General features: G+C 41.0%; 1 protein-coding gene across 1 annotated transcript; it reads left to right on the top strand.

Annotated features, from left to right (window-relative positions):
- Positions 1-1305: 1305 nt before the first annotated feature.
- On the top strand, positions 1306-39158 carry actr2a (actin related protein 2a). The gene is made up of 9 exons (XM_072265434.1): positions 1306-1445; positions 5923-6033; positions 12047-12262; positions 21717-21789; positions 23341-23477; positions 29673-29822; positions 32987-33132; positions 33364-33496; positions 37203-39158. Exons 1-9 carry the CDS (start codon positions 1398-1400, stop codon positions 37371-37373), a joined length of 1185 nt encoding a protein of 394 aa, XP_072121535.1. The 5' UTR covers positions 1306-1397; the 3' UTR covers positions 37374-39158.
- The last annotated feature ends 32931 nt before the right edge of the window (positions 39159-72089 follow it).

Consider the following 72089-nt stretch of genomic DNA (forward strand, 5'->3'; position numbering starts at 1 on the left):
TCTCTGTATCGTGGCTGAAAGAAGATCATCGTTGGGAGATTAACACCAAAGGATAGATATATTGAAAGGCAGAGAGGGTGGGGTGGCTTCATTGGTCAAAAAAAATGAAATCAAATCCTTGGAAAGAGGTGACATGGGATTGGAAGATGTAGAATCCTTGCGGGTGGAGTTAAAAAAAACTGCAAGGATAAAAGGACCCTGATGGAAATTATGTACAAGCCTCTGAACAGTAGCCAGGGTGTGGGCTACAAATTACAATAGGAGATACAGAAAGGCATGTAAAAAGGGCAATGTTGCGATAATCATAGGGGATTTCAATATGCAGTTAGATTTGGTTGGTGCTGGTTCCAACAGAGGGAATTGTAGAATGCCAACAAGATGGCTTTTTTGAGCCCAATTGGGCTATGTAATAGGTGTTATGTAATGACCCAGATTTTATTAGGAAGCTTAAGGAAAAGGAACCCTTAGGAGACAGTGATCATAATATGAAAGATTTCACCTTGCAGTTTGAGAAGAAGATAAAATCAGATATATCACGACATATGCCAGTGATTTTAAACCTGATTCTGACATACATTTGACACAATAAATAAAGTTCTGACAGGCGTGAAGTAGATGCTCAGCTTCTAATCTGCATTATGTAAGAAGACACCCATATTCCTCCATGTACCAGCATTCTGTTGATTAATATTAGATCTTAAATCAGCATTATTTTTATTCTTCCTACCACAGCGGATTGGCTCAAATTTCCCAGTATTGCACTCCATCTGTCAAAATTTCCCAAAGGGCAAACCTTTGCAGCTTTTATGTGCCTTCAGTCCTCTTTGAACTGCGTGACAGATGCCTCGACTGCAGTCCTGAAGCCCCTGGTGCGATCACCTACACGCTGCTGCCAACCATTCTCACAATGAACATTGACCCACTGCAATTAACAGGCACCGCCTTCAATGGCCATACATCCCTCTCCTGTGATTGGTCGATCTATAGGCTCCAATACACAAAATACCAGATCGAATAGACAAGTACTTGACATTTTACTTTTTAAGAACATAGTACAAGTGAAACAAATTCAATGTATAATAATTAATCTCGCACAAATAACCCATTACATTTCTCTTCAGCTCCACCCCACTGTTGCCATAACAACACTTTCCTTCATTTATCCAAAGGCCAGTCGGCAGAACGGTCGCTTCGCTTTATCAATCAAGTGACGTTTCCGGAGTAGCCTGTATCGGATTGGATGTTCGACGACAGGAAATGCAATGTCACGTGAGGGCTGGCGCCCAATGCACGGGAGCCAACGATCGGCGGCTAGTTTCCGGTGTGTGGAGGCGGGTCGACGCCCGGCGGTGAGTGGGGAAGAAGAAGCGAAGGGCGGTAACTGAAGCGATTACATTATGGACAGTCAAGGCAGGAAAGTGGTGGTCTGTGACAACGGCACTGGGGTAGGTTGTTCGACTTTTTGTTTATTCTAGAGAATAGTAAAAGCAGGAAGTAAAGAGGCGGCATCGGTGGAGCCCGGGCCTGCGGTGCTTTCCCCTCGGTGACTCCTCAGCTGCGGTGCCCGTAATGTCCGCACCGTGCTTCAAGCGTTTCTGTCTGGGAGGCTGGGCCGCTTTGGGATACTTCACTTAGCCAGTGCAGCGCCGATCGGCTCACTGCTTGCCTTCGACACGAAAATGATCTCGCCCTTCGGCCGCTCCTTCCTCTTCTCGCTTCAGCGGCTGTCTGGTTGTGAGTTCCACATTTTCTGTACCTTCTGAGTAGACAAGTTTTCAACTTCCCTTCTGATGTGTAGTTTAATATCGAATCTGCCTGTCAGGTCACTCGGGTCAGCATAAAGTCAGGTCTTTTGTTATTCTAAGGGAAAGGACTTTGTATTTCACTGTTATAGTGGTACCTCCTTGGACCTGGTACAAAGACAAGATGCCGATCTCTATAGTCAAAAGTTCGACGGCATCCATAAAGAATAGAGAAGTATTGTTGTTTGATGTAGATCTTTAATCACAATTGATAAAATGAATTTTTAATCTCTCTTGCTTTTAACACCGTCACTTAAAAGACGTTATAATACGTATGATGGTCTATTCAGTTTTGTCATTCTGTAACTAAAGAACGAAGGCTTAAACAGTCCTCTTTTGTCTTGTATCTACCTTGTAGAAAAAAAGGCTGTGGCGGGTCTCGGTGAGACAGTAAAAAGGTTGTAGATCTTTGGAGTATAAATACAATTGTTAAAAGCTGCACCACAATTTTGTTAAAATGGGTAATACAGTTTATTTCTAGTGAGGCAGAATTAAAAGTTAGCTAAACCTTTATCAAACTTTGATTAGATCATAGTTTTTACTTCACAGTTCTGGGTACTACAATAGTAAGTGCTGTAGATAGGGACACTTTTCAGAACAGATGTTAGAAAAGGCAAGTTCTTCACTTGAGAAGTTGAGGATAAACTAAGATGTTTAAAATAGAAATATTTTTGGTTCAAATTGATACAGAGATAATTCTTCCACTTGTGAAGAACATGAGAAATAATAGAAATAAGCTGCTTGGTTCCTCAAACCTCTAGCGTAACTGGGGGCCATCATAAGATAGTCTCCAATAGGAGACTGAAAAAAAACTTCAGTTGTGAGATTGTGGAACTCTCTACCACAGCAGGAAGTGGTTAAGTGCAAAGTATAAATATATTCAGATGAGGCTGAGCAAGCATATGAGGGGAAAAGGAGCAGCTCATTATTAACGCAAACAATAGGAATTCTGCAGATGCTGGAAATTCAAGCAACACACATCAAAGTTGCTGGTGAACGCAGCAGGCCAGGCAGCATCTGTAGGAAGAGGTGCAGTCGACGTTTCAGGCCGAGACCCTTCGTCAAGACTAACTGAAGGAAGAGTGAGTAAGGGATTTGAAAGTTGGAGGGGGAGGGGGAGATCCAAAATGATAGGAGAAGACAGGAGGGAGAGGGATAGAGCCAAGAGCTGGACAGGTGATAGGCAAAAGGGGATACGAGAGGATCATGGGACAGGAGGTCCGGGAAGAAAGACAAGGGGGGGGGACCTAGAGGATGGGCAAGAGGTATATTCAGAGGGACAGAGGGAGAAAAAGGAGAGTGAGAGAAAGAATGTGTGCATAAAAATAAGTAACATATGGGGTACAAGGGGGAGGTGGGGCCCAGGCGGAAGTTAGAGAAGTCAATGTCTCTAACTTCCGCTAAGGCCCCACCTCCCCCTCGTACCCCATCTGTTACTTATTTTTTATGCACACATTCTTTCTCTCACTCTCCTTTTTCTCCCTCTGTCCCTCTGAATATACCTCTTGCCCATCCTCTAGGTCCCCCCCCCCTTGTCTTTCTTCCCGGACCTCCTGTCCCATGATCCTCTCGTATCCCCTTTTGCCTATCACCTGTCCAGCTCTTGGCTCTATCCCTCCCCCTCCTGTCTTCTCCTATCATTTTGGATCTCCCCCTCCCCCTCCAACTTTCAAATCCCTTACTCACTCTTCCTTCAGTTAGTCTTGACGAAGGGTCTCGGCCTGAAACGTCGACTGCACCTCTTCCTACAGATGCTGCCTGGCCTGCTGCGTTCACCAGCAACTTTGATGTGTGTAGCTCATTATTAACTCTGGAATGGAAAAATCTGGAAGAGGGTCAAATAGAGCATGTGAAACTGCAGCATGTATGCATGTTGTACATCCAAAGTAATTTGACCTGTTTTATTTTGAGGGTTCTGTTTGAAGAAAAATGGTATGATATTTGGCAGGAAACATTATTGGTCGATGTACTCGTCCGTAACAAATTAATTGTGCAATCTACATTTGATTAATACAATAGACAGGTAGGTTTGTACAGCTGCTTATGTGTTTTTTAAAAAAAACCTCTCTGCTGCGTTAACGTACACCATTGAGGAAAATGCTCTGCAAACACCGATTAACAGGAAAAGAGTGCACTGGCCCCAAACCACATTCTTGTCAGTGGTTTGTGAACTGAAACTGCAAACTACGTGATCTAAGGTATGTGCATATAAGGGCGGAGGTGTTGTCTAAAGCTGTTATTTATCTCCTGACTACTGCTTTTGGTGAAAGGGCAAAAGCTCCACACGTGGATAAACACATCATGAAACTGTATAGATCAGGATGTCACCAGTCTGATCCACATGGCCTGGCTTGTAGGCATTCCACAGTGAACACTCACTGAACTTGTTAACATGAAAACATTGTAAGGTAGTTTACTTTGACTTGCTGTGTTCAAGTCATGCTTGAGGGAATTCCACATTTGCCGTATTTCCCTGCAAAATTGTTCCTATTATGACACGAAAAAATTTGTTGGTGCATGCCAGAACACGCAAATATTTCACTGTGTACAAAGATCCTGCTGAATTGCAATGGTATTTGCCCTGCCTTTCAAATCTTGTCCAAGATAGAAAGAATCTGGAAGTTTTAACTGCTAATGTCTGGAGTATTCATATTTCAATGTGCATACATGTTGACATCGAACACAAAATACTCTGCAGATGCTGGGTCAAAGCAACACTCACAACACGCTGGAGGAATTCAGGTCAGGCAGCATCTGTGGAAACGATCAGTCAATGTTTCAAACCAGAACCCTTCGTCCTGTTGACTGATCGTTTCCATGGATGCTGCCCGACCTGCTGAGTTCCTGCAGTGTGTTGTGATGTTGACATAAAGGTGTGAACTTAAACTTTGTGCTCATTTTGCAAATTAAATTTCTATTCTTTCTTGGTCATGTAATCAACAACAGCAGTTTTTCTGTCTTAAGCTGATTTACAGTTCAATGAGAAGAAACTATGTTCATCTTCTGCAAGGTTTATTTGAATTTCATTGGATATCAAAGTTGTGTACACTTATTTGTTTGGAAATTAACCATTACACTGTCGGGGTATTTTCCTATGATTGTTACTTGCATCCATGGTGTACAGTATGCATCTGCTGTTGTTTTTAGGAGTAATAAAGTCCTGGTGGTGAGATTCAGCCCACAGTGCCAATTTGTTTATTCCCCTCCATAGATGCTGCCTGACCTGTCAAGTTCCTACAGCTTTGTGTGTTGTGTGTTGGTCTGGAGTTCCAGCATCTGTACAATCTCTTGTATTTATCACTGGAAATCTGGATTTTCATCTGATTTCCAAAGGAATAATTCAAATTGCTGAAATTTTAATAGCTTGACCACTGAATAATGCAAGAGAGCATAAAGGGCTCTGTTGCAAGTGTAGCTAAGAGGAATGGATTTAAAATGAAGTGTATTTACTTGCTGAAATTCTCATGGAAGTGATGGACCAAGATTTCAGATGTTTTAGTCATCAAGACAGTACACAGGTTGTCATAATCACTTTACTGCATCACTACCTTTTTATTATAAAAAGAAATCATAGCATTCTCTTGAACTTAGACACATGGGTGGTTTTAAGGCGAATGACCTTAATGTTTGACCAAACTTCAGGTTATAATTTTGGCCATGACACAGGTTTAAAGGAGAAAACATAACGCTTAAGAAGAGAATGCCAGACTTTGAGTCCGGGCGTGCAGGATATAAGAATTAGCTGATAACGTATTTCAAAGACTTGGAGAGCTGGATGAAGTTTGAGGTATCAATGATTGTGGTCATTAATACCTCAATTTATTTCAGACCGCTCAATATAAGAAGTGAATTTACTCCTGTCAGATGCATGCTGCACATGCCTATGGTGTTTGAGGATTGTTTTCTTGATCTGTGCATTACATTGATAAAAAAGCTTCGCTGCCAATCTTCAAATCAATCTCTTTAATAGATTGGTTGAAGTGTGAATATTTTCAAATCTAGCTAGATGCACAATTTGTGAGACTGCTCAAATAAAGAATTATTTATATGGTTACTTAACTGCAAACTAAATAAGCTAGGTGGTACTTAGTATATTCGTTTTTCTTTCCACTTTGTGTAGTTTGTGAAGTGCGGCTATGCTGGCTCCAACTTTCCAGAGCACATCTTTCCAGCACTGGTGGGACGTCCCATCATCCGTTCCACTGCCAAAGTTGGGAATATCGAGATCAAGGTACTGCTATGAAAAGTTTTTTTGATTAGCTAATTTGATGTGAATGCATTTTTCTTAACTATTAATCTCATGATGGTAAATACACTTTTTGGTTTCTGACATGTATTTAGATTTCTTATATAGCAGATTTAATGGAAATCTTGTCATTTAATGGTAACAAGTAGTTTATGAAAGCAACTCCTTACTCAATGTTTAGTAATTATACATTTGAAATCTGTACAATTTTCATATAAAAATCATTTCTTTTTATTAAGTGCCTTAGTTCAAGTCCAACACTCACAGGTTTAAAACAGGTATTCATGTAACTGAAAAAGATTAGTAACCTAAAGCACAATGTAGTCTTAGTTGTTTGGGAAGGGATTCGGTTTTCTTGTCGATCAACTCCCTTCAGTCTTCTCTCTATGCTCCTATTATTATTTTTTGTCTGTGGTCATACATTCATATTATCTGGGGTGTCTGCAGCCAGTTTTCTCTTTCCATCATTGTCAGCAAAGTCAGTTGTTAAGGTACTTGATTTAATTATCATTCTATAGTTTATACTACAATTAAATATATAATTTATATTCTATTAATAGTTTTTCTAATAGGTAAAATGGAGGACGATGTTGAGTAATACTGTGGATTAAATCAGATGTAACTTTATAACTTTTATCACAGGTATTTATATAGAAGACATTTTGGAATCATTGTTTTTTGGGAAAGGAGCTGATTTCTGATTAGCTCAATGGGAAAGAGGCAGTTGTTTTATCAAGTACTTGAACTGATGCCACTGTTAATCATTCAACTCGCGAATGCCAGATTATGATTTGTTTTTGTAAGTGTAATTTGAGAATGCAAAATCACAGCAGCTAATACACGATAGGATTGGTATTAATTTATTAGGAATCAGAAGTTGACTTTTACTGTTATGGCTGTGGTAACTTACAGTGTTTTGCATGGCAATAGCTAATGATATTGTTGCCTATCCAAGCCTGTGGAGACGTTCATAAAGGAAAAAGATGGGCAGATTTTGAGGGAGAAATCAAAATTTGTGTAGTCTACTCTTGAATGAATAGCAAAATATAGTGGAAAGATTAAATGAACAGTAGGTGAGTATTTGTATTTATATTTAATGTAATAATGGTATGATTGGCTTTAAAATGACAGTAGAAAGCAAGCTACAGATGTAAAAACTGAGGTAGATTAAAACACCTTTCAATCACCAATTGTCCAAGGATTAAACAATTAATATTTTTAATATTGGCATGGGATTCAACCATTTGTCTTGCCTGTAAATTTTAGGGAAATGTGTGTTATTCTATTTGAAGGTTTTTAATAGTTATGCAAATTAAAAGTCAGTGAGGTGTGATGTTTTGGCCAGGTAGAACATGTTCTTAATGGGATTGAGAGAAAGAGAAACTCATCAATTTACATTACTCAGTGTAGATTCTATACCACTGAGATTTGCTAACTTAATTTGTTATTGCATTACCAACTCGTCTTTAAGGTCCATTTTGTAAACATTTGCTGAATAAATTGTTTAATTGCAAGCTTTATAAACCAGAACTGCTGCTTTAGCTGTACATTAAACTATCTTACACAATTCATGGGAAGGATTCTCAACGTTCTGTCATTTTTTTTTAATTTTGGAAGTCACTTTGAATCTTTTAGAATTCCGGGAGTGAAGTTTTCACTCGGATCTTTTCTGACCTTTCTGTTTTACCTTCTCTCTCTCTCTCTTCACCTGTTGAAGTAGAATAACAAAAAAATGGTAAGTAAGTTGAAGTGTGGTGTGTTCATTTCATTTAATTTTGGTATTGCTATCAATTTGTCCACAGTTTGCGTTGAATTTTTCTTTCATTTAACACTTTGCAATTACTTTTCTGAAGTAAACAACATTTCATTGATTTATGTTCCCTTTTGCCTGTTCTGTTCCAAGTTTAAAAGTATGGATAGGCAGACTTTCCTTGAATGTTAGTTGAGTTACACGTTGAATCTTAGTGAAAGAGGCAGTAATGTACTACTTCAGGTGCTAAGTAAAAGTGAGAAGCTGGCAAGAAAAGTAAGGGCGTGCTTTCCAATTGCTCTCACATACCCTGCTTATGCTGGTTGCTGACTTGGAATGAAGGAGTAATTAGTAATCAGTCACTCATCTATGGAATGTTGCATTGCTATTCAGCAGGGGTGGGAATTTGGGAAATTGTCATTTGAGGATCAAAAACAGTTTTATCAAGTTCAGCAGTAAAATCAAAGTTTTAGACCAAATTTAAGGATACTGACTTCTGACGGTCAGGGAATTGCAGATGAGGTGAAGTTTTGAAAAATTTAACAGTGACAATAGTTATATTTGTGATAGACATGAGGTGGTACTTGCAAAGCTATGTATAATTCTTGCCTGGCAGGTGTTGTGGAGCCAAAGATCTTGTCCAAAGGGGGAAGATTAAAATACTAGTTATATAATGGTCACGTCATGAGTAGTTATTTACAAGTTTAAAACTTGAACACATAATGATCTGAATAATTATAAGATAATGGAAGATGAGCAGATACTTGCATTATCACAAATGCCCTGATAAATGGCATTAGACTCTAGAATTAAGTTTTTGGTCAGGCTCCTGAATGGGAATGATTAAAACATTGTTGTAGTTTTTAATTCCTAATGCCCCTTTAGGTTTAGTGTTTCATGTTGCAGCATGAATTTGCCACTGTTTTGTTTTGCTTTGAAGCATGTATTTAAACTGATATTACTTATGTTTTTGGTTGGGGCTCCAGATTAACACCATTTTGTCGGATGAAACAACGTCTACTGCTCTTTCAGTGGCATTGGAATGTGGCTGCTCAAATGGGTCATTTGATGCATTCGTAGATAAATGGACATTCGCAAGAAGCCTGCGTGTGTATTCTATCTGAAACCTCTGCTGTGCTCTTGTTAACAATGTACATTGAATCTTGCATCAATATTTTAATAGTCTTGCTTGAACAGTGCTTTCAGATGCACTGCCAGAATTTAATGTATAATTTGGCCAAAACTGAATGTTTGTTCTTAATCGATCATGTAAAAATTAACTACTTTGCAGAATCACAGAAATTACCTTGTTAATTTTATAAAAATTACAGTTAAAATTGTTTTTGTCTGGTTTCATTTATGGTGCATGACATGCTTTCTAGTTCGCACTAGTCAACATTGGTATCCAGTGAACTGTCTGAGCATGACTAGTGTCAGGTATTGCGTCATTATTTTATGCTTCCTGGACTGTGCTTTGTTCTCATGCAGAGAACTTTTTGCACTGACATTCTGCAAACTGCCTTGAGTAAATGTCTATCTGTAATTTAATACTTACCCAGTTTTTGTAAGGTGGCTAAATGCACAATTTAAATTTCAATTCTTTGGTCATCAAGTTGTCAAATCATTAAGTAAATTTGTAAAATTGCAAGCTTTGAACAGAATGGTCTGTCTGATGTATTCTGTTGTGAATTGTCTTTTTGAACCATAGATCGGGGCAGGATGTAATGTATTCATTCCTGAATCTTGCCCCTCTCTACCCCCCAAACACCAGGTAGTTATACTACAAGACGAATGGGGAAATAATTTTTTTAGCAATTCACTGTGACTGAGGCCAAATAAGCTCTATGAACATACTTGTTTTAAATGTGGAATCATGGTCATTAAGCTCCATGTTTGGCAAGTCCCTAACAACACCAAGGTTTCATCAATCTACAAGAAATTGCATGCATTGCTTTCCATTGCATTAGCTGTTTGTATGTGGAATTTTGGACCACTTGCATTCTGAATGGATGTCAGAATTAAAAAAAAATAATTTGGAGCCTGTGTCAGGGAAGACAAACCATGGGCTTCAAATTTACCCATTCATTACCATCCAGCAATCTCTACTTTCGGCATGGAAGTGAAGGGAAGGTTGTATCAATAATTACATTGTCAAACTTTTTTTTGTGCTTGGGTGTCACAGTGGTTTAGTAGCTAGCACAATGCTATTATAGCTCAATGCATCAGAGTTTAATTCTGATGCCATCTGTGAGGAGTTTGTATAACCTCCCTGTGAACATGTGGAATTCCTCCAGGTGCTCTGGTTTGCTCCCACATTTCAAAGACATGCCTGTTAGTGGGTTAATTGGTCATTAAAATTGTCCTGTGGCTCGGGTTAAATAGCTGGGTGCTGCAGCTCATTGGGCCTGTTCCACGCATTATCTCTTTAAATAAATCTAAAAGTGGTATGGTCCTTGGGTGAAATACCTTTTAAAGTATAAAGTGAATCTTAGAAGTCAAAGGACCTGCTCTTGTTTTGGGTGGGTATGTAGTTTGAGCTTCTGGAATCTAGATGTCCATATGCTGGATTGTATTCTGATCAACTTCGTTGATATTGCAGGTTATTTCCTCATGATTTTTAGTACTGATATAACCCTTGTGCTCCTAAATTCGATGTCTTCCCTTAACTTCACCCTCCATATAAATATTTCAATGTGAACAACAGCCACAGGTTCTGTTTTCATTCTGTTCCACATAATGGACGAGACCACTTGCCTCCTATTGGCTATGTTGTTTGTATAGACAGTAGGTTCCAGTTAATTCGGACACATCAGGACTAGTACATTTTGGCCCAGTTCAGCAGCTGCCCCAGTATTTGCTGCTGTGTTCTTTTAGTTGACTATAAATGAACAAAATCAACGCAGATACCTAGTGCAGATAATGGACTACCTTTATATAATGCTTTTGCAGCTTCATCCTCCAAATCATCATTTTCACTGTAACATTCAAGATGATTGTGGATACCTTCGTTCTTTGTAGTTCCTAACGTGTTGAAATGGCGACATAGTGCCATTTTCACTCCCGGCCATTTTTGGCATCTGAATTGTTTCACGCCAACAATCAGTGACAAAAACCATTACTTTTTCAACACAAACACACCTGACACTATTTAAAAATTCTTTGTTCTAAGCATGGGGTAGTGTCTAATGGCCACACAAATACACGCTATTGGCCCTAGATAGAAAATTTTTGGCACCAGTCTTCTGTCCCAATTTAGTGGCATAGTGTCCGAAATAAGTGAAGGAAATCCTGGCTATTTTCTTGATTAGTTTTTGTTATTTACAAGTTGTCCCAAATAAGTGGCTACCCCAATTAACTGGAATCCACTGTATTTAAAATCCTGTGTTTCGCGCAGTATTTCTCAAGCTTCTAATATGCTCAGTTGTTTTCTAATATCCAGCTTTTGATTCATTTGGCCCCATGAGGCCTTCACATTCTCTAATCTTGGTCAGTGCCTGGAGCTACATATTTAATTTCTAAGGTTATGGCTGTGAGCATGACTGCATACATATATTTTGCAAGAATTACCTGGACCACACCAGGCACCAATTCTGGCCAGCCCATGTTCCTCTTTTTTTAAAAAAAAAAAATCTTGGTTTTTAATGCTAATGTTGGGTTACTTTTCTCCTCTGCCAAGCTCTCTCTTAAACACCATTCTTTCCCCAATTCATGTTGTCTCCCCACCAAGCATTGAGTTCATAGCTGTTGATCCTCAAAGCTGAGGTGGTCCCTTCATAGAGCTCTTTTCACAGTCCAGTTTTCCCTACTGTGCTAGTTCTTGACCTATCTGTCTTGATTTTTGTGTGTGTGTGCTTTCAATCTTGATCCGTCTGCAGTTTTGGTGCTATTATCACCAGTGTTCCTTTCAGCCTTCTATATGTGCTGTTGATGCATTTAGGTCTGTCTGAAACTCATCGCCATTGTCAAGAAATCTATTATCTAAATTAACTAAGCATAACCTACTACCTAGTTTCCAAAATTCTTGAATGTGAGATTTCTGGCCTTTAAATTGTAAAGTTATATTTTTAAGTGTGTACTAAGGTGTTGCTCACTGTAGGTATTCCCTGAATTCAACCGAGTTCCTTAATTTTTGGAATATGCTGGTAGTTTTTATGATTTGGCAGTGTTTTTAAATTGTACTAATACATTCTGTTTCTGCCCAAACAATGTGAAAGCAGTCTTATTTGTTTTTTTGGTTCCGTTTCACAGGATCTCATGGTGGGTGATGAAGCTAGTGAATTGCGTTCTATGTTAGAGGTTAATTATCCCATGGAAAATGGTATAGTACGAAACTGGGATGACATGAAGCATCTTTGGGATTATACGTTTGGCCCAGAGAAGCTAGATGTAGATTCAAGGAATTGCAAGATTCTTCTGACAGAACCACCAATGAACCCCACAAAGAACAGAGAAAAGATAATAGAGGTAAGTATGTTTATTGAGTAGACTTTTGGGATTCTTTTCTTAGAACCATATTGCCTCATAAATGTTTTAAATTAAGGAACTCCTTAATGATGATCTCACCAAAATCTGGTCCTTTTCACCAGATTTTATTAATAGTGTGTTTAATTTGTTCCTCTTGACCTGCTTGTCTTTTTATGCAATTTTTTTTTTTTTAAAGAGTTTTTTGTAAGAATGACACTTAAATGGGAAGGTGGTGGGGGGGTGGGGAGGAGAAATAGAACAGAAAATTCATGGTACAACACCTTTTATTGCATCTTTTCTATTTGGATGCTTGTATGATTTTTGGCTGCATGGGAACATGTGGTTTCTGATCAAGAGAAACTGCATGGAGAGGTAGGGACGGTGGAGGAGGAACATTGTATGGAAAAGCCATTTACAAACATCTATAGCAGGTTCATTTAATTTCTCTAGAACAGTTTTGGTATTCTAATTGTGATTTAATATATTGTATGTCGAAAACTTAATGTAAGTTTGATTAACTATATATACAGTGGCATGCAAAAGTTTGGGAACCCCGGTCAAAATTTCTGTTACTGTGAATAGCTAAGCAAGTAAAAGATGAACTGATTTTCAAAAGGCATAAAGTTAAGGATGACACATTTCTTTAATATTTTAAACAAGAAAACTTCTTTTATTTCCATCTTTTACAGTTTCAAAATAACAAAAAAGGAAAAGGGCCCAAAGCAGAAGTTTGGGCACCCTGCATGGCAGTAACACCCTCTTTGGCAAGTATCACAGCTTGTAAACACTTTTTGTAGCCAGCTAAGAGTCATTCAAATCTTGTTTGAGGGACTTTCGCCCATTCTTCCTTGCAAAAGGCTTCTAGTTCTGTGAGATTCTTGGGCTGTCTTGCATGCACTGCCCTTTTGAGGTCTATTCACAGATTCTCAATGATGTTTAGGTCAGGGGACTGTGAGGGCCACGGCAAAACCTTCAGCTTGTGCCTCTTGAGGTAGTCCATTGTGGATTTTGAGGTGTGTTTAGGATCATTATTCTGTTGTAGAAGCCATCCTGTTTTCATCTTCGGCTTTTTTACAAACAGTGTGATGTTTGCTTCCAGATTTTGCTGATATTTAATTGCATTCATTCTTCCCGCTACCAGTAAATGTTCCCCATGCCAATGGCTGCAACAGAAGCCCAAAATATGATCGATCCACCCCTGTGCTTAACAGTTGAAGAAGGCTTCTTTTCATGAAATTCTGCACCCTTTTTTCTCCAAACATACTTTTGCTCATTGCGGCCAGAAAGTTCTATTTTAACTTCATCAGTCCACAGGACTCGTTTCAAAAATGCATCAGGCTTGTTTAGATGTTCCTTTGAACCTTTTGAATAGAATTTTTTGGCTGCAATGAGCAGAAGTATGTTTGGAGGAAAAAGGGTGCAGAATTTCATGAAAAGAAGCCTTCTTCAACTGTTAAGCGCAGGGGTGGATCGATCATGCTTTGGGCTTGTGTTGCAGCCAGTGGCACGGGGAACATTTCACTAGTAGAGGGAAGAATGAATTCAATTAAGTACCAGCAAATTCTGGAAGCAAACATCGCACCGTCTGTTTTTTTTTAAAAAAAAACTGAAGATGAAAAGAGGATGGCTTCTACAACAGGATAATGAACCTAAACACATCTCAAAATCCACAATGGACTACCTCAAGAGACACAAGCTGAAGATTTTGCCGTGGCCCTCACAGTCCCCTGACCTAAACATCATCGAGAATCTGTGGATGGACCTCAAAAGAGCAGTGCATGCAAGATAGCCCAAGAATCTCACAGAACTAGAAGCCTTTTGCATCAAGAATGGGCGAAAATCCCCCAAACAAGAATTGATAGACTCTCAGCTGGCTACAAAAAATGTTTACAAGCTGTGATACTTGCCAAAGGGGGTGTTACTAAGTACTGCCATGCAGGGTGCCTAAATTTTTGTTTTGGGCCCTTTTCCTTTTTAGTTACTTTGAAACTGTAAAAGATGGAAATAAAGTTTTCTTAAAATATTAAAGAAATGTATTATCTCTAACTTTATTCCGCTTGGAAATCAGTTCATCTTTTACTCGCTTAGCTATTCATAGTAACAGAAATTTTGACCAGGGGTGCCCAAACTTTTGCTTGCCACTGTGTATATATGGAATGTAATACTGCACGCAAACAGCTAATCAGAACTGTTTGAGGAGCTAGGCTCTTGTATTGGTTTTTATTTTTTAAATGTTATTTTGTATTTAGTTTTGTGTTGTTAATCTATTTGTTGGGTCCTTTTACATGGGTCAACAATGGTAAAAGAAGTCTTCAAATTACACCGTGTTATTCAAAGCAAGGGCTTGGAGTTGTCCTGAAGCTGGATGCTTCAGCATGATTATCTGAGCTGGTCCCTGATACTCAGTTTGACTATTAGGAGTTTCCTGGAAGAAACTGATGGCAAGATTCCATTGTGTATTTTATTTTTTGAATAGTTTACAATTTTCTTTGCAAGTTGTGAAAAAGGAAACTGAGCTCTTAGTATTTTTTTAATCGAAGAGCAAAGGACAGCTTTTAGCCCTGAACTTCCTGCAGCTGTGAGATGACTAAATTTAGTGATGTTGGTGCTAGTCTCACTAGTTGATTACTCATTTCCTGGTTTTGAGGCCCATGCAATCCTGGTGGCAAATCAGTGGTGGGTATGTGTTTGTATCATCTTAATATTTAGCTTGACTAATCACAGTATTCAAGGAGCAAACAACAGGAGTTCTGCAGATGCTGGAAATTCAAGCAACACACATCAAAGTTGCTGGTGAACGCAGCAGGCCAGGCAGCATCTCTAGGAAGAGGTACAGTTGACGTTTCAGGCCGAGACCCTTCGTCAGGACTAACTGAAGGAAGAGTTAGTAAGAGATTTGAAAGTGGGAGCGGGGTGGGGGGAGATCCAAAATGATAGGAGAAGACAGGAGGGGGAGGGATGGAGCCAAGAGCTGGACAGGTGATAGACAAAAGGGGATATGGGAGGATCATGGGACAGGAGGCCAGGGGAGAAAGACAAGGGGGGGGGGACCTAGAGGATGGGCAAGAGGTATATTCAGAGGGACAGAGGGAGAAAAAGGAGAGTGAGAGAAAGAATGTGTGTATATAAATAACGGATGGGATACGAGGGGGAGGTGGGGTATTAGCGCAAGTTAGAGAAGTCAGTGTTCATGCCATCAGGTTGGAGGCTACCCAGACAGAATATAAGGTGTTGCTCCTGCAACCTGAGTGTGGCTTCATCTTGACAGTAGAGGAGGCTGTGGATAGACATGTCAGAATGGGAATGGGATGTGGAATTAAAATGTGTGGCCACTGGGAGATCCTGCTTTCTCTGGCAGACAGAGCGTAGGTGTTCAGCAAAGCGGTCTCCCAGTCTGCGTCGGGTCTCGCCAATATATAGAAGGCCACATCGGGAGCACCGGACGCAGTGTATCACCCCAGCCGACTCACAGGTGAAGTGTTGCCTCACCTGGAAGGACTGTCTGGGGCCCTGAATGGTGGTAAGGGCGGAAGTGTAAGGGCATGTGTAGCACTTGTTCTGCTTACAAGGATAAGTGCCAGGAGGGAGATCAGTGGGGAGGGATGGGGGGGACGAATGGACAAGGGAGTTGCATAGGGAGCGATCCCTGCGGAAAGCGGGGTGGGGGGGGGGGGAGATGTGCTTAGTGGTGGGATCCCATTGGAGGTGGCGGAAGTTACGGAGAATAATATGTTGGACCCGGAGGCTGGTGGGGTGGTAGGTGAGGACCAGGGGAACCCTATTCCTAGTGGGGAGGCGGGAGGGTGGAGTGAGAGCAGATGTGCATGAAATGGGGGAGATGCATTTGAGAGCAGAGTTGATGGTGGAGGAAGGGAAGCCCCTTAAAAAAGGAAGACATCTCCCTCGTCCTGGAATGAAAAGCCTCATCCTGAGAGCAGATGCGGTGGAGATGGAGGAATTGCGAGAAGGGGATGGTATTTTTGCAAGAGACAGGGTGAGAAGAGGAATAGTCCAGATAAACAACACTCACAACATGCTGGAGGAACTCAGCAAGTCGGGCAGCATCAGTGGAAAAGATCAATCGACATTTCGGACTGGAACCCTTTGTCAGGACTGTAGAGGGAAGGGGCAGAGGCCCTATAAAGAAGGTGGGGGGAGGGTGGGAAGGAGAAGGCTGGTAGGTTCCAGGAGAAAAACCAGAAAGGGGAAAGATAAAGGGGTGGGGGAAGGAAAGCAGGTAGCCATCCAGATAGCTGTGAGAATCAGTAGGCTTATAGTAGGCATCAGTGGATAAGCTGTCTCCAGAGATAGAGAGAGAAAGATCTAGAAAGGGGAGGGAGGTGTCGGAAATGGACCAGGTAAACTTGAGGGCAGGGTGAAAGTTGGAGGCAAAGTTAATAAAGTCAACGAGCTCAGCATGCGTGCAGGAAGCAGCGCCAATGCAGTTGTCGATGTAGCGAAGGAAAAGTGGGGGACAGATACCAGAATAGGCATGGAACATAGATTGTTCTACAAAGCCAACAAAAAGGCAGGCATAGCTAGAACCCATACGGGTGCCCATAGCTACACCTTTAGTTTGGAGGAAGTGGGAGGAGCCAAAGGAGAAATGATTAAGAGTAAGGACTAATTCCGCTAGATGGAGCAGAGTGGTGGTAGAGGGGAACTGATTAGGTCTGGAACCAAAAAAGAAACGGAGAGCTCTGAGACCTTCCTGATGGGGGATAGAAGTATATAGGGACTGGACATCCATGGTGAAAATAAAGCGGTGGGGGCCAGGGAACTTAAAATCATCAAAGTTTAAGAGTGTGAGAAGTGTCACGAACATAGGTAGGAAGGAATTGAACAAGGGGGGATAAAACCGTGTCGAGGTATGCAGAAACGAGTTTGGTGGGGCAGGAGCAAGCTGAGACAATAGGTCTGCCAGGACAGGCAGGTTTGTGGATCTTGGGTAGGAGGTAGAAACGGGAAGTGCGAGGTGTGGGATCTATAAGGTTGGTAGCAGTGGATGGGAGATCCCCTGAGTGGATAAAGTCGGTGATGGTGTGGGAGACAATGGCCTGGTGCTCCTTAGTGGGGTCACGATCGAGGGGTAAATAAGAGGAGGTATCCGCGAGTTGTCGCTGTGCCTCGGCAAGGTAGAGGTCAGTACGCCAGACTACAACAGCACCCCCCTTATCGGCGGGTTTAATAGGTTAAGATTAGTGCGGAGGGAGTGGAGAGCAGTGCGTTCCGAAGGAGTGAGGTTGGAATGGGGATAAGGTGCGGTGAAGTCGAGACAGTTGATGTCCCGTCGGCAGTCAGCGATAAAAAGATCCAGAGCAGGCAGAAGACCAGAGCGGGGTGTCCATGAAGAAGAGGAGGGGAATTCAAGGAATCAGAATTCATATAGATCAGTAATAACTTGGGTGCATTAAAAATGGCTTTCATGTCAAAAACATGACAGTTAAAGGAATATTATGTAAATTCAAAATATTCTGTCAGTAAATGAGGTTGAAAGCCAGTAAGTTACCTACGTAATGTACTGCTAAATTTTGTTACTTAAAATGTGTAGTTCAGTTTCATCAGAATTAGGCAGTGATGAGTATTCAGGGCTGTAATGTGTATAGAAGGAGATATGGCTCCTCAGATATGTATTTGGCTTCTTTAGAACAGTAAGGAGCTCAGCAGAGGTAGTTGGGACAGAGAATTGTTGATGGGCAACTGGAAACTTTGCCCTTGTCAGAATATAGTTGTTTTGCAATATGGTCGCCCATTCTGCATTTGGTTTCTCTCATGTCGCTAACTTCACATTGAGTGCAGAATGTTGTGCACTGGATTGAAAGTAAAAATAAATTGCTGTTTCACTTAGGATAAATTTTTGGGTCTGTGTGAAGGACGGGTGTTAGTATGATGCATCTTTTCTAAGTATATGGAAATACACTGGAGAATGGATATTTATGTTCATGGAAGAGTGAGCTGGGGGTCAGAAAGGCAATGGTGAGCAGGAGAAAATGATCCACTTCGATGCTGCTGGCTGAGTCCGGCAATTTCAAACGAGAAAATCTGCAGGTGCTGGAAATCCAAGCAACACACAATATGCTGGAGGAACTCAGCAGGCCAGGCAGCATTTATGGAAACGTTTTGGGCCGAGACCCTTCAGCAGAAGAATGAAGTTAGAATTGGAGAGAGGAGTGGTGAAGTCGAGATGGTTGATGTCAAGGAGTGAGGTTAGAATTGGAGAGAGCAACTTCTGTTTTCCCCTCCCCGCCCTCCCCACCTTTATTGCTTTTCATTTGCATGTGGACAGTTGTACCTATTCTCTCCATGATAGATCCATGTTACAAAAGTAGTGAATGTATCACTGATGGGCAGCATTTTAGTGCGAACACACTTGGTTTTGGGCAGTATTTATTAATCCAGATCATGGAACCTGTCCTTAAAATTTTTGTTATATTCAATGCAAACTTTAAAATTGCATTTAATTATCTAGCAGCTTATTTGCAGTTACTGATGGTGGAACAATTACTGTGAGAACTGGTTTGGGTGACTAATTTTGGTGCACTTACGGTGTGGGATACCTTGCAAATGTCATGAATGGCAAACATTTGGTTTATTTGAGTAGTAAGATGCGAACAGAGATCTGTGATTATAAAACAAAATTTGACATTGAGCCACAAGATGTTAGTGATTGGAGTTTAGAGAGTATCCTGAAGGAGAAACAAAGGGTACAGGTTTGGGACAATTCCAGTGTGTGGGTTTTGAACAACTGAAGCCATAGCCACCAGTAAAGGAGCAGTGAAAACCGGAGGTCCTTGGGCCTCACTGGGCTGATTGTCTGATTGTACAGAGATTTCTGAATGGGGTGTTGGTTTCCTTTTTTAAAATAAAGTAAGTGCTGGAAACACTTAGCACTGGTGCAATCTGTATTGCATTTAGATTTTCCCATTGGCGGCTTGTGCTGCAGTGTTCTATAGCTTGTACTATTTACTCTAACTGTTCTTCACACTTGAACCAACTAAGTGGATTTTTTTTTTGTTTCCTCCATCCCCCTTGGTAACTACTTTGCTGTACATTTAGATTGTGCTTGAGTAAGTTCCTCTTTGTCAAATCTATTTCCTTTTGACATAATCCAGTTAGTTGGAAAGGATACTTTAGTGGCATCAAGAATTTTTGTGCAGATGACTGGCCTTGATTCCTGCAGACGTGCTTTCTCAGCAGTATCTATGCAGTGGTTTTTGACTTGCTGGACGAGTTGATAATTTTGTCCAACCACTATGTAGATAAAGGACATTCAGTGCTAAATGAAGAACATTGTGATGTAACTGTTGTAATAAGTTACTATTAACTGGACCATTGAATGATACTATTCTGGATTTATCCCATACTGATACCAGCATTGAAAGCTTACTGTACAGAACTGCTTGATCAAGGTCATTGGCTTTTCTTTTCCTTCATGATTTCATGGCATCCTGCACAATTGTGAACCATTTAGAACTTAAGCCAGTTGCTAGTGTTGATTAATTCATCCTGGTCTATCTATGGAGCAACTCTGTATAAATTCTCAGGTCATCTTGCCTGCCATTGTGGACCTTGTTATCTCGCCAGTTCCTGTATATATAGCAGCTGCTAAGTTTGTTTCCAATGGTTATATGATCTATTCTCTAACCACATGGAACTGTTTTTAATAATTTAAAGTTGATAGAATGAAGGTTTTGGTGTGGGGGGGGGGAATATCATAAGATTTTTACTCAGTGGGTATTGAGTGGAATGTGGTACCAGAGGCAGATCCATTAGGTCAGGGATTCCCAACTTGGGGTCCACGGACCGCTTGCTTAATGGTATTGGTCCATGGTGCATAAAATGTTGGGAACTCTTGGAGACTTGGCTAGGCACATGGATGATAGAAAAACGTGGGGCTATGTGGGGGGAAAGGTTAGGTTGGTTTTGGAGTAGGTTAAGAGGTTGGCATAACATTATGAGCTGAAGGGCTTGTACTGTGCTATAATGTTCATTAGCGGATATTCCAGAATGTCTCTCCACAATCAATCAGAACATAGATAAATTCTCGCTTGACTATCAAGGAAGCTGCCTTTCTCCTCCTCCTCCACCCCCCCCCCACCCATCTTCCCCTATTTTCCTTCTTACCTGTAGCAGTGTTCTGGGAATGAAAATCATGGCGATCTAGCTGCATGTAAGAGATTTGACCCTATTCAGCTAAGGGTAGGAACTTTGCTCAGATACTTAGTTTTAAATGCTTTAATATTGGAAATTTGAGATCCTATTTTAAAATAATGTTCAGTTTCACTAAATTCCCTAAAACCATTTCCTTTTCAAAAGTGAGCATTGTACTAATTGACCAAATAGGATGTGTGTTCTTACTTGTAGATAGAACTTAGCTCTTCCATTTTACACATTCGGTTGGATGCTATTGTTGTAGTTATCAGGAGTATATTGTCTGAAACTGAAGCTCTTAGCTCTACAGCCAGATTTTTAGGTGGCCAAATGGCCTTTACTATATTCTGTACTCTCAGCTGTTTCCTGGTATTACATGAATTAGTTTCTCTGGTTTTTGACTCTAGGAGGAGACCAAGTTGATTATCCTGTTAACTCTTATTATTTAAGAAGGGTGCCCATGAATCAGATTTGTCTTTGTTATTTGCATGGGCTTTCCCATTGTTGAACTGTTGAACTTTTTACAGCTGAATATGGTAGGGCTGCACAACTGTGATCTGATCTATTAATTTATGGGAGTACTTGGCTGTTACATGTTGCATTTTGCAATTTATCATGTGCAGAACTGCTACAACATTAAAATTATTTTAATCTGTTGGTGCTGCCCCTTGCATGCCTTTTTACATTCCTTGCTGAACTGTGGGTGGTCCCAAGGTCTTGGATGTGGATTGAGTGAGAGATTTGTATGTTCATAAGGTTGTTGATGACCCATCAACCCTCACCATTGCCCTTTTCTTTTGCTGCTAGAGCTGTTCTAAAGCTGTCCTATGTAGTAGAGTGGTTAAGTCTTGTGATGCTGGAGATTGTCTTTGTAAAGACTGCTCAAGTGTGATGCAAGCTTATGATGAACTGGGTGGGACCTGTGGCCTGATTCTCCAGTGAGTGACTGTTGGAGCTCTGGCCCAAGACAGCAGAACATCTGCGATTTGGGAAAATCTACTTGAAGTTGAGGTCAATGTTTGTTAGTAAGTTGTTCAGAATTCCTTGTGCCTCAGTTTGGAGTCTACATATAGTTGACAATTTCTTGAATACAAATTTTCTTCCCCACCTCACCTCTGCAGTTCAAATGTGCTTTCAGAGCCTGTTGACTATCCAATGTGCTCCGAAAGCAGTCCTCTCCCATTGTTCAACTGATGGCTATTTGATATTAAACAACAGAATAAAAGGATCTACTTGTATGTGGGTATATTATACTGCCTTTGTTTAACATGTAAAGGTAAAAAGGCTGTTTTCTTTGTTTCAGGTCATGTTTGAGACATACCAGTTTAATGGTGTATACATTGCCATTCAGGCAGTGCTGACGTTGTATGCTCAAGGTACGTACACCTCTGATGAAATGCTAAACATTAATTAGTCAATTTAAAGCTCGTGATGAGAGGGAATTTTGTTAATATATTGTGCTCCTTTATCCTTCCAGAATTTAGTTTAAAAGCATCAAATTGCTATCTCAAAAATTGTGTGCTGTTGGTAAATGCAATGACAGACTTGGACTGCGAGGCCAAGTGATTTTACCTTTGAATTGAGTTGTATGCAAGAATGTTCATGTTGATATAAGTGTGAGGACTTTAGAAAACTCTTCCTGGGGTTGGATGGAACTTAAAAGTTTGTTCTTGGAACGGGGTTTAAACAAATTTTTGTAAGAATTTTATAGATGAGAAAAACCTTCTGGTGACTTGAATAAACAAAAGTTACAGTAACTTTTAGCTAAAAATCTCGATGCAGGAAGGGAAAGATTATTGGCCATCAGCATCCATAACACTATTTGAAATGCTGCTGGTTTCATAAATGTTTGAGTTACTTATGCAGGATTGAAAAACTTTCAGGATATTTGCAAAGGGAGTTCTGGCACTATCAATACAACCCTTTTAAGAATCCTGTATGCCTTTGTGCTGCTAGTTTTTAGTTTGCACAAAAGTGAAGTGAAATTTAATATCAATGAATAAGAGAACTCTGTGTGGTGAAGTTTCTTCTATTGGTATGAGGGAAGCAAAATGCAAATAGGTCTAAGGTTTCTGAAACAGGAGGGACACAAGACTAGTTATTTGTGGGGTTTGAGTGAGGATTGTAAATGTGCTGTATAGAGTAATGTGAAGAAAATAGATCTGCAACAGGAGATCTGTGTTTTTAAAAGGTATGAATTTATCAACTCAAATAATGAATGACAAGCTACCAAGGAAGAAATAAAGTGGTTTTTGTTGGAAATGAGAAGTTTCATCTTGTAGTCTGAGCCAGGAGGAAGTGAGCACTTTGTTTCAAATTGCCAGGTTTAGCTAAGGTTGTTTGGAGTTACGAATCATGGTTTGTGAAATTGGATAGACTCTGTGAGGGAGAAATGTTCCTCTATAGATGGATGGAGTCAAAATTTGAAGCTGAAGATGAGAGGGGTAGAAGGTGGTTTTTGAAAATCTTTGCCAATATTGTCAAGGTATTGACATCTATTAAAGGGTGAGCAATTTTGGGTTCTGGGGAAGCAGCTGTATTTGTGAGATCTTTATCTGACCATAGAAGCAATTGCATAAAGCCCCTTGGAGATGAATGGGAGTGGTTTCCAATAGCAGTCTATCTACACCCTCAGTTTACTTGCAGTATGAAGATAGCTTCAGCTTGTGCAGTATGCTGTTGACTACCCAAATGAAGGATGAAAACGAGAAAGGTAAATCGTTTAGTCCATAAGCTTATTCTTCTTAATCATATCAACACTGATTAGTGACTCTAGTTTGAATAAATCCTTCTTTGTAAATTAATCCTTAAGAGTTTAAGCCTTGTATTGCTAAGTAACCTACTGCATCTAAGTGCTTCCAAAGCATATTTGTGTAAATTCACAGATGTAATCTCTGAGTCATTCTTGGACTCTTTCTTCCCTCCAGGTTTACTAACTGGTGTGGTTGTGGACTCGGGTGATGGTGTGACACACATCTGCCCCGTTTACGAAGGATTTTCATTGCCCCATCTAACAAGGAGACTTGATATTGCAGGCAGGGACATCACCCGATACCTCATTAAGGTGACAAAAAGAGTTTGATTGCATTGTTTGCCTTGAAGTTAAAGAGCCTGTCATTTGTTTATTTTCTGACCTTGTTCTTATTGCATATGCTTGCAAACTTTCTGGCGTACTGCAGAAGCAACAGACCATCAATCAGGCATGAGTCAGTTGTGGCTAGAATAAGCACCTGTGGAACACAGTAGTTTCAAGTCCCAAGTTCAGCAATTCAGACCAATGCTTCTGGTCATTCATTGTTTTAAATAATGTAGATGTGAGGTCATTTAGTTCTTAAAGTTTGTGCTGGCTTTTGGCACAATATCATCAGTTCTCTTGCCCTTTTATTTCTCTGCAAGCTCTTTTCCATGCCCTTCAAATCCACCTTGATGCTAACACTCTAATGCAATTGGAGTGATTTAGTGGCCATTTATATTTTTGGGGCTATTTTTTGTGTGACACTTTTACTGTTATCTTGTACGTGCTTGCTGTCTTACATGTTGTATGTGCCTTGTGCTGTGTGACTCTTGGTACTATTTTGCACTGTGGCCCCGGGGTAATGTTGTTTCCCTTGGCTGTATTCATGGGTATGTATGTTTGGTTAAATGACAATTAAACTTGAACCTGAATTTAATTGCCAGCCAGCAGTATGTGGGAATGAACCAGAACACGGAGAGCAGTGGGGGTTGGAACTTGTGCAATCACAGGGACAATGTGCAAACTCCATACATGGAGTTGTACCACCAAAGGTTTGTGATATGTGTTATATCTTATGGAGAAGCACTCATTCTCTTGTTAATTAAAGAGTGTCACACCACAATCCCTGTTTTTTAAAAAAAAGATGATAAGTTATGAGATCTTTTAACTCACTTGAAACTTTGCCTGACGAAGGGTCTCGGCCTGAAACGTCAGTCCTGACGAAGGGTCTTGGCCTGAAACGTCAACTGCACCTCTTCCTAGAGATGCTGCCTGGCCTGCTGCGTTCACCAGCAACTTTTATGTGTGTTGCTGAAACTTTGCCTATCCTGTTGAAGCCCTGGAAGCATTCTTCATTTAGACTATTGTTTTGCCTGCCTTGCACCTGTAGCTTCAAATCTTAAAGGACCAGCTGGGACTTGGCCATATGACGTGGATATACAGTAAACTTTGAATTAGAAGTTGCATAAAATTGGCGACAGAGTCCATTTAGCCCAATAATGTTCATACTCTATTTAAGCCAATGTGCATTCCTCTATAACTAACACTATCTACATAAATTAGTACCCTTTCTTGTGTTTATCTAGCTTGTTCTTGATTCCTTCTATACAATTCATCTTGGTAGTTCCCTGTGGTAGCAGGTCCCATATTGTTTTTTGGTGGAAAAAGTTGCTTCTGCATTTTGTGTCTTGGTCACTCTTGAATTGATGTCATCATAATACTCTTTTATTTAGTTTTGTTTTGACAAATTTGTAAATGTCTACTCTTCATCTGCAAATTTAATAACTAAATGCTAGAATCACCACATCACTGAAAGCTGGTAATAAGGCTTTTGTTATAGTGCTTCAGGCAAGCTAACAGAACGGAATGGTCAATTCCTTATTGTTAAATTCATTTGTACATTTGTGATATTGTAGGTCTGAAATATGATGGTGTCATGGTCCTGTTGCAATACCAACCACCCTTTAACCTTTACATACAGTTTTTTCTCATTAGGAAAGCTGTGCACAGATTTTTCCCATTGGGAAAGCTATTTGCCTCATCACTTCTGTGCTAGATTGTTGCAGAGCAGGCTAGGCAGTGTTCTCTGCTTTTCCCTTAACCCTACAACTTTCCTTCAAATAGAAACATAGAAAATAGGTGCAGGAGTAGGCCATTCGGCCCTTCGAGCCTGCACCGCCATTTATTATGATCATGGCTGATCATCCAACTCAGAACCCTGCCCCAGCCTTCCCTCCATACCCCCTGACCCCCGTAGCCACAAGGGCCATATCTAACTCCCTCTTAAATATAGCCAATGAACTGGCCTCAACTGTTTCCTGTGGCAGAGAATTCCACAGATTCACCACTCTCTGTGTGAAGAGGTTTTTCCTAATCTCGGTCCTAAAAGGCTTCCCCTTTATCCTCAAACTGTGACCCCTCGTTCTGGACTTCCCCAACATTGGGAACAATCTTTCTGCATCTAGCCTGTCCAATCCCTTTAGGATTTTATACGTTTCAATCAGATCCCCCCTCAGTCTTCTAAATTCCAACGAGTACAAGCCCAGTTCATCCATTCTTTCTTCATATGAAAGCCCTGCCATCCCAGGAATCAATCTGGTGAACCTTCTTTGTACTCCCTCTATGGCAAGGATGTCTTTCCTCAGATTAGGGGACCAAAACTGCACACAATACTCCAGGTGTGGTCTCACCAAGGCCTTGTACAACTGCAGTAGTACCTCCCTGCTCCTGTACTCGAATCCTCTTGCTATAAATGCCAGCATACCATTCGCCTTTTTCACCGCCTGCTGTACCTGCATGCCCACTTTCAATGACTGGTGTATAATGACACCCAGGACTTCACTTTTCTCCTTTGAAACTCCAATTAAGCATTCAATGTACAGCACAGGAACATACCATTCGGTGCACCATGTTACCAAATTGAACTCTCCCCATCTGTCTGAAAATAGTTTGTATCCCCCTTTTCCCCGCGTCTGTCATATCTGCCTCTACCACCTCTCAGGGAAATTGCAAATATTCTTTGAACTACCCCCTCCCACCTTGAACCAATGCCTTCTAGTATACAAACATAGATAGGATAGACAGTTAATCTCTTCCCCCTAGAAAACAGGCCAACTGCCTACCTTGTGTCCCTGATAATTCTGTGTACTTCCATCATGTGGCCTCTGGTGCTCCAGAGAGAACAGTTGGAGTTTGTCTATTTTCTTGTAACTCAAAGTGCAGTTAAGGCACCATCTCACTGACTCACAAACAAGAGAAAATCTGCAGATGCTGGAAATCAAAGTAATATACACAAAATTTTGGAGGAACTCAGACCAGGCAGCACCTATTGAAAAGAGTAAACCGTCCAAGTTTTGAGCTGAGATTCTTCAACAGATCCTGAAGAAGAGTCTTGGCCGGAAACGTCAACTGAATATTCATTTCCATGGATGCTGCCTGGCCTGCTGAGTTTCTCCAGTATTTTGTGTGTTACTAACATCTTGCTGAGCCTCTTCTGCACCCACTTCAGTGTCTCCATGACCGTGTGGTGACCAGAACTGCACACAATACTCCATATGTGGCCTAAACAACATCATGTATGGCTACACTGTGACCTCCTAACTCTTGTGGCTACCAATCAAAAAATACAAGAGTTTGGAGGTCTAATTGGACAAACTATTGACCTCAATTTTGATGAGTCTTTTTGAAACGTCAGTTTTGAAAATCTATGTAGAAGAGATCTATCATATTCTCTCTATCACTGTTCTGTGACATAATTTAAAAAAAATAATTTGGATTAGTAAAACCTGATTTTTTTTTTGCCTGTAACAAATCTGTGTTGACTAAGAAATCTGATCCATTGCCAATAACCTCCCTGAGCTGTAGGCATCATTCTCAGGCTGTGAGTATACTTCAGCTCAAGTTTCCTGGCCTATCATTTATTTCCAGCTGGATGGGGGCTGAAGAAATTTTCATTTTTTGTCCTCTGTACCTGGATATTTGACAAATTTTCCATTGATTTTTCCCTGGTTGTTCCAGTGAGCATTATTCTTGTCTATGATCTTCATCTGACCCTTTCATGTTAACCTTTACTCAATATCTTCCTTCACATTGTCAAATAAGAAATTCATCAATGTGAATCGTAGCTTGCTTTCTCTTTACAATTCTCTCAAGCTTGTCCTCTCTCTCCTAAAATCATAGACAAAGATTCTACAGACTTAAAGGATATAATTGTCTGCTGAGTTCCTCCAGCATTTTGTTTCACTGAATTTTCAGCATCTGCAGAATCTCTTGTCTTTATAATTGGGTCTGTGCCTATTTCTTGTATTTTTAGGATAACCATGGACAATGTTTCCCATAGCTAGTTGTCATTTCTTCTCCTTGGAGTACAATCACAATATGTTTCCCAGGTTTTCACCCATTTGTTTCTGGGAGCTCCAGCCTCTCTTGTACTATTCAGTTCCATCACCAGGCAGGACAGCAGTGCCACCTGGTGTCACAGGGTAGAAATGCAGGAATGCTGCATTTATTTCTTGAAGGTTTAGTTTTTTGGAGACTTGTGCCTTAGTAGTTGCAATATATGGGGGAAAGAATCTTGAACAAAGTCAAAAAGGGAAAAAAATACTACTATTGAACCTGTTAATCATTTCTCCTTTTATTGCATTGTTACACTTAAAAGTAATGATGGATATTAAGTATACTGTGAATTGCAAATCTGGTGACATGATCTGTTCTTGTATTTTCTGATCATAAATTTGGACAATTTTCATTGTTATGAAAATGAATCTTTCCTTAAACCCGAACACTGCTTGCAAGATCTCCTCAGCTGAGAAGGCTTTGGTTGATTTCTAAACTAAATTGGTCCCAATTAGCCTTGTGCTACTAACTATTGCAAAGTTTCACATGAGTTCCAGTTTTCTGTGTCTTTGTCATGGGCACTTGTCTTTGTTTAGCTTTCGATGAGATGGACTCTTGGCCTTAAAATCTACCACATGTTGTAGCATGAATCTTATTGTCTGCGTGCACTGCACTTCGTAACTGTAACATTTTATTATACGTTGTGTTTTCTGTTATATTACCTTAATGCACTGGTGTAAATCAAATGGTCTGGATGAATGGTGTGCAAAACAATGACACCTCAATACATCAGATAATAAACCAATCCTATAATTAACTTCATTTTGGATATTGATTATATTTCATTGATTCTGCAAATAGTGGATTCCAGACACATCAGGTCCAGTACATTTGGCCCAATTAAATGGCTGTCCCAGTTAGCTAAAGTTTCATGGTATTAGTTAAACAGGTACATAAGAAATGATGTATTTAAATACAGAACAAATTAGAGCACTACCAATGCCATTACAGTACTATAATACTGTATATTAGTTCCTAAAAGTTAACGATGGAGGACTTTATCTAGTGTACATTGCCATTAATGGGTTGTTCAGAGATGGATAGCACCTCTGGTGATGGGGCTTGTCACGTTCGTACTGGGGGTAGCTCACTCATCTTTGGTTCCCACACACTCAGCTTTCACCTGTGGCTCCAAATAGCTATTTGTGTGTAGCAGTGGCCATATCTCGCTACACAACTTTGACAGGCCGGTGAGGGTAGCTGGTGGATCTCACCCTGGTGAAATAGGGATTTGCCTGTCCTAGCATGTAAACTCACCTTCAGCAGACTGGGTGAATGAGATCAACATTAAGGTCCAATGGCCAAAAAGGTAGTTCTGCAATATTTCATGAAGAGTGAAGGGTATAATGAGGCACAGAAGAAGTCATAGTTATCCACTGCAACTCAGGAAGTACCCAGTTTGTGACGACTGTTCATACTGCTGGACCTGGACTTCTGAGGTAAAGAGAGTGGAGCTGTCCCATGCAACGGCTTTTCCACTTTTAAAATCTCTCCCACACAGGTTTCACTGTAATCATCGGATACGGTGGACAGCCACGCTGCTGTGTTCTTCTGACTATAAATGAACAAAATTGGTGCAGGTAATGAACTGTCTTCATACAAAGTTGCTGAAGTAGTGAAATTGTTTCATTTTCACTCAGCCTTTTCTGGCATCTCCATGTCTGAATGCTTGAAACCTGTGAGCAAAACAGTTTTGAATTGTCTTACAGCTTATTTCTTGCCAGTTATTGGTGCCAAAAGTCTCTGCTTTTTGAACACAAACACACTCAACGGATGCTATTTGAAGACTTGTTTCCTGTAAGCACGGTGTGGTGTCTAACGGCCACACAAGTTCACATGACTGACTCAGGCTCGAAATTGTAAGGCAGTAGTCTCCTGTCCCAATTAAGTGGCATAGTATCCCAAATAAATGAAGGGAATCCTGGCTATTTTGCGATTAATTTTTGTCCTTTAAGAGTTATCTCAAATAAGCAGCTAGATCAATTAACCGATGGACTAATTAACCAGAATCCACTGTTTCGCATTAGGTGCCAATCCTCATGGGCCGTGAGTCTTTGACAAGTGCATTCTAATTTTGCTTTGAATGCTCTGCATTTGGCCCTTAATGTTATCTTGGCCCTTCTTTTTCAGTTACTTCTCCTGCGGGGATATGCTTTCAATCACTCGGCTGACTTTGAAACTGTCCGCATGATGAAGGAAAAGCTGTGTTATGTGGGGTACAACATCGAACAGGAACAGAAACTAGCACTGGAAACCACTGTTTTAGTGGAATCCTACACGGTGAGTCTCCCATTTGATTGGGTTATGGAGTTTGTGTAAATGTATGCATCCTGTAATCTATATTATAATTGAGTGTGTGTTTAACAACCAATAAAACCTGTAACTGGCTGAAACGTGGCCTGCCTGCCTTGGTGCATTTATACAAAAAATTCAGCTTTGTCTTTTAAGTTCTGGACTTTATATTTCTCCATGTATCCCATAAGACATGGGAGTAGATTTAGGCCACAGCCCATCGAACTTGCCCCACCATTCCATGGCTGATTTATTGTCTCTCTCAAACCCCATTCACCTGCCTTCTCCCCACAACCTTTGACACCCCATCTAATCAAGAACCTACCAACCTCTGCTTTAAGTACACTCAATGACTTGGCTTCCACAGGTGTCTGTGGCAATTAATTCAGATTTGCCATGCTGTTCTAAATGGACATCCCTCTGTTCTGAGGCTGTGCAATAGTTTGATCTAAAACCAGTGTATTTATGCCTAGGGCTACAATGGGATGAGGGAGGAGTTGGCTAGCGTAGACTGGGAACACAGGCTATAGCTGGGCAGTAAAGGAACAGTGGAAGACTTCTGGAGGTTTTTCCCGGTACTCAACCAGTGTGTTCTGGTTAAAAGCAAGGACAGTGAGGGTGAGGATAGCCAGCCTTGGATAACTAAGGGAATAAAGGAAACCTTCAAACTAAAGGCTGATGCATAGAAAGTGACCAAGAATAGTGGGAAACTGGAAGATTGGGAAAACTTAAAATAGCAAAGAGCCACTAAGCAAGCAATAAAGAAAGGGAGCATGGGTTATGAAAGTAAACTAGCACAGAATATAAAATAAAACGAACACAAGTCCCTTGGAAGAGAAAAAGGGAGGAACTTATAATGGGTAATACAGAAATGGCCGAGTCTTTGAGCAACAGTTTTGTATAGGTCTTCATGGTGGAGGCACCTGCAGCAGGCAAAAGAGAAATGTTATGGATGCGATAGGAGGTGAGGGCCTTGATGCTGTCGTTAAAGAGGCAGAGCTGATTAGTTTATGTCCCCTGGTCCTGATATGATGAGTCAGGAGTACGGAGAAATGTAAGTTGTAGTAAAGGTGCTTGTGATAATTTAGCAGAATTTTCTGGAATCTGGTCTGGTACCAGCGGGTTGGAAGACTGTGAACATCAAGTCACTTTTATATTTTTTTAAAAAAAAGGCAAAAGGTTATTGTAGTTGGAAAAATGCTTGAAGTTATCATTACGAAAGAAATGAGACATCTGGATAGAAGGCAAATGCAGCATAGATTCAGGAAGTTTAACAAACTTACTGGAGTTTTTTGTTATAAGTGCAAAAAAACTAAGGGGAGCATCGGTTAGGATTTCTGGAAGGTATTCAATAAAGGTGCCACATTAAAGAGTCATTCAAAATATAACGATGCATTGAGTTGGGGGTAGTGTATTGGCATGAATGAAGGATTAGTTAACCAACAGGAAGGCAGAGAGTCGTGATAAATGAACACTTCTCTGGTTGGCAGTCAGTAGTGAGCAGGGTACTGTAGGGGTCGATGTGGGCATGTAACTGTTGAAGATATGTACAAACCATTTGGAAGATGGGACTGAGTATAGCTTATCTATTTGCTGTTTACACTCAATTAAGTGGAAAAGCAAATTGGTCAGAGAGTGTGGAGTCTGCAGAAAGATGTAGGTTAAAGGACTGGGCAGGGGTGTGACTGCAGTACAGTGTAAGGTCATCCACTTTGGGAAGAAAAATAGAAGATTGATTATTATTTAAATGGTGAAAGATTGTAGCAGGTTCAGAGTCTTGAGTGCTTGTGCATAAATCAAGTAAGGTTGGTTGACCTTTGAGGAGAGATTGAATTCTTGCTAGAATTCACAAGAAGGAAGGGGATCTGGTAGAACAGAAAATTGTGAATGGGAGTGAGATGAAAGCAGCAGAGATGTTTCCACTGATAAGCAAGACTAGAACTAGGGGGCCTAGTTTCAAGATTTGGGAGAGTAGATTTAGGACAGAAATGAGGAAGAATTGCTTTTCACAGTAGTGAACCTGTGGGATTCTGTGCCCAAGGAAGCAGTGGAGGCTACCTCATAAAATGTATTTAAGATACAGGGAGATAATTTGCTTTGTAGGGAAATTGAGAGTTATAAGGAAAAGTTAGATTGGTGTTCAGCTATAATCTGATAGAATGGCAGAGCAATCTCAATGGGCCAGATGACCCACTCTTCTTTTATGTTCTTGTGTTTTCCCAAGTTGATTTTTTTCCCATATTTCTTGTTCATAGTTCATCCTTTATCTTAAATGTATCTCCTGGTTTCCATATCTTCTCACAATCTTACATCGGTTACAACATAAACTGGAGGCAGGAGAGAAGCTACTCACTGTTATATAGATCCTTAATTTTGTGCCCATGGTAATAAATTGCATTTCCTGCCCCTCCAGCATGGCTTTCCATTCCCCACTGTGGATTATCAAAGCAAAGGAAGGCAATGAAGTTCATCACATTGCCTTGAAGGCAGGATCGTGACTTTGTCCTATGATGTTGCTTGGTGAACAATTTGCCACAAGCTTTATCCAAGAGAGTGATTTCTTATCAAACTTTCAGTTAATTTCCTGCTGGTAGTAAATTTGTTTTACATATGCCACTGAGAGTTCCTTGGTCTAATTTGGGTAACTCCTCTATTTATGCAAGCATTAACTTGCATGTGGATATGGATCTAAGGGTGTGTCCAGTGGTTATCTATATGTGCACTGTAAAACACATAAATAGGATAGGATGGAGGGCTGTCATTGTAGCTGGATCCAATCCTACCTGTGGTCCTTCAATACCTCCACGTTTGCCTTCTATCAGCATTCATTAGCTACTGGGTTATTGTGGTTTGGTTTCTGAAGGTGTATGAAGAGAAGAATACTTTCTGTGTGAGTTGCTTTCTGTGAAATGTCTCTGTTCTATTGAACACAGTGATCTTGCATCTGGGCACATTAAACATGGAACAGTACAGCACTGGAACAGTGATGTCTGTGCTTATCTGAACAAAATCCCATCTGCCTGCATGTAACCTATATCCTCTGTTCCCTGCCTGAACCCCAATTAACCAGGCCTTTGGAGAACAGTTTCATCTTTATAGATCTGTATGTACTATATTTCTGGATTTGAATTTTTAAAGCAAAAATTCTTCAGCTTCCAGATGGTCGGGTCATAAAAGTTGGAGGAGAGCGTTTTGAAGCTGCAGAAGCCCTGTTTCAGCCTCACCTCATTAATGTTGAGGGTGTTGGAGTTGCTGAGTTGCTTTTCAATACCATTCAGGCTGCGGATATTGATACCAGGTATGTGGCAAAAGTGCTGTTGAAACTTTTGCTCTTTTTAAAAAAACAATTACTAATTTCTGAGTGAAGGCTTCAGATAGTGACTTGTTTTCCAAAGAAGATGCATTTAGGTCTGCTCTTTCCATTTTAAAATTACAGTTTTAGCTAACTTGTAAGCTATTTATCTGTTCAGCCCAAGAGAATTTTTCAGTTTGTTGTAATGATTAATTTCCTACTGTAATTCTTTCCCAGATCGGAATTCTACAAACACATTGTCCTCTCAGGTGGCTCCACCATGTATCCTGGCTTACCTTCACGCCTGGAGCGTGAACTGAAACAGCTGTACCTTGAACGTGTACTGAAAGGAGATGTTGAGAAGCTTTCTGTAAGTCTGACTGTGGTTACAAGTTTCACTATTCTGAGAACTTTATTCAGAGAAAGGAAGTACCTTAATATCTCTCAAACCTTGAATTTGAAGAATTACTCATATCCCGTTTTTTCCAGTTGTACTTCCTACTGTGAATATTTGATTGTCCAAATTCTGGTCTGCATTGAAGTTATTTTCCTTGATGGCAAATAAACCTATAATCACTTGCATAAATATTACCCAAGTCTGCAGTCCTCATTTGCCCTAGACTTTGCTCGGTCATTCCAAAATTTAATGGCGGCTTCGTTGGCAATGGTGCCTTCAGCTCTGAGCCCTATGCACCTCCCTCATTTTCAGATGTTCAATCCTTTTGAAATGATGGCCATTTAGTTTAATCTATGCATTTGGCTCAATGTTATATTTGTTTCTGTTCAGCTTTGAAGCATGAATGATGTGCTGCAATCAGTCCCTACTCTTGTTTGCCTTTTTATGGATAAGATGCTCAAGCCCCTGAATCCCTCTGGCGTTCTCTTGCAAAATCTTCATTTTGCACCTCATTGTTCGTATTCAAGTGCATTCTCAATGCATACCCTTTGGACTCTGTCTTTAGTTTCCTCTTTAAACTTCACATATGATGACTTGTACTGCAATGCCGCTCATAAGTTACTTCTGCATGTTCCGTATGCATATTGGAATGGTTCCAAAACAAAACACTTGGTACTTTTATTCTGATTGTGATTAAAAGTGCAGAGCATTGAATCCATATCTGATATTTCTGTAAACATTTTGGTTTGTGAGTCAGAGTAATGGACAGGCACACTTTACACTGGATTTCAGTCTACAGAAATTTTTTCAGCAGAGGGCGCTAAGTATTCTGCACACAGCCAGTGTTTGGTGAAAGGTGATGGGATAAAGACGTGCTGAAAGTATTGAGCTGGAAATTATTTGTGCCTTTCCTGTATTCAGATTGTTGTTAGTGCATATTTGGGGGAATTTCACAGCAGTTGCAATACTGTATTTTTTTGTAAGAACATGATGTAAGAAGTAGAAACAAACAATCGAGTCTGTTGTTATTCATAAAGATCAATGCAGATATTTTGGTGCCATTTTGCTAGATGTATTCTACTTCCCCTCAGTTCCTTAAAAGTCTATTGTCTTAATGATACTCAATGACTTAGCCTTGTTGGCCTGCTTGGGTAGAGAATTGCAAAGGCTGGTCACCCACTGCTTGGAGGAATTTCTCCTCACCCAATTATGAGTGGTTGATCCATTATTTGGAAGCTGGTCCATGGTTCTCTGACCCTGGCCAGGGGAAGGAAGCATCAGTCCTGCATCTACCTTTCAGAAGTTTCAGTGAGTTCACATCTCTACTAATCTCATCATTATGTAGTCTCTGTCTGCTGAATCTCTCGTAAAATATCCAAAAATTAGTCTGAAGAACCTTGAAAACAGTCCTGTACTATAATAGGATTGGATGAAGTCAGTGTGGATTTTTGAAAGGGAAATGGTGTCTTAAAATTGAGCTTGTAACCTGCAGATTTTGGAAGTTTGTAAATGGTGATCTTAAGTGCTATGCATGAAACACATATTTGAATGCAAATGGTTTGTCTATCAGAACTTGGAGTAGGGAGTCTAGATTCCCTATAACAAATAAGCTCTTTGTATCCTTTCTGACTCCTGTATAATTTCATTAAAGCATGTTTACTTGTGTATTCATTCTCTTGAAATAAAGATGAATACACTATTTGCCATTCCAAATGCTTGTAAAATGCTTTTTAATAGGGCCGGGCATCTCTACAACCCACACCTCCAATCTCATCTCAGTAACTGGAACAGCTGACTCCAAATAGCTTTTGTAGAAGGCATTACCCCAGAGGTTCACATACTTTTTTGAACCTAGACTGATCATTTAAATGGTGTACTTGGTATTTGATAAGTACAATTGTTTGTGTATTAGTTTAGGCAGATTGTGTTTGTCTATTTTTGTGATTTAGATGATTAAATCATATTTTGAGTAATTAATGCAGAAAAACAGGTAATTGCAAAGGGTTCACAAACTTTTTCCTGCAACTGTTGGTCCCTTTAAACAGCCACACCTTTCAATCTCTCACTATCTAAGAAATAACTGATTTTTCACCTCATGCGTTAGTCAACCAAATTAAAAACTGTTTATTCCTAATAGTTTTTGTCTGTTACCTCATCCCAATTTATTACTCTTAATTTCATACTCTGTGATGTAGTTTATAATCTTAGCAAAGGCTTTTAAAAAGTCCCAATATTTCCACTGGTTTTCTCTGGTTTAAACTACAGCTACAAACTTGGTTTTAAAGTTTGTCAAACATAAGATCAAAGTCAACAGGGACTAAAACAGAAATTTGTTTCCCAAGTGCTTGGTTGCCATCGTATATTAGTTCTTGTATTTTCTATATAGCTGAGGTCAGGCTTGAAGAAAAGTTGCCAGTTCTGAAGAAGGGCTTCGGCCTGAAATGTTGACTGTTAATCATTTCCATAGTTGCTGCCTGACCTGCTGAGTTCCTCCAGCATTTTGTGTGTCTTGCTTTGAAATCAGACTGACTGTTCTGTCATTCCTTGTTTTCCTCCGCCCCCACCCTTTTCTTGGTCCCTTGTTTTTTTTTTTGTTTTCTTTCTAACTGTCCCTCCTTTTCTGCCTTCCTCCATCTATACTCTTCGTCTCTTTTCCCAGCTCTTTTCTTGAGTGTTAGGAAGATTTATTTACTTTTTAAGTGAATTTACCCAGTTATAATTCTATTTTATTTAATCCCAACTGTTTCACTAAAGTTCCAGTAAGAATGTTAGATATTCCACCTAATCTGTTATCATGTGAGGATCACATTATGCCATCATTTTTAAATCTCTGAACCCAGCCCAACAAACCAGTCTAGTTAAGGTAATCTAACAGCCTTGTGATTTTCCACATATTGACAGTTTTAAAAATTATTGCTATATTTCTATCATTTGCTAACTAGTTGATGATGCTTTCCTCTGGATACAATTAATTCGAGGTACAGGAGTCATAGCATGAAGCAATCCAAAGAACTGTAGGTTAAGACACAAATGTTCCTCTCCCACTTCCAGAACATCTGGACAGCATTTTTTCCCATTGACCACCATTGCACATCACAGTATCAGTTATTTTGTGATTATAATTTCCCTAGATGGTGGCTGACCTTTAACAGCTTGCTGAATGAAGTAGGTGTTCATCAGCGCTTCTTGACAGTGTTTGAGCTGTCCAACTATGGCTGATCCTGACTCTGTGTTCCTACTTGATATCACAGTTCCCACCCAATGGGAAACATGAGTCAGCTATTTCAATGCCGTTGTGAATTGAAGCTGGGATACGCTTCTTCCCTGCCCTACACCAAGTTATATAGTTTGCCACTTTTGTAGTAAATTTGATAATGCATAAAAGTAATGAGCATAAGGCCGTCAGGATACCTTGGTCATGCAGACTCTAAAGCAAAATGAAGCTTGTGTTTAACTATTCTGGAAAATAAGTGACATCTATTGCTATACACACTAACTTAGGCACTGATAACATTTGCTGCTGTTGGCAAAAGTATACATTTGTCAATAGAAACAGACTTGTGTGCTGTCTGCTACAGTCTTATTTAAACAAGCTGTCAAAGTGACTGAACTGGATTGTAAAACTCAAGGAGAATGTGCATGCTTTGGTTTTTGATTTGTGCTGTTTATTTCCTTATAGAAATTCAAGATTCGTATAGAAGATCCACCACGTCGCAAACATATGGTGTTCCTGGGTGGGGCTGTGTTAGCAGACATCATGAAAGACAAGGATAACTTCTGGATGACCCGACAAGAGTACGAGGAAAAGGGTGTGCGTGTGCTAGAGAAACTCGGTGTGACTGTTCGATAAAGCAACACATTAACTCCAATGGTTCTTGCTGCTTTTTTTTCCTCCCCTTGCTCATCTTTAAATCACTTGGATCTGACGTGAATAGGCTTCTGCCCTCTGACTCCTGGGGTCAAGTTGTGTTCACTGTTTCTACTGGTTTCCTGGGAGAGCTTTGTTTAATGTTTGTCAACTTCTCTAAATTTAAAACCATTTAATTTGACCATTTCCCTGCAAATAAAAGTCAAGGCAAAAGGGGTCTGTCTGCTGCATTGTTACTGCCCTCTAGGCACTGGGATAATTCCTCTAGGCTTCTTTATTTACATCTGTAGTGTTGTACTGCTAGCTGTGGCTGGGGTATACCAGATGGTTCCTTCTGCCAAAATGGAACTACCACTTTCATTTATTTTAAAGAAACAGCTTTTATTACCACTTTATCGCAGTGGTTAGCACTATTGAAAATTGATTTTAATGTAGATGCATCGTTAGGAAAGGGGCCAGAATAAGTTGTTACCAGTGTCATTTTTTTAAAAAAAAATCTGTAGCATCTTATAATGAATTATTAATTCAACTTGGATTCTTTGTGGGGTGTTTAAATGGTAAAAGTCAGCTAAACATTGTTATGTCCAATGTTTCCTCGTGAAATAGTGGAATGCAGTGATGCACATTTGATACTGTAAAGAGAAAATGTCTATGTACAGCGAACTCTTCACATGGCACAAGGCTACAGCAGTAAAAACTAGTCAAAAGGGACTGGGTTCCCTTATGTTTATAGATTTAAAATTTGTAGCTATGTTAACTAAAATGAAACCTATATTATATAAATATATATTAAATATGAAAAGCTATAACTAGCTCATTGATACATCTGATATTTAAGCGTGTCATATGGGAACTCGCCAAACATTAAGAACAATTGCAGAAATGTGGTTACCCAGTGCCTGAAGAGTTATAACTGGATCTCATTTTCATATCATAAATTGCATAAAACAAAATAAAGCAAAACAGTTTATAGATAATTGTGCATTCATTGTTGAAATTGGTTCAGTGGTGTATTTGCTGGGGGTGGGGAAGGTCGTGTGAAGGAATTAATATTTCAGAATGTTACTGAATTAGTGTGCAACTACAGGCTACGCAGCCCATCATGCTTCTGGTGCTAACTTGCTATCCAAACTAACCATTGCACTTTACTTGCAATCGTTTAATTTGCTTTCCTTATCCAGCTATTTGAGTGCAATTGAATTGGCTTCAATAGCTACCTGTGAAATGCATTCCGTATTCTATTAACTTTGTTCTGTGGGAATGGGTTTGGGGGAGAGAAATCCTTTGAACATCTGCAATTTCCATTAGAATTACCTGAAGACTGTTGGGTTAGTGACTAAATCTGATCTGCCAAATTTAGTAAAATGATCTAGACTTGAGGTTTTATCTTTGAAAAGCATGGTACCTGTAACTAATATAATATGGATGAATGGCATTCAGACTATTTAATTTGAGATTTCAACCTTCAGTTTATTTTAGAGATGTTATCTGACCTGGCAGTACTATGTCTGAACTAACATGGTCCATATCTGCATAACATACTTCAATTACTTTCAATCTTAGAGTTTAATTATGGGTTGCCTTCATTATCCTCTTTGCTTGAAACACCGTTGTTTTTAAGAATGAGTGAAACTGGTGACAGTATTGTATGAAGTTTTTAAATGGTTGCTCTGTTTTTTTTAAAGCTGTACTCTGCAACTTTCAATGAAGTTGTGCAGACAACTTGTAGACTGTTTCTATTAAAAAGTAAAGTTGATCATAAATATGTTTTTGTGCATGAGGTTACTTAACTTTCTTGGTAATAAGATTTTGGACAAATCTAGGATGAATTGTACCCACGATCACAAGATCTACCTGGGGAAACTGCTAGACAATACTCATTTGTAGCTACATTATTACCAATCAAAGCAGATATACAGTAAATGGCAGAGCTAGTTGTGTATTCTTTATTTTTTAAATTTGAATTGATTTTTCACATGTAGGGTGAATGTAACCAAGTACATTTAACTTGCCTTGTTGGTCCTGTTAAACTTGTATCAGAGGTGGGGTTAATTGCTGGCTGACATTGATGCATTGCTTCACTTACAATATCATAAATTACCAGGTGATAATTCAGTGGAATTTTTGTTTCAAATTGTATTTACCAGTGAAATCTGCATACGTTGGCAGGCACGTGCAGGGCCAAAGTGCTTCTTGATGAGTTTAATTCTGAACCGTAATGGTTGTATAAAATTGGGGGGGGGCATAGATAAGGCAAATGATCAGTCTTGGGGGAGTCTAAAATCAGAGACCATGGAAAGATTTAAATACAACTTGAGAAGAGGCAACCTTTTCCACAGTTTTGGTGATTATGTGGAATGAGTTGCTAGAGGATGTGATAGAGACATACGTTTACAGCATTTAAAGGACATTTAAGGAGTTACGTGGATGGGAAGGGTCATTGTTGTACACCGTAGAAACATTCTTTGGCCCATAACCTTCAAACTGTCGTGCAACATTCTCCAGGCCTCTGCCCTTTACTGTGTATGTCCTGCCCAGTTTAATTTTCTAAAAAGTATGAAGTATTTCTTCTCTGAGTTAAATTCCATATGCCATTCCTTGGCTTTACCAGTTGATCTAGATGCTGTTTGAATCTTGGATAACCTCCGCTTGTCCACTTTATCACCAACTCTAGTGGCATTTTGCAGTCTTAAAATGCCACGGATCCTTAATATAGATGACAAGAAACAATGGACTCAGCAGTCATCCATGAGGAACACCACAGGTCACAGGCCTCCAATTTGGAAAAGCAGCCCTTCACAAACATCCTTTGATTCCTACCACCAGGCTGATTTTTTTTTTTTATCCAATTGGCTAACTCGCCCTAGATCCCATGTGATCTAACCTTCCAGATCAGCCTACCTTGTAGGACCTTGCTAAAGTCCATATGGATGATGACTACTTGCCCTGGCCTTGTCAATCCTCTTGGTCACCTCTTCAAAAACATATCAATCAAATTTGTGGAGCATAATTGCCAGCAGAGCTATCCCTAATCAGTCCTTGTCCTTCCAAATGCAGGTAGATTCCACCTTTCAAAATCTACTCCAGTAACTTTCCCATCACTGGACTTGCTCGCTTGTAGTTCCCTAGCTTGTTGCTGTAGCCTTTAAAGGTACATCATCAGCCACCATCCAGTTTTTCAGCACCTCACCCATGGCTAATGATTTTAAAAAAACACTATCTGTGCCTCAGCAATTTCTTCACTGGCTTCTTTCAATATCCAAGGTCAAGACCAAGGGGTTTGTCCACCTTTTGGAATGTGATGTGTTTTACTGCATCATTATTCTTTCTGGATTTCCTAGCTCCCATGATTTTTCTCCCTAGTAAATGTAGAAAAGAAATATTAATTGAAACATCGTGCCATCTCCTGTGGATCCACATGTAGATGACCATTCCTCCTCCAAGATTGAGGGGAGATTTGAGCGGTATACAAAATTGATGGGTATGGATAGAGTAAAATGTGAGCAGGCTTTTTCCATGGAGGTTGGGTAGGAGTGCAACTAGAGGTCAAGGGTGAAAGGTGAAAAGTTTAAGGGGAACCTGAGGAGAAACTCTACTCAGCGTGGAATGAGCTGCCAGTGCAAATAGTGCATGAAGAGAAGTTTGGATAGGTACATGGATGCCAGGGGTATGAAAGGCTGTGGTTCAGTTGCAGTTTGGTGGGACCAGGCGGTTTATATGGTTTGGCATGGACTAGATAAGGCCTGTTTCTGTGCTGTACTTTTCTATGACTATGTAAGGACCTATTCTGTTCCTAGTAATCCTTTGCTCTTAATGTACTTAAAATCTCTAGAGATTCTGCTTTACCTTATTGCATCTCTTTATACTAATAAAGTACTTGCCAGCTGCCTCTACCTCCGTTCCTTTCCCCAATCAGAGCCTCAACATCCCCTATAAACTAGGTTTACCTTACCCTTCACTCCAACAGGATCACAGTGACTCTGAACTTTCCATTTCACCTTTTGAAAGCTCCCATCTGACAGACTTTGTTATTCTTGCAAATAGGCTTTCCAATCAACCTTAGCAAGTTCCTGTCTGATGCCTTCAAAATTAAACTTACCTTTGTTTAGAACTTTTAATTTGTGGAGTAGTTCCATCTCTCTTCCCCATTTACCTTTTTTAAAAGCTAATCGAAGTGGGGTGACTGGTGCCAGTACTCCCCCACGATGCTTCAGTTATTTGCTCTGCCTCTTTTTCCAAAAGGAAGTTCTGTTTGGCCATCTACCTGTTGCATGAATTCCACCACATTAAAGCCCTTAAGTGCTTTGGCAATCCTAGTCAACAGTCAGAAAATTAAAACCATCTATTACTGCAACCCTATATTATTTGTGACCTCCCTGCACATTTTCTAATTCCTGCTGACAGGTGGGCCTATAGTACAATCCCATCAAAATGATCACAGCCTTCCTGATGGGTATGAATGAGTTGGGCTTGAAGGGCGGCTTTCCACGCTGTCCAGCTTCCCCACTTCATTTCTGAATGCATTAATGGGTATTGTGGCACTTAGGATGGGCAAACAATGGAGTGAATTTTCATAACACTAAAGGATATTTGCAGGATAATTTTTTGATAAATCCAAAATTTGTATTTTTAGTTGAAATAAACTGAGCCTTCTCTCTCTAGCACTGGAGAGGTAGTAACAGGACAAGGAAATGGTGGACAAACTGAATAAGTATTTTGAATCAGTCTTTATTGTGGAAGACACTAGCAATAGGTCAGAAGTTTGAAAGTGTTGGGGCAGAAGTGGATGAAATGCCATTAGTAAAGAGAAGCTGCTTGGGAAACTGAGAAGGTCCAAAGATGCCCAAACCCTAATGCATGGGTAGCTTTAGAGATTATGGAGGCATTAGTAATGATCTTTCAAGAACCACTAAATTCTGGAATGGTTCTGGAGGACTGGAAAATTGCGAATGTCACTCCACTCTTCAAGAAGGGAGAGGGGCATAAGAAAAGAAATTATAAACCACTTAGTGGTTGAGAAGATGCTGCAGTCCATTATTAAGGATGTGGTTTCAGGGTACCTGGAGGCACATGATAGGCTGAATTTTCCTTCAGGGAAAATCTTGCCTGACAAATCTGTTGGAATTCTTGAAGAAATAACAAGCAGGATAGACTACGGAGAATCAGTGGATTTTGTGTACTTGGATTTTCAGAAGGGCTTTTAAAGGGTGCTGCACACGATGCTGTTTAACAGGTTAAGAGTCTATGTTATTACAGGAATGATACTAGCACGCATAGAGAATTGGCTGATTGGCAAGATGCAAAGAATGGGAATAAAGGGAAACTTTTCTGGTTGGTTGTTGGTGATGAGTGGTTTTCCTTGGGTCTCGATGAGGACTGCTTTTTACGTTATACTGTATGTCAATGATTTGAATGAAGGACTTTGTGGCCACGTTTGTGGATGATACAAAGATAGGTGGAGGGACAGGTAGAGTCGAAGCAGGGAAGCTGTGGAAGCACTTAGACAGATGAGAATGGGCAAAGAAGTGGCAGATGGAATACAGTGTCTAAGTGTATGGCCCTGCACTTTGGTAGAAGAAATAAAAGTGTAGACTATTTTCTAAATGGAGAGAAGATCAAAATCCTGAGATGCAAAGGGACCTGGGAGTCTTTGTGCAGAATTCCCTAAAGGTTAATTTCTCAGCGGAGTCAGCAAGAAAGGCAATTGCAATGTTAGCATTAATTTCGAGAGGACGAGACTATAAAAGCAAGATGTAAGGCACTGGTAAGGCCTCACTTGGAGTATTGTGAGCAGTTTTGGGTCCCTTATTTAAGAAAGGATGTGCTAACATTAGAGAAGGTGCTGAGGAGGTTTACGAGACTGATTCCAGGAATGAAAGAATTACCATAGGAGGACTGATTAATGGCTCTCATCCTGTATTTCCTGGCATTTGAAAGAATGACTGGAAGGATCTCATTGAAACCTATTGAATTTTGAAAGGCCTTGAGAGAGAGAATGTGGAGTGAATATTTCCTATGGCGAGGGAGTCTAGGACCAGAGGGCACAGCTTCAGAATAGAAGGATGTCAATTTAGAATGGAGGAACTGCTTTAGCAGAGAGCGGTGAATCTGTGGAATTCATTGCCACAGGCAGCTGTTGAGGCCAATTCATTGGGTATATTTAAGACAGAGGTTGATAGGTTCTTGATTAGTCAGGGCATGAAGGGTTACAGGGAGACGGCAGGAGATAGCAGCTGGGAGGGAAATGGATCAGCCATGATGAAATGGCAGAGCAGACTCAATGGGCATAATTCTCCTATATTTTATGGTCCTCTGATTATTCACTCAATTGACACGTTCAGTAAAATCGTACAACATTGATATGTAAAATGTATACACTTTTTGGCTACACCTGTTCTTTAAATGTGAAATTGTATTTACATGATGTTCAGTCATAGGCTGATAAAAGGGATAAATGGTGCCAGATAATGACTGTTGCCTTTGCTATTCATTGCTAAATCCCTCTCCTCCAACATCCACAAAATCATAGGGCATAAGATCAGAATTGGGCCTTTCAGCCCATAGTCTGTTCTGCCATTCAATTATGACTGATTTATTTTTCCCTCTTAATCCCATTCTTTCTTCTGTATGTATCCTTTGATGTCCTAACTAATCAAGAACCTATCAACCTCTGCTTTAAGTGTACCCAATGACTTGGCCTCCACAGCCGTCTGTGGCAATAAATCCTCTGGCTAAAGAAATTCCTCATCTCTGTTCTAAAAGGACCTCCTATTCTGAGGCTGTGTCCTCTGGTCCTAAACACTCCCCGTTATAGGAAACGTCCTTTCCATGGCCACCCTATTTAGGCCTTCCAATATTCGGTAAATTTCAGAATTGGATTTAATATCACTGGCATACATTGTAAAATTTGCTGTTTTACGGTAGCAGTAGCATTACTGTGCTATGCATTAAAAAGCTATAAATTACAATATGATTTTATATGTAGTGCCAAAAGAGCAAAATAATATAGCTCCCCCTGCCCCCCCCAAACTCCAGCAAATACAAGCTCAACCCAGAGCCATCCATTGCTCCTTGTGTGTTAACCCTTTCGTTCCTGGAATAATTTTAATAAACCTTCTCTGGACCAGCTACATAACCCCTATACCTCCCAATGCAACTGAATCTTGGACTTCCTAATTGAAAGACCGCAATGTGTGGGGATTGGAAATAACATCCACATCCCTGACAATTAACCACAGGGATATGTGCTTAGCCCACTGCTCTGCTCTCCTCTACACCCATGACTGTATGGCTAGGCATAGCTCAAATGCCATCTATAAATTTGCTGATGATACAACCATTGGCAGAATTTCAGATGGTGACTAAAGGGTGCACAGGAGCGAGATATACCAGCTAGTTGAGTGGTATCACAGCAACAGTCTTGCACTCAACGTCAGCAAGACCAGAGAGCTGATTACGGACTTCAGAAAGGGTAAGACGAGGGAACTCAAACCAATCCTCCTAAGAGAATCAGAATCAGGTTTATCATCACCGACGTGTGACATGAAATTCGTTATTTCAGAGGAATCAGACGTGGAGAGACTGAGCAATTTCAAGTTCCCGGGTGCCAATATTTCTGAGGACCTAACCTGGACCAAACATATTGATGCAGCCATAAAGGAGGCAATTTAGCGGTTATATTTCATTGGGAATTTGAGGCGATTTGGTTTGTCAACTAAAACACTCAAAAACTTCTACAAATGTACTGTGGAGAGCATTCTGACTGGCTGCATCACTGTCTTGTGGGTGGGGTTGGAGGCTACTGCACAAGATCGAAATAAGTTGCAGAAACTTGTAAAATTGATCAGCTCTATCCTGAATACCAGCCTCTGTAGAAACCAAGAAATGTTCAAGGAATGGTGCCTTAGGAAGGCAGTGTCATTAAGGATCCCCAACTCACTGTTGCCACCAGGAAGGGGGTACTGAAGCCAGAAGGCGCACACACTCAGTGATCGAGGAATAGCTTCTTCCCCTCTGCCATCCGATTCCTAAATGGATATTGAACCCGTGAATACTACCTCACTACATTTTTATTTCCGTTGTTTTGCATTACTTATTTTAGCCTAACTATTTAATAGATATGTATACTTGAAATTTTGTCTTTTTCTTTAGATTTATTTATCATGTATTTCATGGTACTACTGCCATAAAGTTAACTAATTTCATGACGTGTGCCAGTGATATTAAATCAGAATCAGGTTTATTATCACCGGCATGTGATGTGAAATTTGTTAACTTAGCAGCGGCAATTCAATGCAATACATAATCTAGAAGAAAAAAACCAAAATATAATAATAAATAAATAAACTACAGTATACATATACTGAATTGCTTAAAAATCATGCAAAAAACAGAAATAACATATATTTTAAAAAGTGAGGTAGTGTCCAAGGGTTCAATGTCCATTTAGGAATCGAATGGCAGAGGGAAAGAAGCTGTTCCTGAGTCACTGAGTGTGTGCCTTCAGGCTTCTGTATTTCCTTCCTGATGGTAACAGTGTGAAAAGGGCATGCCTTGGGTGCTGGAGGTCCTTAATAATGGACGCTGCCTTTCTCAGACACCGCTCCCTGAAGACATCCTGGGTACTTTGTAGGCTAGTGCCCAAGATAGAGCTGACTAGATTTACAACCTTCTGCAGCTTCTTTCAGTCCTGTGCAGTAGCCCCTCTATACCAGACAGTGATGCAGCCTGTCAGAATGCTCTCCACAGTACAACTATAGAAGTTTTTGAGTGTATTTGTTGACATGCCAAATCGCTTCAGACTCCTAATAAAGTATAGCCACTGTCTTGCCTTCTCTATAACTACATTGATATGTTGGGACCAGGTTAGATCCTCAGAGATCTTGACACCCGGGAACTTGAAACTGCTCACTCTCTCCACTTCTGATCCCTCTATGCGGATTGGTATGTGTTCCTTCATCCTGAAGTCCCCAATCAGCTCTTTCGTCTTACTGATGGTGAGTGCCAGGTTGTTGCTGAAACACCACTCCACTAGTTGGCATATCTCACTCCTGTACACCCTCTCGTCACCACCTGAGATTCTACCAACAATGGTTGTATCGTTAGCAAATTTATAGATGGTATTTGAGCTATGCCTAGGCACACAGTCATGTGTATGTAGAGAGTAGAGCAGTGGGCTAAGCACACACACAGTGTTGATCGTCAGTGAGGAGGATATGTTATCACCAATCCGCACAGATTCTGGTCTTCTGGTTAGGAAGTTGAGGATCCAATTGCAGAAGGAGGTACAGAGGCCCAGGTTCTGCAACATCTCTCAATCAGGACTGTGGGAATGATGGTATTGGTTCTGGTTCTGATTCAATGCTAGTGCATCCTTTCTTTAATATAGAGTTTAAAATGCTCATAGTAGAGTTAACCAGCATCTTGAAGCTTAATTTAACTATCTGTTGGCTCAGAGACTGCATATTATGCAATACATGATTTGTCTCCTATCTTTTCTAAGTTGTTTGGTGCTTTTTTTGATCACACTATTGAGGTGCAATTTATCTCTTCAGCTGTCTGGAATAGTGTACTTGGATCATGCATTCAATAAGTTTGATGTTACCATTTTTGGCACCTTTTCCGCCATCTAATATACTGCCTACTTCACTCTGTGACTGCAGTCAGTATCTATTCCATTGCACCAGCTCTCAAACATGCAAGTCTACCCACTAGCGGGACAAGTGCAGTAAGGTGCATGAGAAAGCTACCACTTGTAAACTGCACAGTGTCCTGCCTTGAAAATATGTTGCTGCTGCTTGGCTGATGGCTCAGGATTCTGGAAATTCTCCACAGCACTGTAGATCCTCAAGGGCAACAGGAGCTATAATAACAGCTAATTGCCACACGTTGAAGGATAATTGAGGATGGCTGCTAAATGCTGGCTTTGCCTACCTCCAGGATATACTGTTTTAATAAACTGAATTAATTTATCAGTAAAAATCCAAATTTGAGTGTGTCTTCATGAACAGTGGTGGTATTCTCACTGTTGAGGAGGGGGCTCCACACATACTTGTAAATACAGGGACTGGACTACTCTTTGGGTTTGCATTCCACAGGCTACATACACGGGAGTGATCCTCACCAAGGCAATCACCTTCCCACCTCCTGTAGTGTCCTCATGCCACCTGTACTCAATTTTCCCCCATATTCTGAAACCCACAGGTTGGAAATTGGCATGCTTTGAATTATATGCTGTGGAATTTCAGGTTTTGCTTTAGGAAATGTTCCTGTTAAGAAATAATATTGAAGACAATATTGACTAATCAGAGATGGCCAGCAATGGATTTGCCATGGCCAATCCAGTTTGACCATTCTGATGGTTGAATGATTTGTAATTTTTTTAATTAACTTTATTTGTCACATGTACATCAAAACATACAGTGAAATGTGTTGTTTGTAACAAACCAAAGAAGCGAGGATTGTGCTGGGCCACACTTCCAGCATCAGCACAGCATATTCAGAACTTCTTAACCTATGCCATATGTCTTTTGAGTGTGGGAGGAAACAAGAGCAGCTGAAGAAAGCTTAGATGGTCATGGAGAAAATATACAAACTCCTAATAGTGGCGGTAATCAAACCCTCATCTTAAAGGAACTATTGTATCAGAACTTTTTCTCAAACTTCCAGGTGCAGTTCTTTTTTTAAGGTGTTCATCTGGCCCAGTGTCCTGACTGAAAGGTGCACAGTTGATTTCACTTCTCCAAGAGTGCCTCACAAACCCACAGCCTACTTCACCAGGGGCTGAAGTTTCAGCAGCATGGAAACAGTGCCACCTGCAGGTTCCCTATGAGTTGCGTACCATCCTGTGTTGAAAAAGTACTGCTGATTGTTCCTCTTTATTCAACATGTGGAGAAACTGAATTCCATCCTTGGGTAACTTTATAAAATACTAGCATTGGCATTGCTCGCATTATGATTTCAATTATTATGTCTACATTTATTTCCATGCAATTGGGTCTTATAACACTTTTTGTAAATAAAAGCTAACTAGAAATAATATAATTAAGGAGTTCAACTTATGTAGTTTTATTAAAGTTAGAAATAAAAACATATACATTGAAAATATGCAGAGTACTGTAGAAAAATCTTATGCACATATACATAGCTAAGGTGCCTAAGACTTTTGTACAGTACTGTAGTAATTCTATGTGCTGCAGCAAAAAAAAAATCATGACATATGCCAGTGGTGATAAACCTGATTCTGATATGGGTCTCTATTGTGGACTGAGAGTGGGTAGGGAGAAGGGAGAGGGGAATCATGGTTGGGTAAAGGTGAAGAGGGAGGGGAGGGTGCAGGAAGCACCAGAGAGACATTCTGTAATGATCAGATGACTTTGCCTGGTGTCTCAGGGCTGGGTGTGGCTGCACCTGTGTCTCCCCCACCCTTCCCTGGCACTCCTCTTCCACCTGTGCCACACCTCTAACAGGGCACTCCTTCTCTACCACCTGTGCCTCTCCTTCTCTAGCACCTGTGCCACACCTCTAACGGGGCACTCCTTCTCTACCACCTGTGCCACACCTCTAACGGGGCACTCCACCCTTGCTTTTCCCAACATCCTTTGCTCCCATCAGACTTAAAAACTGGCTCTCCACTCCACACTGACAAATACAGTCACTCTGCAAGTCTTAGGCACCCCAGATATATATATATATTGAAGATTTCTGCACAGTATTGTATATAAAGATTACATTAAAAGTAGTTCTAAAGTAGACATGTACCTTACTACAGTGTGTAAATATACCTGATTTCAATGTCAAAGTGCTTCAGAAGACAGTTTTGTTCATCTAGTATGAAGAACATATAGATTATTTTTATCTCTGATTCTGGAGCAATCAATATGCAGATGACCATGGGTAGACCTTTGGCTTTTGTAAACCATTGCTCCTCATTAATGCTCATAACAGAACTAAGTTGAACAAGGAACTGACATCACTTGAACTAAAAAGCTGATGGGAAAGTTGGTATCTGAGGGATGAAAACATCTTCCCCAAAGGCATTACCATTTGCTATTATAGCCTCAATTATATGTGGTAACCATTTTCAAACTGCTAATTTTGCACCATTGCACTGTACCAAATTCCTGGTTTACATGACTGAAGTTACTTTATTTGAGTTTAAGGTCATATGATGGCCTACCAGGTGAGGCATGAGTTTAAAAAGCGACAGGAAAATGATCCAGGTCTTGTCTATAACTGTCACACTGTCAGTAGATTTATATTATACAGGTTGTTTGGGAAGCTTTGAACAAGATAATTAAAGAGGTTATAAGTGATTACTCTCAACACTGGTACTCCACAATGCTGTATCTTCAGGTCTTTACTCCCTGTACGCTCATGACTGGCCAGATTCTGTTCTAATTCCATCTACAAGTTTGCAGATATTATTACCATAGTGGGCTGTCTCTCAAACAATGATGAGTTAGAGTGTAGGAAGGAGGTAGAGAACCTGGTGACATGGTGTCATAGCAACAACCTTTCCCTCAAAATCAGCAAATGAGCAAGCTAGTCGTTGACTGTGGTGGGGAAGGGGGAGCAGTGTACATGCTCCTGTGTTCATCAACGATGTTGAGGTAGAGATGGTCGAGAGTGTCAAGTTTGTAACTGTGAACATCACCGATAGACTGTCTTGGCCACACCATGGCCAAGAAAAGTCAGCAATGCTTCTGCTTACTCAGGAGACTAAAGAAATTTGGCAAGTCCCCATCAACCCTTTGCAATTTTATCTTTTGCATCATTCTTTTGTATTAAATTTTGTACTTACTTGCAAACTTAAGTCATTCATATAGAGTGGAGTCACTTTTGGGAAAACAGCAAGCATCAGATCATGAAGTGGCAATTCAACTTAAGTTTTCTTATCAAAATTATTCCTGTTGAGTCTTCAAGTTTAATTTTCTTGTTTCCTAATTAGAGTAAATTTGAAGCAAACTCACAAATTGATTACCTTTCATATGTGCTTGCATATGGTGTAATTCAAGTGTAATTGTTTAACAACAGTTTCCCAATTTCAGTTCACCTGCTTTAGTATCATGGAATTAGTGGTAGCATTTGATGGCAATATTTTGCTAACGCTAATGTCCTTTGTGTTCCTGAGGGCCCCCTTTGGAGGATTTGAGGAAACTAAGGATGTAGTACAAAACTTTATGCATTTGCACATAAAATTAAAATTTCTAGGTTGTTCCATTACTGAGCTGTTCCACAGGCCACATGGATATTCTGTTTTATTGTATGTCTTTAGATGGTATTGTTGAATTGCTTTCTGTTGTTGAACCTGGAGCTCCTGCATCAACTAGTTAACAAATCTCACGTCACATGCAAGTGATAATAAACGTGATTCTGATTCTGAACTGTGCTGCGGGGGTACTTTCAGGAAAAGGACCTCAGTAGTTCATGAAGCCAGCTTACCACCACTTTCTCAAGGTTACTTTGCAATGGATGACAAATACAGTTAATTAAATAAATACTGCCCTTGATGCCTGTCAAGAAAATTGAATAACTAATGTGATCTATTTTATCAATGTTTATCTGATTTGCACAATGTCATTGCTGAAGTTTGCTCTGTGCTAATTGCCCACCATTTCTTATGTCACAATGGTGGTTACTCTTACTGCAGCCACTTCAGTACTTCAAGATGCATTCTGACTTTCTATATGGCACCATAAGTATAAGCAGAAATAGGGACTTTCAATCTCAGATAGAGATTGAAAGTCCCTATTTTCCAATCCTTTCCTTTAACTTCAAGCTGGTGTTTTAGTCATTTAAAAAGTTCTGGCAAAAAGCCGATGTGGGTTGATTTTTGACAAGAGAATCTTTCTAGCACATTTCTTGCAGGCTCACATCAGCCTTTAAATTTGTAGTAGCTTGTCTGAGAAGACCCATGATCTACAACGTAGAGGAAGTGAATCCTATCCTTGTGTATCTCACTTGACTGAGATCTTCGCCTTGGGTGTACAGGGGAGCTAGTATTATTAATATATATTTTAAAAATAGTTTCTTTCTAATGCTTGAGGAAATAACTGCAAATAAAATACTTTTTATATAATAATTTTACAGACCAATATTGTACGTGTGCTTTTTAAGAACTTTTCTTCATCGACCTAGAGGGGGTTGAATTTTATTCTTCAACAATGAGAGCAGCAGCCATGAGTGCCCTAATTTTACTTTGACATATTTTTACGTCTCCCTGTGGATAGATCCACTTTGGTCCATAAATAGGGTAGTTTCACCAGCAGGAGACTGCAAGTGCTCACACAACTTTCCAGTGCGGCTTTGCAGTGTAAATGTGAGCACAAGAGCTTCTTTCATTCCCTCTCTGCATTGCTGGAAGAGGGCAACATAGGAATGTCTGCTGTTGGTTATTTTTCATCTGTTTCAGGCTCAGTAACAATGCCGTATTGTATTACCAAAAGATTATTTAATCCTCGAGTTAAAACCAGCACGTTATTTACTTGGTCCAATGCCTTATTTACACCATTATATCAAGGTTGGACAAGTTACAATCCTGCCTCCAACAAGGAAAGTTAATGTACTTGCAGTGAAACTAGAAATAGGAATCAGCTCCATGTCAGAATGCCGTTCAGTCTGCAATGGAACAAAGTCACACACTTTGCAAATACACCTGACAAAATGCACCTGCTCAATTTTTCAAATCTGTGCACTGCTTTCAGCCTACTGCGATCGGTATCTTACAGCTTTTGATCAATCAGCATTTCATTAGCTCTATTCTTCCAAAGTAGCACAGCCGAGTCAAGCTGCTGCCTCATGATTCCAATGATCTAAGTTCAATTTCTTTCTCCAGTGAGGTCGAATTGGGCGTATTGCGTGCAGTTCTGGTCACCTACCTGGAAGAATCAAACTTAAAAGAGTGCAGAGAAAATTAATCCTGCTGGGACCGGAGGACCTGCGTTAACGGGAAAGGTTGAATAGATGAGGACTTTATTTCCCTGAGGGGAGAGTTGATAGAGATATTCAAAGTGATGAGGGGGATAGACAGGGTGAATGCATGCAGGTTTTTCCCCTCAGGCTGGGTCAGACTAGAACTAGAGGTCATTGCCTTCATTCAGAGAGTGCTGCGACTGGAATGAGCTGTCACTGGAAGTGGTGCATGTGAGTTCAATTGTAATATGTAAGAGAAGTTTGGGCAGGTACATGGATGGGAGAGGTAGGGAGGGCTAAGGTGCAGGTAAAGTAGATGGGAGTGGGCAGGTATGGGTGAGATGGGCTGAATGGCCTGTTCCTATGCTGTAGTGCACTATGACTCTCATACTGTTTGCATGGCATTTACTCATTCTCCCTTTGGGTGTGTGGGTTTCCCCTAGGAGTTTTGCTCCACCCATGACCCACTGCTGTTCAGTTTGTGAGGTTAGTTGACCATTTTCTATTTCCCCTTGTGTATAAGTGAGTGGTAGAGTCTGAGGTAACGATGGGAGTGTGGAGTAGATGAAGTGGGACTGACGTAAGATTTATATGAGTGGTTGGTGTGGAGTCGGTGAGCTGAGGGTGGGGGGGGGCCCGTTTTCATGATGTATGTACAGTGGCATGCAAAAGTTTGGGCACTCCTGGTCAAAATTTCTGTTACTGTGGATAGTTAAGTGAGTAGAAGATGAACTGATCTCCAAAAGTCATAAAGTTAAAGATGAAACATTCTTTTCAACATTTTAAGCAAGATTAGTGTATTATCAAAGTTGCTGGTGAACGCAGCAGGCCAGGCAGCACTCTAGGAAGAGGTACAGTCGACGATTCGGGCCGAGACCCTTTGTCAGGACTAACTGAAAGAAGAGCTAGTAAGAGATTGGAAACTGGGAGCGGGAGGGGGAGATCCGAAATGATAGGAGAAGACAGGACAGTTGATTGGCAAAGGGGATATGAGAGGATCATGGGACAGGAGGCCCAGGGAGAAAGACGGGGGGGGGACCCAGAGGATGGGCAAGGGGTACAGTCAGAGGGACAGAGGGAGAAAAAGGAGAGAGAGAAAAAGAATGTGTGTATATAAATAAATAACGGATGGGGTACGAGGGGGTGTGGGGCATTATCGGAAGTTAGAGAAGTCGATGTTCATGCCATCAGGTTGGAGGCTACCCAGATGGGATATAAGGTGTTGTTCCTCCAAGCTGAGTGTGGCTTCATCTTTACAGTAGAGGAGGCCGTGGATAGACATGTCAGAATGGGAATGGGACGTGGAATTAAAACGTGTGGCCACTGGGAGATCCTGCTTTCCAGCAATTGCGGATTTCCTTGTGTATAAGTGTATTATTTTTGTTTTGTACAATTTTAGAGTGAAAAAAAGGAAAGGAGCACCATGCAAAAGTTTGGGCACCCCAAGAGATTTGAGCTCTCAGATAACTTTTACCTGCTCCCAATGTGGTCTTCTATATATTGGCGAGACCTGACGCAGACTGGGAGCTCGTTTCGCTGAACACCTACGCTCTGTCCACCAGAGAAAGCAGGATCTCCCAGTGGCCACACATTTTAATTCCACATCCCATTCCCATTCTGACATGTCTATCCACGGCCTCCTCTACTGTAAAGATGAAGCCACATTCAGGTTGGAGGAACAACACCTTATATTCCGTCTGGGTAGCCTCCAACCTGATGGCATGAACATTGACTAACTTTCACTAATGCCCCACCTCCCCCTCGTACCCCATCCGTTATTTATTTTTATACACACATTCTTTCTCTCACTCTCCTTTTTCTCCCTCTGTCCCTCTGACTATACCCCTTGCCCATCCTCTGGGCTCCCCCCCCCTTGACTTTCTCCCTGGGCCTCCTGTCCATGATCCTCTCATATCCCCTTTGCCAATCACCTGTCCAGCTCTTGGTTCCATTCCTCCCCCTCCTGTTTTCTCCTATCATTTTGGATCTCCCCCTCCCCCTTTTCCTTCAGTTAGTCCTGACAAAGGGTCTCGGCCTGAAACGTTGACTGTACCTCTTCCTAGAGATGCTGCCTGGCCTGCTGCGTTCACCAGCAACTTTGATGTGTGTTGCTTGAATTTCCAGCATCTGCAGAATTCCTGTTGTTTGCTATTCTTGAATCCCATTTTTTATCAGAGTTGGAAAGAACATCAGAAGGGGATGTAAAACCTGTATCAGTGTCACTTTGTCAACTGAGTCGATGAGCATCTTGTAGTCTGAATCAAAGTTGCATCCTCTCCAGTGTAAGGAATGCCGCCACGTAACGCTGCCCGTACTCACACTTGAAAATACGTTGACATCTCTGTTCGTGCTGTCTGCCAACTTCCCATCCTCCAAGCTGCAAGAACCTCCTTTGATTCACTTCTTGGCTGCTCCTGTCCTGTCCTGTCCTGTCCTGTCCTGTCCTGTCCTGTCCTGTCCTGTCCTGTCCTGTCCTGTCCTGTCCTGTCCTGTCCCGTCCCGTCCCGTCCCGTCCCGTCCCGTCCCGTCCCGTCCCGTCCCGTCCCGTCCCACAGCAAGTGCTGCTTATGTTTGCTGACCTTCCTTGGCTCCCACTTATCACATTTATTCTTATTCTATCCTTCGGGTTCCCTCGAACGCCATACATCTATTCCCTCTGGCACAGCTAAGGCTATTTTCAGCCACGTTGTCCTCTGGCAATATATTCCCTTAACCCCTCTGCCTCCCCCTTCCATTTTTAGACTTAAATGTCACCTTGACCTAATTAATGAGAAGAGCGACAAAGTGAGTGACCCTATGGTTTTTCCTTTTTCCCTAACTTTGACGTTGTAACTTTTCAAACCAAGATCACTATCTGCGAAGATCACCAATTCATTCTTAACATCTGGTGAATGCAAAACTAGTTTCAGTTTAATTCTCTCCATTACTGCAAGTGGAATATCAGAATTATGATTTCAAAATAAAATTTCTCTTATTCTTTGATATTTTTCTTTACAAGTAACAATTTAATTTCTGAACTGGTCTGGAAATTTTGCCCATTTTGAGCGAACATTTGTACTGGAAGGTACAACTTACTGCTTAATCATAAAAGAACAAGTTGCCTTTGTTATTGTTGACTGTCACTGCTTTCTCCGTCCAGTTTAACCAATCAAAATCACCCAAAGCTGGTTCGTGTGGTCTTTGAAACAGTTGTTTTCAAAGGGTAAAAACAAGAATTTACCAGGAGCTTCTATCAGAGTAACCCTTAAAGAAAAACATCTTAAATGTCAAGAAAAAAATAGATCAAAGCTCATTAAGCCATGAAATGGAAGATTTTCTGTTCCCAGTATTGCACCATTTACCAGTTCTCTTACTCATTGAATCTTCAGTTTCTTATTTCTAAGAACATTCTAAAATGTTCTTGTTTCTAACTCTTCAGCTGAAGAGTTGCTGGGAGATTTGGTCATTTGTGTAGGATCCTTCTGTACACATTTATAATTCCACCCCTTTCAACCAATGTTGAAGAAACATCTGTTCTCCAAAATGATGAAATCCCGCGGCTAAGTTGCCATATGTTGGGAATTGCTGGATAGAATCTTCCCTTGGTAGCAGGGTGGGGTGGGTTCTATTTTGAGGCAGATCTAGATGTCATACAGATTAAAGATTATAAAAATATTTCAGCACGAAATTAGCTTATGAAGAGGGTCGTAAGTTGAGTGTCCCCAGTGTTCAGAGCTGAAGTTAATCTTGAGTTTAACTAAAGCACATCTTGATATAAATATAAATGGGAAAGATTCTTATAACTTTATTTTTAATAAATAACAATTCATAGACTTTAAAGAATGTAGAAGTTTGTTAGCAGTCAGTAATAAAATGTCCTGTCTTTTTTAGGTTATTTTTCAGTTATATTTAAAGGTCTGTTATTATTAGAAGTAGTCTGTGTAATCACTCCCGAAAGGGAACCACTGCCTTTCCAGTTAAGTCCCTGGAGTGTGTGGGCCTGCTGTGAGTCTGGGAGACACTGAGCGATAGATGCTGACGTGTATATAGAACACAGAACTGTATCGTACAGGAGCGGGCCCTTATCCCAGCATGTCTATGTCAGCCATTGTGCCAATCTCTGCCTGAATTCCCTGCCTAAATATCCCTTAAACATTGCTATTGTATCTGCATCTACCACGTTCTCTTCAGCATGCTCTAGGCATCTACTGCTGCCTCTGGAAAAGAAACTTGCGTCACAAATTTGCTTTAAATGTTCCCTCTCTCACTTTAAACCTATGCCCACTAGTATTTGACTCTGGGGGAAAAAGGCTCTGATTTACTTCCCTTATACTTTATACTTTATACTTTATTGTCGCCAAACAATTGGTACTAGAACATACAATCATCACAGCGATATTTGATTCTGCGCTTCACACTCCCTGGATTACAAATATTAAATATTAAAGATATTAAAAATAGTTAAAATTAGTAAATATTAAAAATTTAAATTATAAATCATAAATAGAAAATAGAAAAATGGGAAGTAAGGTAGTGCAAAAAAAAAAGCGAGAAACAGGTCCGGATATTTGGAGGGTACGGCCCAGATCTGGGTCAGGATCCGTTCAGCAGTCTTATCACAGTTGGAAAGAAGCTGCTCCCAAATCTGGCTGTACGAGTCTTCAAGCTCCTGAACCTTCTCCCGGAGGGAAGAGGGACGAAAAGTGTGTTGGCTGAGTGGGTCGTGTCCTTGATTATCCTGGCAGCACTGCTCCGACAGCGTGCGGTGTAAAGTGAGTCCATGGACGGAAGATTGGTTTGTGTGATGTGCTGCGCCGTGTTCACAATCTTCTGCAGTTCCTTTCAGTCTTGGACAGGACAACTTCCATACCAGGTTGTGATGCACCCTAGAAGAATGCTTTCTACGGTGCATCTATAAAAATTAGTGAGGGTTTTAGGGGACAGGCCAAATTTCTTTAGTTTTCTCAGGAAGTATAGGTGCTGGTGGGCCTTCTTGGCAGTGAACTCTGCTTGGTTGGACCAAGTCAGGTCATTTGTGATATTGACCCCAAGGAACTTAAAGCTTTTGACCTGTTCCACTTGCGCACCACCGATGTAAATTGGGCCATGCAGTCCGCTACTCCTTTTGAAGTCCACAATCAATTCCTTCGCCTTGCTGACGTTGAGAGATAGGTTATTGTCTTCACACCATGCCACCAGGTTCTTAATTTCCTCTCTGTACTCAAACTCATCATTACCTGAGATACGGCCTACAATTGTTGTGTCATCAGCAAACTTATATATTGAGTTTGTGGAAACTAGGCTACACAATCATGGGTGTACAGTGAGTACAGCAGGGGGCTGAGTACACAGTCTTGTGGGGCACCGGTGCTCAGAGTGATTGTAGAGGAGAGCTTGTCCCCTATTCTACAGCCTGGGTCCTGTCTGTGAGGAAGTTGAAGATCCAGTTGCAGATCTGAGTGCTAAGGCCCAGGTTCCGGAGCTTAGGAATCAGTTTATTTGGAACGATTGTATTAAAGGCAGAGCTGTAGTCAATGAAGAGGAGCCTTATGTATGCGTCTTTATTCTCCAGGTGTTCTAAGGAGGAATGTAGGGCCAGAGAGATGGCATCTGCTGTTGACCTGTTGCTCCGGTAGGCGAATTGCAAAGTGTCGCGGTTGACTGGTAGGCTGTGGTTGATGTGTGCCAAAACCAATCTCTCGAAGCACTTCATAGCAATTGATGTCAGAGCCATAGGTCGATAGTCATTCAGGCATGCCACCTTGCTCTTCTTCGGCACTGGGATTATCATTGCCTTCTTAAAACACGAGGGGATCTTAGACTGAAGCAAGGAGCAGTTGAAGATGTCAGCAAACACTCCAGCTAGCTCGCTTGCACAGGCCCGGAGAACCCGTCCTGGGACGCCATCTGGGCCCGTCGCCTTCCTTGGATTTATCTTCAGGAAGGCCCTTCTAACGTCCTCCTCGGTGACGATGAATCTCGATGCCACCAGGTCCGGTTCATCCAGAGGGAGCGGGACGCTCCTCTTCTGTACAAATCTTGCGTAGAATACGTTAAGTTCGTCAGGAAGAGAAGCGCCACAGTTATTGATATTCCCAGCCTTTTCTTTGCGCCCAGTGATCTCATTTAGACCCTGCCATAGTCTACCGGCATCTCTCTGGTTAGCCTGGGCTTCCAACTTGGCTCGATATTGCCTCTTGGCACCCTTAATGGCTTTCCGGAGTTCATGCCTGGATTCCGTGTAGCGACTGGTATCCCCGGGCCTAAAAGCCGCAGCTCTAGCCTTCAAAAGGGACTTGACCTCATAATTCATCCAAGGTTTCCGGTGAGGGAATACCCACTTCTCATTATCTCCACTTCTCATAAATTTATATACTACCACGTAACTGTTAAATACAACATTCCTTATGATCCTGGACAGTTGACGTAACAGAAGTTATGACTTCAACCTGGTGACAAATTTTCATTGTGAAGGAAACAGTTTGTTAAGTATCCTTTAGCACACATTAAGAGATCTAAAATGGGAATCAAGTAGTGAAAAACTACAGAAATACTTCCATGCATGACCATGGTGTATTGAATTATGGATTATCTATCACTTTATTCCTAGAGAAAGAAAATTAATTGCACTTTGAGATATTTTACAATGATGGAGGACCTTTATAAGTGATGTGTTGTTGATATTATACAGGAGAACTTCTGCGACTGCGAAAAATAATAATTACCATGTTTATACAAAGCAACTATGATTCCACATCAATAAGCAATTCATTAGGTTACAGTGAACAACTTCTGATATTTATTGGTGTTGAGTTTCAGCACCAGTCACATGCATGTATGAAAAATATCCCAAGGAGATTGATAGATGTGTTTCAGAAAGTGGAAGCTTAGCTAAAGGAAAACAGTGTACATAAAGTGATAGGTAATTCACAACTCAGCCTGAAGTGCGGCTTGAGCTATGATCTTCTGACTGGTGTAACAGCTGCCCTTGCCTAAGACAGACGCCAATTAATCCTCAAGTTGTGATCTGATCAATTCTGGTCTATACTCTTGTTTATATAGATGCAAGATTAAGTTTAGAGGTTTCTGGGCCTAAATAGTCTCTTTTTTTTATTTATTCACTGTGGACCAGCAATTCTTGAATCTTGTGTTCTGTGGGTTAAATCAAGTAGAAGTTCAAGTTCATTATCACTCAATCTACACATGTTCACAGCTAAACAAATAATTGGTTCTCTGAGGCCATATGTATTGTCACACGCAGCACACACAGTCACAAAATAACGTTAGTAGAAGTTCCTGGCCTGAAGATTGACAGGTTGACATAAAGCATAAAAAACAAATGATTTCTGAATTCATTATAGTGTGGGAATATTTTATGCCTAATTCATCATCTGCTCAAGCTGTGCATTGAGGACCAGACAGGAATTGTTCATTTAAATGTAAAGGGTCTGTAGTTAATTTGTCATGTCTCCATGTGCCATAGGTCATACACCCTTCCCTGTCTTACATATCATTCATCTACAGAGTTTTCCTCTTAAGGTTTGTTACGTAGGGAGCAGAGGTGTGTGCGAGGTAAATCAAAGGTTCAAAATACATTTATTATGAAAGAATGTATAAATTATACAACCTTGAGATGTGTCTCCTTACAGGCAGCCTCAAAGCAAGAAACCCAAAAGAACCCAATTAAAAAAAAAGACCAACACCCAATGGAAAAAACACAAACCATGCAAACAATACAAGTGAACAACAGTGTTCCAAACCAAATTGAGTCCTTAGATCCTTAGATGACAAACAATTATCGTCAAAAATATATGAGAAATGTGAGGTTACGGACATGCATGTAGATTTGTCCTGTAATGTGACATTCATTTTAACTTCTTGACCTGATCATTGCACCATTACAGAATGCTACAGTAACACTAGAGCGCCGACACCAATGTGTAGAGGAATAAGACTGCTTAGTGTGAGCAGACGGTCAATTGAACTAATGAATCTCTGCTTATCTATCAGGAAAGCAGCTAATGGCTGGGCTTTGGATTTTCCTACATAATTAATTCTTCAAAAGATGTAGATTCAGTGGTTCCATTCTTTCTCCTCCTTCCCCCAGTGCCACAGCAATAGCTCTCTGGAATTAACCGTCAAGGGGCTACACTGGGTTTGCTCGTTCTGACTCTGTCCTCATCCTGGAAGACCACAGGCCTCTCTGAACTGAGTATCTTAATCAAATATTTAGAGCACTCACTTTGATGTGGATGTTTAATTCAGCATAATTTAAAGGATATTGAGGTGAATTTTTCCTTCCATCTCTTCCCCATCCTCACTCCTGAGATATAGTCCCACCCCCTACCTCCAAGGGCACCAACACCCTTCTGTTACTTCACCCATTTTCTGTGTGACAGTGCACTATTTCCCTTGTTCTCTTCAAATGTGTCATCCTCCCCTTCCACTGAATTCACCTGATCCTAATATTGGACCCTTCTTTTTACTCAATATAGGCCAGCCCCAATCTCTCTTCTGCTTCCAACTCTCTCATCTGGATCTCAGTAAACTGCATTAACCTCTGGAGCATCACAGTGGTTTTCAATGTTAAATTACATTGTAAGTGTGAAAAAACGACTAAGTTTTGGAAACAGCAGGTCAGTGAATTTTAAGGATATCTGCATCATGAAAAGAATGCAAATTGCAAAATATGGTAACAGTAGGAGATAAAAGCCTACGTTTATAACATAATTTATTTTTCCCTGGGTGGTGAGGTGGAGATAGGCCTCTACCAAAGGTGGTGTAGGACTCTTCTTCCCTCCGCTAGCCTGCAGGTCACCCTTGGGCAATGTATAACACCTGCTTGCCACCCCCCACCCCCAGGGTCATGTGAAGCCACGGGAACAGGCGATGGATGGTCATAGGAGCAGATGGTGCAAATCACAAGTCCTGGTTATGGCAACCACTGACACCAGGAAGAAGTGTATTGATAATGGCTGGGGTTACCCATCTTGTAAAGACACTGCCCAGAAGAAGGCAATGGCAAACCACTCCTGTAGAGAAATTTGCCAAGAACAATCATGATCATGAGACTATGATCGCCTACATTGGCATGGCTCATAATAATAATGATGATGATGATGAAATTTTTCCCAATAGATAGAAAAGTACAGAGTGAGATACCAATGGAGGAAAGCATTCATAAACCAAACGATGTGAAGGTAATTGGAATCATCTAAGTGTACAGTGCAGGAATGGATTCTTTCTGCCCACTTTGTCTAACCCAAGGCTGATGTCTACCTACACTAATCCCGTTGGATCATATTATCCCTATATCCCTCAACATTTTTCCTGTCCAAGTACTTGTTTGAACACCTTTTGAACATTGTTATCTCCCTCTACCACTACCTCTGGCAGCTCATTCCAGGTATTCATCTTCCTCTTGCCACCTGCAGCTCCCACTTTTGCCTACTGTACTGCCACCAAAGACTTGCCAAGATTCTGAATAAAATAAATAAATGCATAAGAATAAATACTTTTAAGAATGAGTACATCTCCTGCATCACAACAATCTATCGAGAGAGGTTGCTTTACCTTTCTATTGAGAGGAATTAATTATTTGTGTGTGTGTGTGTGTGTGTGTGTGTGTGTGTGTGTGTGTGTGTGTATGTATGTGTGTGGATGTTTCAAATAGTGGAAGAATCTAGGACCAGAGGGCAGTGGCTCAGAATAGAAGGGCGTTCCACTAGAACAGAGATGAAGAGGAATTTCTTAAACCAGAGGGTGGGTGGTGAATGCCTGGAATTCATTGCCTCTGACGGCTGTAAAGGACAAGTCATTGGGTATATTTAAAGCGCAGGTTGATTGGTTCTTGATAAATAGGGGTGTCAAAGGTTATGGGGAGAAAGCAGGAGGGATAATAAATCAGCCATGATCAAATAGTGGAGAAGACTCCAATGGGCCAAATGTCTTATGGTTTTATGGCCTTATGGTGTGGTGTGGGTGTGTGTGCGTACAGTTTTAAATGGCTATAATGGCTATTTTTCTGTTCAAGGAGAAGATGTCAGCATTAAAGAATAATGAATACTATACAGCAATGCAACGTATTTCCCTTTGTCTTCTTAAGTCAATTAACTGATGGCTGTTTGTTTATGACCTTGCTTTTCTTTGGGAGCAATGGTTTGTTCCAGCTGCTTAAACTTGCTGGATGCATGGCCCCTACAGCTGGAAGCAATAGAGAAGGCTTCCTTGCCCTACTCTGCTTTCAGCCAGACCTCCAGGTTACAATGATAAAAAGCTCTTGTGTTTACCCTGTTGCACATCCAGCGTTTGCTTACTAAAAACAAATGGAATGTCTTTAATCTTCCCTATTGGCATCAGGTTTACAATGCAATGTTTGCTGCTATGTATACTGTGGCTTGAAGATATAATATGGGAAGTGTTGCTTTTAAATGATTTGGGACAAAATTATTAGGTTTATATTTTTCTGGTCAGTATTCCTCTCCCCGTTTTAGCAACTACGGATGGTGTTCCCCATCTTCACTTCACTGCAGCCAATAGGCAACCATATCTGACTATTAGAGTAGCCTGATTCTACCTCTCCATGGAAAAGTATGTAATTTTCACCTGCCTGGGGGGTATTGGCAGAGTGAGGGACCTGGAGATTCCAGAAATAGGGAATCAGTCAGTGTGTTGTGGATCCATGGAATTCTCTTCCCTGAAAGGGCAGTGCACAGTCTACCATTGGTTACGATCTGCCCAAGGCCAGATCTTTGGAGTGGAGGATCATGGGAAACAGAGATAAGATATGGAAATTAAGTTGATATAGAAGTAGGTGTCTTGACCAGGAGAGATAGATATTTTCACCCAAGTGAAGCTCTTTCCCTTAATTATTATGACATATAGAATAATGGAGGGTTGTTCAGATGTAACCTGAGATGCTTTGTGTGTGTCAACCTAGATGGTCAGTGTTGGACTGCCTGTTGTGCCGCTAGAGTAACTAGACAATATTCCAAAGAGGAAGCGTGGCAGAATTTGCCTCTTTCACATCCCAGCATCATTACCATGACCCTTATTGTTTAGGTACGAACAAATAAATCAATATAAATACACCTGTAGCAAATTGGGTCCTGTCCTTGGATCTGCATGAGAGGATGCAGCCTGGGTGTTTCCAATCATTTATACATAATTACTTTACTTTCTCTAAGCTTATGACTGTGAAACTAGGCACAGCTCAAATACCATCTTTAAATTCGCCAATAGCACCACTGTAGTTGGCTGTATTTTAGATGGTGATGACAAGGTGTACAGGAGTGAGATAAGGCAACACACACAAATTGCTGGAAGAACTCAGCAAGCCAGGCAGCATCTGTAGCTGACATTTCAGGCCAATACCCTTTGGCAGGACTGGAGATAGAGTGAGGCAGATCAGTTTGTTGAGTGATGTCATAACAACAATCTGCCACTCAGCAAGACTGAGGAATTGATTGCGGACTTCAGGAATGCGAAACCTGTAGAGCACACACCAGACCTCATGATGGGTCAGCAGTGAAAAGGGTGAACAGCTTCAATTTCCCGGGCATCAACATCTTAAAGGATCTATTCTGGACTCAAAATATTGATGGAATCAGAGAAAAGGCATACCAGTAGCTACATGCTTCATTAGGAGTTTGAGGAGATTCGACTTCCCTTCCTGAATTCTACAATAAGTTCCTTGGTCTCACTGATGCTTAGTGTGATATTGTTACAGTGACACCACTCAACTGGCTAATCTACCTCACTCTTGAATGCTTTCTCACTGACATTTGAAATTTTACCAGCAACAGCGGTGTCATTGGTGAATTTATACTTGGCCTTTAATCTGTGCTTAGCCCACTGTTCTACACTCTGAGGTGCACCTGTCTTGACGGTCAACAAGGAGGAAACCTTAAGGAGGATTTAAAGTAATTGGGCAGGTGGGTGGGAACCTGAGTGTTCGGGCTGAGGATGGGGCAGTTGGTTTACAAGTACATGCATTGTGCAGTGAGACTGTGAGGAAGGACAAGCAGATGATGGGGCAAAATTGCAGTCAGTGGGATGAGTTGAAGTGTAACATGGGGGCAGAATGGAAAAGGGTGATGAATACAGGAATGAACATGTTATATTTGAATGCATGCAGTATACAGAATAAGGCAGATGATCTTATAGCACAGTTAGATATTGGCAAGTATGACGTTGTGGGAATCATTGGGTCCTGGCTGAAGATCATAGTCGGGAGCTTAACATCCAAGGATACACGTTGCATTGGAAGGACAGGCAGGTAGACAGAGGAGGTTAAAATGAAATTAAATCCTAAGAGAGAGGTGACATTGGATCAGAAGATGTAATTAAGAGCCTGCAAGGATAAACACTCTGATGGGAGTTCCATACAGGTCTCCACACAGTAGCGAGGATGTAGGATGTAAATTACAATGGAAGATAGAAAAAGCATGTAACAAGGGCAATGTTACAATAGTGATGGGGGATTTCAATAAGCAGGTTGATTGGGAAAATCAGGTAGGTGCTGGGTCCCAAGAGAGAGAATTTATGGAATGCCTCCAAGATGGCTTTTAAAAGCAGCTTGTGGTTGATCCCACTGGGAGAAAGACAGTTCTGGATTAGGTGTTGTGTAATGAACCAGATTTGATTAGGGAGCTTAAGGTAGGAGGTAGTGATCATAATATGATAGAATCCACCCTGCAGTTTGAGATGGAGAAGATAAAGTCAGATGTATCAGTACTACAGTGGAGTAAAGGAAATTGCAGAGGCACGGGAGAGGAAATGGTCAAAGTTGATTGGAAGGGGACATCAGCAGGGATGATAGCAAAACATCCAGTGGCTGGAGTTTCTGGGAGGAATTCGGAAGGCGCGGGATAGATACACCCGACAGAAGAAGTATTCCAAAGGCAGGATGACACAACCATGACTGAGAAAGGAAGTCAAAAGCAAAATAAAGGGCATATAACAGAGCAAAAATTAGTGGGAGGTTATTGGATTAGGAAGCTTTTAAAAACTTCGACCAGCGGCCAATCCGGACATCGGAAGTTATGAGAGGAGGGGAATTCTCAGGTCCACTATCCGAGGACAAAAAGGCAGCAGTGGGTCAGTAGAGTGAAAGGAGCTTTGACCAGCAGCCAATCGGCATTTGGGATTGTGAAGGACCCCACGCACCCCTCATACAAACTCTCCTCCGTCCTGCCATCTGGCAGAAGGTACCGAAACATTCGGGCTCTCATGACCAGACTGTGTAACAGTTTCTTCCCCAAGCCATTAGACTGCTGAATTCCCAGAGTCTAGTCTGACACCAACCTACATACACACACACACACTCAACTGAACACCACTCCACTCCCTTTGCAATTTTTGCTAATTTCTTTCTCAATTCCTGTTAAAACATTGTTTACATTTACATTTACATCATTTATTATTATATTGTAATTTGTCCTTTACTGTGCCTATTGTCTTGTTTATTAATTATTGTATTGTCCTGCACTGTTTTGTGCACTTTATGTAGTTCCGTGTAGGCCTGAAGTCCAGTGTAGTTTTGTGTTGTTTCATGTAGCACCATGGTCCTGGAGGAATGTTGTTTCGTTTTTACTGTGTACTGTCCCAACAGTTATGGTTGAAATGACAATAAAAGCGACTTGACTTGACTTGATTAACAAGAGCATGTTATAGGAAGGCAAGGGCAAGCTCAGCAGCGGTTGTCTGAGTGGACAGAGTCAGAGTGGTGATCTTGAGGCTTTAGATTTTCCGGGCTTCAACAAAGAGAGGCTTCAGTCAGAGGAAGCAAAGGAAAGAAGAGCTCAAGTCCTGACGAAGGGTCTCGGCCTGAAACGTCGACTGCACCTCTTCCTAGAGATGCTGCCTGGCCTGCTGCGTTCACCAGCAACTTTGATGTGTGTTGCTTGAATTTCCAGCATCTGCAGAATTCCTGTTGGTTGCTCAAGTTTTTTCATTGTCTTCTTTATATCTGCTCAGCTAGGACAGTAGGGATGCCAGGTTGGATGGTTGAATGCTCCTCTTGTGGGATGTGGGAAGGCAGGACAATCTCCAGTGTTCCTGACCGCTACAACTGTGAGAAGTGCATCCAGCTGCAGCTTCTAACAAGCCGCATTAAGGAATTGGAGCTGGAACTGAATGAGCTCCTGATCATTCAGGAGGCTGATAGATAGGACATAGAGAGAGGTAATTACACCCAAGGTGAAGGACACAGGAAACTGGGTGACTGGCACAAAGGAGAAAGGGGTGAAGGAGCCAGTGCAGAGTATCTCTGAGACTATTCCCCTCAACAACAGTTATATCACTTTGGATATTATCGGGAACGGGGGAATGACCTAACAGAGGAAAGTCTCAGTGGTCGAGTCTCTGGCACTGAGTCTGTGACTCAGCAGGGAAAGGGGAGAAGAGGCACACTGTGGTGATAGAGGATTTGTTAATTAGGGAAATGGACAGCGGGTTCTGTGGGGGAGAACGAGATTCCTGGACGGTATGTTGCCTCCCAGGTGAAAAGGTCCAGGATATCTCAGATCGAGTCCTAAGCATTCTTGAGAGAGTGAACAGCCAGAAGTCATGGTCCACTTAGGTACCAATGACATGGGTAAGATGAGTGATGAGATTCTGCATTGGGAGTTCAGGGAGGTAGGTGTTAAGTTAAAAGGCAGGACCTCTAGGGTTGTGATCTCAGGATTGCTACCTGTGCCACATGCTAGTGAGGCTAGAATGAGGAAGATTACTGTATACAGTTTAATAGGTGGCTAAGCAGCTGGTGTAGGAGGGAGGGGATAAGATTTTTGGATCATGGACTTTCTTCCAGGGAAGGTGGTACCTGCTCAGAAGGGATGGCTTGCACCTGAACTGAAGGGAGACCAAGATCCTAGCGGGAAGGTTTGTTAATGCTACATGGTGGGGTTTAAACTATAGTTTGTAGAATCGCAAGGGGATGGGAATCAGAGCCCCAGAACAGTTAGTGGAGAGTTTGTGGAGGCAGATGTTGTTAAGACCTCAGACAAAGTTAGGAACCAAAAGGTTGAGCATGGTGCAACTTGTGTCCTGAGCTGCCTATATTTCAATGCCAGAAGTATTTTAGGAAAGGCAGATAATTGTTCTGATGATGAGGTAGCTGGTTTACAAATAGAGACAATGTGTAGTGAGGAGAGGCTGTTGAAAGGGCAAAATTGCAGTCAACAGAATGAGTTGCAGTGTAGAAGGCAGACAAAGCCAAAAAGGGCGAACACAGGACTGAAGGTGTTGTATTTGAATGTGCGTGGTATACGGAATAAGGTAGGTGAACTTGTAGCACAGTTACAGATTGGCATGTATGATGTTGTAGGCATCACTGAATCATGACTGAAAGAAGATTATAGCTGGGAGCTTAATGTCCAAGGATACACATTGTATTGAATGGACAGGCAGGAAGGCAGAGGGGGTGGCGTGGCTCAGATGGTAAAAACTGGGATTAAATCATTAGAGAGAGATGACATAGGGACAGAAGATATTGAATCATTGTGGATAGAGCTAAGGAACTGCAAGGGTAAAGAGACCCTGATGGGAGTTGTATACAGACCCCCAAACAGTAGTAAGGATGTGGCCTACAAATTGCATCAGGAGATAGAAATTGCATGCCAAAATGGCAATGTTACAATAGACATGGGTGATTTCAATATGCAGTAGATTAGGAAAATCAGGTTGGTGCTGGATTTTAGGAGGGGGAATTTCTAGAGTGCCTACGAGATGGCTTTTTAGAGCAGCTCATGGTTGAACCCAGTAGAGGATCAGTTATTCTGGACTGGATGTTGTGCAATGAACCAGAATTGATTAGAGAGTTCAGGTAAAAGAACCCTTAGGGGCAAGTGATCATAATATGATTGAATTAACCCTGAAATTTAAGAAGGAGAAATTAAAATCAGATGTATCAGTATTATAGTAGAGTAAAGGGAATTACAGACGCATGACATGAGAGAGGAGATGGCCAGAATTGATTAGAAAAGAACACTGGCAAGGATGATGGCTGGAATTTCTGAAAGCAATTTGGAAGGCACAGGACTTAAACATCCCAAAGAGGAAGAAGTATTATAAAGGCAAGATGACACAACCATGGCTAACAAGAGAAATCAAAGCCAACATAAAATAAAAGAGAGGGCATATAATAGAGCCAAAAATGAGGGGGAAGTTAGGAGATTGGGAAGCTTTTAAAGCTAAACTGAAGGCAACTAAAGAAGTCATTAAGAAGGTAAGCTAGCCAATAATATTAAAGAGGATACTAGAAGTTTCTTCAGGTACATAAAGTGTAAAAGTGAGGTGAGAGTGGATGTTGGACCACTGGAAAGCAAAGCTGTAGTAATGGGGGACAAGGAAAACGGACAAACTGAATAAGTATTTTGCATCAGTCTGCACTGTGGAAAGCACTAACAGTATGGTGAAAGGAAACGATAGGCCAATTCGACTGATCTCAGTGGTTGGCAAGATGAGGTCTCAGAGTACTTGGAGGCACATGATAAAATAGGCTGTAGTCAGCATGGTTTCCTCAAGGGAAAATCTTGCCTGACAAATCTGTTGGAATTCTTTGAAGAAATAACAAGCCAGATAGACAAGGGAGAATCGGTTGATGTTGTATTCTTGGATTTTCAGATGGCTTTTGACTAGGTGCCACATATGAGGCTGCTTAACAAGCTATGAGCCCATGGTATTACAGGGAAGATTCTAGCATGGATAAAGCAGTGGCTGATTGGCAGGAGGTAAAGAGTGGCAATAAAGGGAGCCTTTTTCTGGTTGGCTGCTGGTGACTAGTTGGTGTTATAGACAATAGACAATAGGTGCAGGAGTAGGCCATTCGGCCCTTCGAGCCAGCACCTCCATTCACTGTGATAATGGCTGATCATCCACTATCAGTATCCAGTTCCTGCCTAATCCCCATAACCTTTGATTCCACTATCTTTAAGAGCTCTATCCATCTCTTTTTTGAAAGCATCCAGAGACTTGGCCTCCACAGCCTTCTGGGGCAGAGCATTCCATATATCCACCAGTCTCTGGGTGAAAAAGTTTTTTCTCAACTCCGTTCTAAATGGCCTACCCCTAATTCTTAAACTGTGGCGTCTGGTTCTGGACCCACCCATCAGCGGGAACATGCTTCCTGCCTGCAGCGTGTCCAATCCCTTAATAATCTTATATGTTTCAATAAGATCCCCTCACAGCCTTCTAAATTCCGGAGTATACAAGCCCAGTTGCTCCAATCTTTCGACATATGACAGTCCTGCCATCCCGGGAATTAACCTTGTGAACCTACGCTGCACTCCCTCAATAGCAAGAATGTCTTTCCTCAAATTTGGAGACCAAAACTGCACACAGTACTCCAGGTGTGGTCTCACCAGGACCCTCTGTTGGGCCTGATTCTTTTTATGTTATTTGTCAATAATTTGGATGATGGAATTGATGACTTTGTTGCAAAGTTTGCTGATGATATGAAGGTAGGTGGAGGGGCAGGTAGTTTTGAGGAAGTGGTGAGGTTACAGAAGGATTTAGACAGATTAGAAGAATGGACAAGGAAATGGCAGATGGAATACAGTTTTGGGAAATGTATGGTTATGCACTTTAGTAGAAGAAATAACAGGGTTGACTATTTTCTAAAGGGAGAGAAAATACAAAAATATGAGGTGCAAAGGGACTTGGGAGTCCTTGTGCAGGATTCCCTAAAGGTTAATTTGCAGGTTGAGGAAGGAAAATGCAATATTAGCTTTCATTTCAAGAGGACTAGAATATAAAAGCAAGATGTAATGTTGAGACTTTATAAAGCAGGTAGTAAGAGTGGGCTGCCTCACCTCTGCCCCTCTGACCCTCAATACAGGTGCCCCTCAGGGCTGTGTCCTAAGCCCCCTTCTTTACTTTCTGTAAACCCATGACTGTGTCGCCACCCACAGCTCCAATCTGCTAATTAAATTTGCTGATGACACTACACTGATTGGTCTAATCTCAAATAATAATGAGGCCTACAGAGAAGAAGTCATCACCCTGACACAGTGGTGTCAAGAAAAAATCTTTCCCTCAATGTCATAAAAACAAAGGAGCTGGTTGTGGACTACAGGAGGAACAGACACAGGCCCTGATTGACATCAATTGATCAGCTGAGAGGGTGAACAGCTTTATGTTCCGCCTACATAAACATCACCGAAGACCTCACATGGTCTGTGCATACTGGCTGTGTTGTGAAAAAGGTACAACAGCATCTCTTTCATCTCTGGTGGTTGAAGAAGTTTGGTATGAGCCACCAAATCCAAAGAACTTTCTACAGGGGCACAGTTAGGAGCATATGGGAACTGTACCTCCCTTAATCGCAGGTCTCTGCAGAGAGTGGTGCGGACAACCTAGTGCATCTGTAGTTGTGAACTTCCCATGATTCAGGACATTTACAAAGACAGATATGTAAAAAGGGCCTGAAGGATCAGTGGGGACCTGAGTTACCCCAGCCACAATCTATTCCAGCTGCTACCATCCAAGAAACGGTATCGCAGCATAAAAGCCAGGACCAACGGGCTCCAGGACAGCTTCTTCCACCAGACCATCTGACTGATTAATTCATGCCGATACAATCGTATTTCTATGTTATAGTGACTGTCCTGTCATACATACTATTTATTATAAATTACTATAAATTGCACTTTGCACTTTCAGATGGAGCCGTAATGTAAAGATTTTTACTCCAAACATATAGGGAGGACGTAAGGAATAAAGTCAATTTGGATCACTCCTCCTGTTCCTTGGTTACTCACTCTGAGGCACTGGGAAATGTCTTTTCAAGATACTGAGAACACAACTTGTAGGCTTATGCTGGAACTGTATAACACAATAGTGAGACCACAAATGGAGAGTCTAAGACTGTAGGACATAGCCTCAGAACAGAGGGCACCATTTTTGAATGGATATGAAAGGGTTAATGTGTGAGGAGCATTTGATGGCTCTGGGCCTGTTCTCCTTGGAGTTTAGAAGAATGATGGGAGGTCTCATTGAAACTGATATAATATTGAAAGGCCTAGATAGAGTGGATGTGGAGAGGATGTTTCCCATAGAGGGGGAGTCTAGGACCAGAGGGCACTGCCTCAGAATATAAAGACGTCCCTTTAGTGCAGAGATAAGGAGGAATTTTTTAGCCAGAGGGTGGTGAATCTGTGGAATCCATTTCCACAAACAGTTGTGGAGGCCATTGAGTATACTTTATTTAAAGCAGGGATTGACAGCTTCTTGATTAGTAAGGGCATCAAAAATGACAGGGAGATGTCAGAAAAAAGTAAATAAAGGAAAATTAAATCAGCCATGATTGAATGGCGAAGCAGACTCGATGGGCCGAATGGCCTACTTCTGCTCCTATGCTTTATGCTCTTATTACTGATCCACACTTACTGGGGTCTCCTCGTGAGGAAATCAAGGATCTAGATGCAGAAGGTTGTACAGAGGCTCAGGTTGGGAAGCTTGGTTATCAGTACAGAGGAGATGATGGTCTCAGTTTTGCTAAAATAAATTATAATGCCATTTGTTGTTACCGCTGCCCAGCTCAGTATTAAAATGTGATGAAACCTGCCACCTCCTGCCCTGTACAATGACTCCATCCATTAGGTTACCTAGACCTGGCTTGAAACAGGGAAGATAAAGTGGTGACTGGATTGAGGATTTGATGGAGACACAAGAGACTGCTGGAATCTGAAGCAACAAACAATGTGCTGGAAGAACTCAGCAGGTCCAGCAGAATCTGTGGAAGGAATGGAATTGTCAAACTTTGGGGCCAAAATCTTGCATCAGGATTGAGGATTTGTTGGAGTA

The sequence above is a fragment of the Mobula birostris genome, chromosome 8 (genome assembly GCF_030028105.1).
Source record: "Mobula birostris isolate sMobBir1 chromosome 8, sMobBir1.hap1, whole genome shotgun sequence".
NCBI classification, from domain to species: Eukaryota; Metazoa; Chordata; class Chondrichthyes; order Myliobatiformes; family Myliobatidae; genus Mobula; species Mobula birostris.

Excerpts from the sequence above, each read along its gene's own strand:
- actr2a (XM_072265434.1), top strand. The coding sequence starts at position 1,398 with ATGGACAGTCAAGGCAGGAAAGTGGTGGTCTGTGACAACGGCACTGGG. Across the intron at positions 33,133-33,363 it reads GCTGCGGATATTGATACCAG|ATCGGAATTCTACAAACACA; the intron begins GTATGTGGCAAA and ends ATTCTTTCCCAG. Across the intron at positions 33,497-37,202 it reads GAGATGTTGAGAAGCTTTCT|AAATTCAAGATTCGTATAGA; the intron begins GTAAGTCTGACT and ends ATTTCCTTATAG.